This window comes from Oncorhynchus masou, chromosome 31, assembly GCF_036934945.1.
Source record: "Oncorhynchus masou masou isolate Uvic2021 chromosome 31, UVic_Omas_1.1, whole genome shotgun sequence".
Lineage (NCBI taxonomy): Eukaryota > Metazoa > Chordata > Actinopteri > Salmoniformes > Salmonidae > Oncorhynchus > Oncorhynchus masou.
Window position 1 is genome coordinate 34388416 of NC_088242.1, and position 72089 is coordinate 34460504.

Genomic DNA, 72089 nt, shown 5'->3' on the forward strand with positions numbered 1-72089 from the left:
ATCCACACACAATACCCCATAATGACAAAGCAAAAGCAGTTTTTTAGAAATGTTTGCTAATTTAAGAACAGAAATATTATATTTAGATTAGTATTCAGACCCTTTACTCAGTACTTTGTTGAAGCACCTTTGGTGCGATTACAGCATAGAGTCTTCGGTATGACGCTACAAGCTTGGCAAACCAGTATTTGAGGAGTTTCTCCCATTCTTCGTTGTATATCCTCTCAAACTCTGTCAGGTTGGATGGGGAGCGTTGCTGCACAACTATTTTCAGGTCTCTCCAGAGATGTTAGAACGGGTTCAAGTCCGGGCTCTGGCTGGGCCACTCAAGGACATTCAGAGACTTGTCCCGGTGCCACTCCGACATTATCTTAGCTGTGTGCTTAGGGTCGTTGTCCTGTTGGAAGTTAAACCTTCGCCCCAGTCTGAGGTCCTGAGTGCTCAGGAGCAGGTTTTCATCAAGGATCTCTCTGTACTTGTGCTGTTCATCTTTGTCTTGATCCTGACTAGTCTCCCAGTCCCTGCCGGTGAAAAACATCCCCACAGCATGATGCTGCCACTACCATCCTTCACTGTAAGAATGCTTGGTATTTAGGCTAAAGAGTTCAATGGTTTCATCAGACCAGAGCATCTTGTTTCTCATGGTCTGAGAGTCTTTAGGTGCCTTTTGGCATACTGCAAGTGTGCTGCCATGTGCCTTTTACTGAGGAGTGGTTTCTGTCAGGCCACTCTACCATAAAGGCTGGGGCCACTCTACCATAAAGGCTGATTGGTGGAGTGCTGCAGAGATTGTTGTACATCTCGAAGGTTCTCCCATCTCCACAGAGGAGCTCTTGGAGGAGCTCCCTGACGAAGGCCCATCTCCCACAATTGCTCAGTTTGTCCAGGCAGCAAGCTCTAGGAAGAGTATTGGTGGTTCCAAACTTCTTCCATTGAATAATGACGGAGGCCACTGTGTTCTTGGGGACCTTCAATGCTGCAGACATTTTTGGTACACTTCCCCAGATCTGTGCCTCAAATTCCTTTGACCTCTTGGCTTGGTTTTTGCTCTGACATGTAGTGTCAACTGTGGGACAGTGTGTGCCTTTCCAAATCATGTCCAATCAGTCGAATTTACCACAGGTGGACTCCAAGTTGTGGAAACATCTCAAGGGACGATCAATGGAAACAGGATGCACCTGAGCTCAATTTTCATTTTTTTATTTTATTTTAATACATTTGCAAAAATATCTAAACTGTTTTTGTTTTGTCATTATGGGGCATTGTGTGTAGTTTGCTGAGGAAAACATTTTATTTAATCAATTTTAGAACAAGGCTGTAACGTAACAAAATGTGGAAAAAATAAAGGGTCTGAATACTTTCCAAAGGCACTGTATAACCTCCCTTTGCAACCCCACCCTTGTGTCTTTTGGAAGGAGCTCCGCTTAACATTTCCTATCGCTCCCTCTCACCCTGATCGTCCCATCATGCACAGTATGTTACATCTCAAACACCATTCTATACTAAATTATGTGTTCATGTGTAGTCTACTGCTTTTCAATTGCCAATCCTATGACTGCAAACTAATTATATATGGATTGCTTTCTTGAGTGTAAAGAGGTTTGACAATACATCATTTATTTCCTTTGATAGGCCTTATTGCATTAATTACCCCATGAAACTTTTAACAAAAATGTGTTACAGTTGAACTGACAATCTCTCTATTCAACATTCCTAAATGAAAGGACATATGGCTGATTTGTAGAAGACACTGCAATTGGATGTCGGTGTGTCCTGCAATCCAACCCTTAAGCAATGTGTCAAGAAATGTACATTTATCTGAAGTAGCTCAGCCCACAATTGAATGTTTTTCCACAGGCCTCTGATAATGAGAGAGGAACCTTATCATCATTATTTCTAGCAGCATAAACAGTGAATCACTGAGGTGTCCACCATTTCCTTCAATAAGCCTGTGAGTCACCGGGGAGATGTAGCAACATGCAAATGTGCAGATTTCCGCCCTTCTGTGACATTGTCTGGAACCACTAAAGTGTCCCCAGTATGAGTTTTCAATGGAGACCCTGCCATCTGCGTGATTGTCAGGGAGGAGGACAGATGTCTGTTCCAGTTCTAGAATGTTGCTCTTCCAAAGCCTGACAATCCTGGACATGATGACCAGGGAGGGTTCTATCTAGAATGTCAGCCTTTGCCCTACTGATGTGCTCTCCTGTCCTGTCTGTAATGATGTGTCTGTTCGGGTTAGAGCTAGATGTTTCAGCTGACAGCTGTGCAGCTTGGGACTGGGTCTCTATCACATTGGTGCCATAGTTACAGCTCCCAGAACAATGCATTAAATCTTACACATTCAAATGTAGCCTACCTTGTAAAAGAACAATAACAGAGATTGTCAATATAAAAACAGATGTATTGTTATTTGAATTTAAATGACATTGAATGTGAGAAATGTTGAACTGTACATTTACGGTAGGCACACAGAAAGCACATCATTCCTAAGCTAAAATGTACAGGAAGTGCATGGTGGCCATTCAAATTCAAACTTTTGTGAACAATGTTGATGAACAAACAGTCATTTTTTAAAGTCAAACTGCAATTCAAAATTCAAAAGGCACATCTGAGCTATCTTTTTTTGCAGGTGCATGGTAATAGTTTGACTAAAATTAGAAAGAAGGAACCAGCTCTTGATAATAAGGTCAAACTGCAAAATATTGTGAAATAGACATAGGCAATTCTTAGTTTTTAGCTACACCCTACAAATGTCACAAAATAATACAATTAGCGCAATTTAGCGAAATCACATATCGCTAACTGGCAAATGATGGAACATTGGTAGCTCATTTAGATGGGCTTTGGCGCCAGAGATTGGTCAACTAAGGAACCAGAAGTAGAAACCTGTTTGAAGGTGATTTAAGTCGGGATTCAATTAGCTAGTGCTGTTGTTGACAATGCTCGTGCGTTCATTGAGACTACGTTCACGGTAAACACTGCCTACAATGGCTAAATCGGAAATTACCATTAAAATGACACATAGCTGACAAAGTGCGATCGGACTGAATCCCGGCCATACTCAAGAATAAATGATTTAACACATTTCACCTGACTTGGTTACACACAACGTTTTTAGCTAGATAATTAGATGACTAAACTAACCTAAGCTGGCTAGCAAGTGTTCTCACCAGTTGGCTAGTTAGCCACCACTAATGTATAATGATAGCTAGCTAAAATGTTCTCATATCTCAGGAGGGTTCAGAAATTAGAGACAATGCTAATCCGTTATTCATTTGCGTGAGTAAAAATACTATTTGCCAGTAATCAGTATTCTAAGCAGGAGTGCATCACAGACAACCCATCAGTGCCTTCTTTCCTCATGCAGAGGAGTGTGAGGTGAGCAAGGGACACACACAGACACCTCTTCACTATTGGGAATGTCATGTCCTTGCTCTGTGCTTTAAAGAAAAATAATTGTATGTAGTGTGACAGAAGACCTGTGTGGCTTGATCATCCTGGTGTGTGGGGTTGGGAGGCATGAGGGAAAATAAACAACAGGTGATTATTCGACTGTCAGGCAGAATAACTGTCTCTGTGTCCTCCATAGCAATGAGGTAGGTACAGCTGACGGACACAGATAGACAGGTTTTAATACAGTGACAGTGCCACTCAGTACTCAGCGATCCATAGGAGGCTTCAAAGATACAGGAGAGCATTATGCTCGACTTTGAGCCTCTTAATTCTGACGTGGTCCTGTCAGGAAATCACACGTTCAGTATCTACACATATTCAAATTGCAACTTGGCCAGCATGTGACTTTCTTGTGATTTTTGTCATAAGGATGGGTTGTACAGTACAACAGGGATGGGATGTACAACCAGTATTAGAACTGCCCTTTCAGTAGCAATACATTAGCAAACAGTATCACATTACTGCAATATCAATTCATTGTGCATTAGCACAAGGTTGTTTTAGAGCCCATACACTCCGAAGACCAAGGTTAGTGGTAGTGTCAGTGGGGTGATGTTCCCAGTCCCCACCGTGGTCACTGATTGGATAGGAGCTCTGTGGAGCCAACTGTGGGTTAGTGAGATTCAAGTTTAACTCTCTAACTCGATCTCCGAGTCTCATGGCACACAAACCGCTATTTTCCCCCAGTGCTGTGTGCTGTTGCCAGGCAACCCCTGTGGCTGTCTCTGAGGGCTGGTCTGCCAAGGGAAGCAAAGTGGAAATGTAAGACTTTAGAGATATCTAAATTAGGCGTTTGCGATGTGGAGACTTATCCACCCCCACATGACCTTCTGCTGGAGCTGTCAAACATGTGTAACAATGCTGGAGAAAATGCTGGTTCTGTAAAGATTTGTAAATACAATTCAACACTTGAGTAGTGCAAAAATATGTGCAGAATGAATGGGCATTATGGGATAAATCCTAAATTGAGGGGGTATTCTCAATTGGGCAAAAGTCCATCCACTCATCTCTTTCGTGAACCGGAAACCGATAGGTGGTCTAAAATGGGGCCAAACTCACTTTATTTTATTTTCAACCATTGGTCTAAAATGGCTAACTGCTAGCTTTTCTCATAGGCCAACCTGACCAAATTAGCCATGATGCCAAGAATGAGCAGTTAATTAAGCAGATAATTATATTTGGTAACAAATTCCATCTCAGCTTATTAAAATAGTCCACATAGTTGGATGTAATCCAACACTTTTTCATTAAAGCATCCTTACTCTGATGATTAAATTAAATGCATTACATGCAAAACTGTGTCTGGAAAATTAGCTCAGAGTATAAGATGCCTAGTTCATGACACTTCACCACTTGCAACGTAACTTTGAATCCCGGTGGGGTCATCGTTTCATTGTGGCATTGTGTTGAGAAGGAAAGAGCAGTCATCACCTTAAAAATGAAGATTAAGAAAGCATTTCCTAAGGAGGTAGGCCTATGACTTTCTTAACCCTTCTTCACAAATAAACTGCTAGGTCCCAATAATATCTTGGCAGAGGCTGCATGAATGTGTGCTGACCTAGATATAGTTTACGCCTGCAGAGTTTTATATAATCATTGTCTAGCCTACCTTGTCACATGTGTAATAAAGTTTAAATTGACAGGTCAGGCTAGTTTTACCGACTGTCCAATAGAGGGTGCAGCTACTCCAGGAATCCACTGAGGTGAAGCCTAGCCTCCTCCTGGCTTCACAAGTTATTAAGCCGATGCAGTAAAATACACTAAATCTGACTGTTTCCTGACAATTTTGTAACACATGCTATTTTTATTTTTTATTTAATCTTTATTTAACCAGGTAGGCGAGATGAGAACAAGTTCTCATTTACAATTGCAACCTGGCCAAGATAAAGCAAAGCAGTTCGACACATACACCAACACAGAGTTACACATGGAGTAAAACAAACATACAGTCAATAATACAGTAGAAACATAAGTCTATATACGATGTGAGCAAATGAGGTGAGGGAGGTAAAGGAAAAAAAAGGCCATGGTGGCGAAGTAAATACAATATAACAAGTAAAACACTGGAATGGTAGATTTGCAGTGGACGAATGTGCAGAGTAGAAATGAAAATAATGGGGTGCAAATTATAGATGGGCTAGGTGTTGTAATCTGTGAGCTGCTCTGACAGATGGTGCTTAAAGCTAGTGAGGGAGATAAGTGTTTCCAGTTTTAGAGAATGTTGTAGTTCGTTCCAGTCATTGGCAGTAGAGAACTGGAAGGAGAGGCGGCCAAAGTAAGAATTGGTTTTGGGGGTGACCAGAGAGATATACCTGCTGGAGTGTGTGCTACAGGTGTGTGCTGCTATGGTGACCAGCGAGCTGAGATAAGGGGGGACTTTACCTAGCAGGGTCTTGTAGAGGACCTGGAGCCAGTCGGTTTGGCGACGAGTATGAAGCGAGGGCCAGCCAACGAGAGTGTACAGGTCGCAGTGGTGGGTAGTGTATGGTGCTTTGGAGACAAAACGGATGGCACTGTGATAGACTGCATCCAATTTATTGAGTAGGGTATTGGAAGCTATTTTGTAAATGACGTCGCCGAAGTCAAGGATCGGTAGGATGGTCAGTTTTACGAGGGTATGTTTGGCAGCATGAGTGAAGGATGCTTTGTTGCGAAATAGGAAACCAATTCTAGGTTTAACTTTGGATTGGAGATGCTTAATGTGAGTCTGGAAGGAGAGTTTACATCTTTTGACTGACTGGCCTAACCAATAAACATTCAGATCAACAATAGAGCCATCTTCATTGTCTTGGATGTGTTATTGGCTGGGCTAGGGTATATCAACACCATAGCCTAACATTGGTTTAAAAAGTTGAGCTATGCACATCTTTCTCTGACATGCTACATCACATTACACATTAGATTGATGTATTTATCTAGCTACAGTATCATTCCCTTTTCATCTGTGGTATCATAGCTAACCTGGCTTGCTAGGATGATCAAATAATGTTCTATAACAAAAAGTAGCTACTTGCTAGCTAGTACCAGCTATCTACTTAGCTAACTTACTCACCAACAATAGTGGTTTGACGGGTGTTGGATGTAATCTATTACTGGCCATCTGGCGATATTGTTGAAATGCAATGGAAGTCTGCACCAACTTTATGGAAGCCCATTTTCACTCCTATTTGCTGAGCGAAATGTGCATGCTTTGGTTGCATCCATACGCAGACTTGAAAACAAAAGTCCACATGGCAGCGGACCACAACGTGTGTCTCTGTGCAATTGGGAATCATTGGCAAAAGTAAGTAATCCATACCCAACCCTCCATTAAGTCATGGCAAGCTGTGTTTTGGATGAGACTGACTTTATCCTAGATATACTTTGTAGTCAATTTTGACACAAGAATAAATGTTTATGACTCATATCGATGCCACACAGGCTGTTTAAAATCAGAGAAGTTGGTTCTAAAGGTCTGATTGTCATGGTTCACCAGAGGGCTGCACAGACTGTCCTATAGACATTAACGACACTCCGGTGTGTCCTGTTTACCTGTTATGATTTCCCTGTTAAAAGAGGTGTGTTTTCTGTTGTCCTTTGCAGAAGCTTGAATTGTTTATGGTGTTGGCGCGCACACGTTTGTTTTCTGAGTGAGTTTTTTGTTATTCAGCTGACAGCTGTGCAGCTGTTATTTTTCTAATGTACTGTGATCCTGCGGCTACCGGTTCTCAGTAAAGTATATATTTTTTTATTTTTTTTATCTCACCTTTATTTAACCAGGTAGGCTAGTTGAGAACAAGTTCTCATTTTCAACTGCGACCTGGCCAAGATAAAGCATAGCAGTGTGAACAGACAACACAGAGTTACACATGGAGTAAACAATTAACAAGTCAATAACACAGTAGAAAAAAAGAGGAGTCTATATACATTGTGTGCAAAAGGCATGAGGAGGTAGGCGAATAATTACAATTTTGCAGATTAACACTGGAGTGATACATGATCAGATGGTCATGTACAGGTAGAGATACTGGTGTGCAAAAGAGCAGAAAAGTAAATAAATAAAAACAGTATGGGGATGAGGTAGGTGAAAATGGGTGGGCTATTTACCAATAGACTATGTACAGCGGCAGCGATCGGTTAGCTGCTCAGATAGCACATGTTTGAAGTTGGTGAGGGAGATAAAAGTCTCCAACTTCAGGGATTTTTGCAATTAGTTCCAGTCACAGGCAGCAGAGTACTGGAACGAAAGGCGGCCAAATGAGGTGTTGGCTTTAGGGATGATCAGTGAGATACACCTGCTGGAGCGCGTGCTACGGATGGGTGTTGCCATCGTGACCAGTGAACTGAGATAAGACGGAGCTTTACCTAGCATGGACTTGTCGATGACCTGGAGCCAGTGGGTCTGGCGACGAATATTTATTTATTTATTTAACCTTTATTTTACTAGGCAAGTCAGTTAAGAACAAATTCTTATTTTTTAGCGAGGGCCGGCCGACTAGAGCATACATGTCGCAGTGGTGGGTGGTATAAGGTGCTTTACTGACAAAACGGATGGCACTGTGATAAACTGCATCCAGTTTGCTGAGTAGAGTGTTGGAAGCAATTTTGTAGATGACATCGCCGAAGTCGAGGATCGGTAGGATAGTCAGTTTTACTAGGGTAAGTTTTGCGGCGTGAGTGAAGGAGGCTTTGTTGCGGAATAGAAAGCCGACTCTTGATTTGATTTTTGATTGGAGATGTTTGATATGAGTCTGGAAGGAGAGTTTACAGTCTAGCCAGACACCTAGGTACTTATAGATGTCCACATATTCAAGGTCGGAACCATCCAGGGTGGTGATGCTCGTCGGGCATGCGGGTGCAGGCAGTGATCGGTTGAAAAGCATGCATTTGGTTTTACTAGCGTTTAAGAACAGTTGGAGGCCACGGAAGGAGTGTTGTATGGCATTGAAGCTCGTTTGGAGGTTAGATAGCACAGTGTCCAAGGACGGACCGGAAGTATATAGAATGGTGTCGTCTGCGTAGAGGTGGATCAGGGAATCGCCCACAGCAAGAGCAACATCATTGATATATACAGAGAAAAGAGTCGCCCCGAGAATTGAACCCTGTGGCACCCCCATAGAGACTGCCAGAGGACCGGACAGCATGCCCTCCGATTTTACACACTGAACTCTGTCTGCAAAGTAATTGGTGAACCAGGCAAGGCAGTCATCCGAAAAACCGAGGCTACTGAGTCTGCCGATAAGTATATGGTGATTGACAGAGTCGAAAGCCTTGGCAAGGTCAATGAAGACGGCTGCACAGTACTGTCTTTTATCCTATCCTACATATTATGTTTATCCTTAACCACTGATTCCTCTTTTGGTCTCTTCTCTACACCTGGGTCCAACCTCACCACATCACACTGATAGGTTGATTTGTTACCAGATATGATTATCTGTTCAGTTGGTTGACCTCAGGCCAACCTGGCCAAATTAGCGAGAAATAAACCATGGTTTAAACAAAAGTTCACAAGTATGAAAGATGCTCAGGTGTATCCTACCGTGGAAGAGTTTTGAAGTCTGCCACACCCCCTTTGAAACAGCTGTTGTATTCAATTGTTGTATTTTGGGATAAGAAAAGCATGCACACATTTATAAAACAATATGCTACTTATCCATAACATTTCTAACACAGCTAGCTACATTTATTTTGACCAATTTACAGATGTATTTTGGGATTCCACATCTGCAAAAGTCATTTTCCTGATGAGCGCTAGAGTCATTTCATACAAGCACATTTGTTTCCACATTTCTTCTAAACAAATGCACGGTGGATGGAGAAGAAGACGTGAGGAATCAAGGAAATCCAATTGATTTTCTCCTGACATTCGCCTGTATAACTCCACATAAATCAGCTTGTGATTTAACACAAACTTCCCATTGACATCACTACAAAGGTTGACTTAACAAGCTAATCACAGAAGACTTTCAGTCATCTCTGTGTGAAGTTAGCCATAACTCTACCTTATGTTAGCTTTGTCGCTAATCCCCAGATTTTCCTGTCCAACTCTGCTGAGCTTCTCCTTAGCCTCCCTGAGCAACCTGGTATGTTAAAGACGAAGGGAAACACTAGGCTTTAGTAAGCCAGCTAACTGTAACTAAATCACCATATTGCTATTGTCGCGTCATTGGTAGGAGAGAGTTTTGGTGTTCCCCAAAGTTGGCTGAATTTACAGAGAGCAGCAGTAGCTCTGAAAATGTATTAGTAGTTAGGAAATAGTTAAGGAGCCAATAAACCTGAAACCTTTCATGTTTGAACTGATAATTTCCCCATTTTGAAGAGTTTGTGCTTGTGGCTAGAATAGAAACATAGATCTGCCTGTAACAGCTCAGATAATGACCAGGAATGATGAATGTGTGTTTTGTGAGAGGCTTTCAAAATAAAAGCCCCTTCTTTTTGTGAGAAATCGTCAAAAAAAGAACAGGAATTTTGCATTAAAATGAAGTGTATACTAAAATCTGAAAATACTACATATGGTGTCTCAAAATCGATATCTATCTTACCTCTATATTGTTTTATGTCCTGCGGATTCGAGAACAAAGATGAGTCCATGGGAAAGTGAGCCTTTCAGGTTATTTATTCTGGCACAGCATCCAGCAAATCTGACACGATGGGGTGCAATTTCTCTTATTTTTGACACACTCTTTGATAGAAACTCCTGGCTCGCACTGCGACGATTATGATTCTGAGCTGCTTCTCGCAGACTCCTACTGTGAGTCCTGGTCCTTACTCTCGCTCTCAGTCAGCTCCTCAATGATCAATGGTGGAAAGGGGACGGACTTGGTCGTTTACAGATGGATGTGAGCTCAGTCTAGCTAGGGCCTTCAGCTCTGTAGTGATGGTCCTGGTGGTCCTCTTCTCAACTGCAGCACAAGGACACTGAAACACAGGGGTCAGTTTGGCAAGCAATATTAACTATTTATTCCTCTTGGTAGGAAAAATATAAAGGCAGTGGTACTAAGCTCACGATGTGGCATCTATATATTAGGCTATAGCTATTTTCTTCAACAATCACTGCATTCAAAATGGCCTCAGGAATGACAGATTGTGGCTTGAAATGTAAAATAGCCTCACATTTACATGGGGTTTACGTGTACCACCTTTGGCTCCTACAGCACATTCTTCGTGGTCTCTTCTAGGATGAAAATCTTTTCAGTGATAACTTTTGTTTTCAGGATATATCAGTTGACGTTGACTTGGTTGCAAATGTGTTACGCGTACACCACACAGCAGAGCAAACACAGGGTGGGACATTTATCCTTCAGCATACGTTGTTACCATCAGTCCAGCTATCTGAGGTGGAGCTAACAAAGCCAGGTAGCTAGCTAGCTAGCTAGCTAGCTAGCAAAACTTCTTGACAGCTAACGGCAGCTAGCTAGCTGCAGCAGGCCAAAACAAACTCTGTCAGCATAATTTGCTAGTTGACTAGTTAGCTAGCTATCTGAGGTGGAATCAAGCTAGCTTATAACAGGTTAACACAGAGCAACTTTGTTGCAATTTTAGATGCTGTTGATTTGCTTGCTAACGTTAGTTGCTGTGGGTTTTAGTTACACAAAGCACTTGCGACGCAATTTAGTTTCCTTCAACTGAGTTGCAACAAAGTCACCCTGTGTAATGCTAGCAGTAGGACTGATCACCGACAATGATGAGACAGCCTATAGGCCCACATTAACATCGACGGGGTTGTAGCGGAGCGGGTCGAGAGTTTCAAGTTCCTTGGTGTCCACATCGCCAATGAACTATCATGGTCCAAACACACCAAGACAGTCGTGAACAGGGCACGACAACACCTTTCCCCCGCAGGAGACTGAAAAGATTTGGCATGTGTCCCCAGATCCTCAAAAAGTCCTACAGCTGCACCATTGAGAGCATCCTGACCGGTTGCGTCACCGCCTGGTATGGCAACTACTCGGCATCAGACCGTAAGCGCTACAGAGGGTAGTGCATATGGCCCAGCACATCCCTGGGGCCAAGCTTCCTTCCATCCAGGACTATTATATGATAGGCGGTGTCAGAGATCCCAGTCACCCAAGTTATAGACCGTTTTCTCTGCTACTGCACGGCAAGCGGTACCGGAGCGCGAAGTCTAGGACCAAAAGGCTCCTTAACAGCTTTTACCCTCATGCCATGAGTCTGCTGAACAATTAATCAAATGGCCACCGGACTATTTACATTGACAACCCCTCCATCTGTTTTGTACACTGCAGCTACTCGCTGTTTATTATCTATGCATAGTCACTTCACACCTACATGTACAAATTACTCCGACTAACCTGTACCCCCGCACATTGACTCGGTACCGGTACCCCCTGTATATAGCCTCGTTATTGTTATTTTATTGTTACTTTTCATTATTTTTTGTTTATTTGGTAAATATTTTCTTCATTCTTTTTGAACTACACTGTTGGTTAAGGGCTTGTAAGTAAGCATTTCACAGTAAGGTCTACACTTTTTGCAACCGGTGCATGTGACAAATAACATTTGACTTGAATAGCCTAGACAATATTGCAACAAGTGCAATATTGCCGACAATATCGGCTTACCTTCACTTACTCGCACTGCCTCCTCCGTTCATTCCTTGACTCTGAATTCATCAATGTTGTTTATAATAGTCGGTCAGTAACCCCTACTCACTAACCCTAGATATTGAAGATGGGAGGGGCAAGCAGAGGGGTTCAATGTTTGACTTCTTTCCATTTGGGAACTCCTGCATGTGACCCTTCATTAATCAAATTTATTTACAAAGCTCTTCTTACATCAGCTGATGTCACAAAGTGCTGTACAGAAACCCAGCCTAAAACCCCAAACATCAAGCAATGCAGGTGTAGAAGCATGGTGGCTAGGAAAAACGCCCTAGAAAGGCCAGAACCTAGGAAGAAACCGAGAGAAACCAGGCTATGAGGGGTGGCCAGTCCTCTTTTGGCTGTGCCGGGTGAAGATTATAACAGAACATGGCCAAGATGTTCAAATAATGACCAGCAGGCTCAAATAATAATAATCACAGTGGTTGTCAAGGGTGCAATAGGTCAGCACCTCAGCAGTAAATGTCAGTTGGCTTTTCAATCAGAGTATCTCTACCGTTCCTGCTGACACTAGAGAGTTGAAAACAGCAGTCCTGGACAGGTAGCACATCCGGTGAACAGGTCAGCGTTCCATAGCCACAGGCAGAACAGTTGAAACTGGAGCAGCAGCACAGCCAGGTGGACTGGGAACAGCAAGGAGTCATCAGGTCAGGTAGTTCTGAGGTATGGTCCTAGGGCTCAGGTCCTCTGAGAGAGAGAGAGAAAGAAAGAAAGAGAGAAATAGAGAGAGCATCCTTAAATTCACACAGGACACCGGATAAGACAGGAGAAATACTCCAGATAGGGGGGGGGCAACCCGGACAGGAAGATCAAGTCAGTGACTCAACCCACTCAAGTGATGCACCCCTCATAGGGACGGCATGGAAGAGCACCAGTAAGCCAGTGACTCAGCCCCTGTAATAGGGTTAGAGGCAGAGAATCCGAGTGGAGAGAGGGGAACCGGTCAGGCAGAGACAACAAGGACAGTTTGTTGCTCCAGTGCCTTTCCGTTCACCTTCACAATCCTGGGCCAGACTACACTCAATCATAGGACCTACTGAAGAGATGAGTCTTCAATAAAGACTTAAAGGTTGAGGCAGAGTCTGCGTCTCTCACATGGGTAGGCAGACCATTCCATAAAAATGGAGCTCTATAGGAGAAAGTCCTGCCTCCAGCTGTATGCTTAGAAATTCTAGGGACAGTAAGGAGGCCTGCGTCTTGTGACCATAGTGTACGTGTAGGTATGTACGGCAGGACCAAATCGGAAAGATGGGTAGGAGCAAGCGCATGTAATGCTTTGTAGGTTAGCAGTAAAACCTTGAAATCAGCCCTTGCCTTAATCGGAAGCCATTGTAGACAGGATAGCACTGGAATAGTATGATCCATTTTTTTGGTGGTCCTAAAACGGAATCTTGAGGAACAAACAGAATCTTGAGGAACACCGAAATGTACAGTTGACTGGTCAGAGGACAAACCATCCACAGAGACAAACATATCTTTCCGACAGATAAGATCTAAACCAGGCCAGAACTTGTCCGTGTAGACCAATTTGGGTTTCCAATCTCTCCAAAAGAATGTGGTGATCGATGGTATCAAAAGCAGCACTAAGTTCTAGGAGCACGAGGACAGATGCAGTCTCGGTCTGATGCCATTAAAAGGTAATTTACCACCTTCACAAGTGCAGTCTCAGTGCTATGATGGGGACTAAAACCAGACTGAAGCATTTCATATACATTGTTTGTCTTCAGAAAGGCATTGAGTTGCTGCGCAACAGCTTTTTCAAATATTTTTGAGAGGAATGGGAGATTCGATATATAGGCTGATAGTTTTTTAGATTTTCTGAGTTAAGTTTTTTTTTCAAGAGAGGCTTTATTACTGCCACTTTCATCAATGTGTCAAGAGATATAGGTTAAATTGACCTCCTCTGTTAGGTGCTTAACTGATTTTTGTACTCTGACCTCCTTGAGTAGTCGAAGGGAGTCTGGAAGGGTATCTAGGAATCTTTGGGTTGTCCGAGAATTTATAGCACGACTTTTGATGATCCTTGTTTTGGGTCTGAGCAGATTATTTGTTGCGATTGCAAGCATAATAAAATGGTGGTCCGATAGTCCAGGATTATGAGGTAAAACAGTAAGATCCACAACATTTATTCCAAGGGACAAAACTAGGTCCATAGTATGACTGTGACAGTGAGTAGGTCCGGAGACATGTTGGACAAAACCCACTGAGTCGATGATGCCTCCGAAAGCCTTTTGGAGTGGGTAGGTGGACTTTTTCATGTGAATATTGTCACCAAAAATTAGAATATTATCTGCTGTGACTACAAGGTCCGATAGGAATTCAAGGAACTCAGTGAGGAACGCTGTATATGGCCCAGGAGGCCTGTAAACAAGTAGCTATAAAAAGTGATTGAGTAGGCTGCATAGATTTCATGACTAGAAGCTTAAAAGATGAAAACCTTTTTTGTAAATTGAAATTTGCTATCATAAAATGTTAGCAACACCTCCACATTTACGGGATGTGCGGGGGATATGGTCACTAGTGTAACCAGGAGGTGAGGCCTCATTTAACACAGTAAATTCATCAGGCTTAAGCTATGTTTCAGTCAGGCCAATCACATCAAGATTATGATCAGTGATTAGTTCATTGACTATAACTGCCTTGGAAGTGAGCAACATTAAGTAGCCCTATTTTTAGATGTGAAGAATCACAATCTCTTTCAATAATGGCAGGAATGGAGGAGGACTTTATTCCAGTGAGATTGCTAAGGCGAACACTGCCATGTTTAGTTTTTCCCAACCTAGGTCGAGGCACAGACACGGTCTCAATGGGGATAGCTGAGCTGACTACACTGACTGTGCTAGTGGCAGACTCCACTAAGCTGGCAGGCTGGCTAACAGCCTGCTGCCTGGCCTGCACCCTATCTCATTGTGGAGCTAGGGGAGTTCGAGCCCTGTCTATGTTTGTAGATAAGATGAGAGCACCCCTCCAGCTAGGATGGAGTCCGTCACTCCTCAACAGGCCAGGCTTGGTCCTGTTTGTGGGTGAGTCCCAGAAAGAGGGCCAATTATCTACAAATTCTATCTTTTGGGAGGGGGAGGGGGGGGCAGCAGAGACAAAACTCGATGCCGACACATCTTTCTAGCTGATTTACACGCTGAAGCTATGTTGCTCTTGGTGACCTCTGACTGTCATCGTTGGTGCCGACGTGGATAACACCCCTATACTCTCTACACTCAGCAGTTTTATCTTTAGCCAGCACCATCTTCAGATTAGCCTTAACGTCGGTAGCCCTGCCCCCTGGTAAACAGTGTATGATCGCTGGATGATTAGTTTTAAGTCTAATCCTGCGGGTAATGGAGTCGCCAATGGTTTTCAATTTGTCAGAGCTAATGGTGGGAGGCTTCGCCGTCTCAGACCCCGTAACGGGAGGAGTAGAGACCAGAGAAGGCTCGGCCTCTGACTCCAACTCGCTTCTTAATGGGGAGAACTGGTTGAAAGTTTCTGTCGGCTGAATGAGCGACACCGGTTGAGCATCCCTACAGCATTTCCTTCCAGAAGCCATGAGAAAGTTGTCCGGCTGCGGGGACTGTGCGAGGGGATTTATACTACTATCTGTACTTACTGCTGGCACAGACGCTGTTTCATCCCTTCCTACACTTAAAATTACACTTGCCTAACGATTGCGTCTGAAGCTGGGCTTGTAGCACAGCTATCCTCGCCGTAAGGCGATCGTTCTCCTGTATATTATGAGTACAGCGACCGCAATCAGAAGGTATCATGTTAATGTTACTACTTAGCTTCGGCTGGTGGAGGTCCTGACGAACCACGTCCAGATAAAGCATCCGGAGTGAAAAAGTTGAATGAAAAAAGTTGAGCGAAGGAAAAACAAAAAATATAAATGGTAATTAAAAAGTAAAAAACGTAAAGTTGGCAGGTAGCAAAGTAAGGTTAGCAACAAAACGCACAGCAGCATGTAAACAAGTCTACACAGCAAAGCTCTCCTCGACGAAGTGCTGACTGCAGGCCCTGCCTCGATATGTCATATCCTTCCTCTTCAGGACCTGGGGACACTTTTTCTAGTTTTGTGGGTCCTTGTGTAGCTGATGGTATCTTACACAAGGACTGTTTCTGAAGCAATTTGTACAGTCTGGGGCTAAACCGTTTCACATTTGAATTTCTTGTTGCCACCTTCGCCGTCCGCTGCTCATTCTTTGATTCACTCTTTGCACCACAACTCAATACCACAGACCATTTTCTCACTCCTACCAATTACCGCATTGGCTTCAGTAATTATTATGTCAATTGAAAATGGCGCCCCTTAGCTCAAGTAATCTTTCAAGATCAAAATACTAAAAATAAATATTACATGCACATGTTTAGTATCAGTGGATGAAATACATCTCGTTGCTAAGCTTATCTTTCTAAAGTGTTTCCGTTCCCCTGAAAACCGACGACTCATGACAGAGTTGCCATGGAAACCACCAGGTGAACCGAACACCAGGCTCAGCTCGGCCTATTGAGCCAGTGAGCTAATTACAAAGTCAATGACATTTGCTAACATTACAAGTGGGAAAGCTTGGCTCAGACAGGAGCCTGTACTTAAGTGATGATGCTGCTTTGGCCTACCAACACCAGGGGGGGATAGTGGGTTGTGATGCCCGCTTTGGGAGTGAGTGCAGTATTTTTGACATTCACTACACTACATTTTCACAAGCAGCTACCATAGCAACCATGCCATTATAGAAAAGGTGTACATGTCTGAATTTCTTTCATTATTATGAGGTTGTACAGAATGATATGTTTTCACTTTAACCTTGGATTTATTGATCAATTAACTTCAGTAGAAGCAAGTGAAAATGCTAATTTTTATAGCAGAGAATAACAGACAGATGTGCATCAACAAGAGAGGAGCAGAAGAGACAGAAGTTTCACAACAAAGCAGACCGGATGAATTAATTTAGCGCTTCAAAAGCAAGAGCCTACCATCCATATGATAAGCTTTAATTTCAGCAATGTGGCTGAATAGAACATACGTTATTATTCTCCAGTCATGAAACATTGATTACAACAATAACCTTCCTACCTAATTAACAAGTTTTCTAATGTCTTTTGAGGGCTGCCTGGTAGACTATTTAATATTTTTCCAATGTGGTATTGTTCAATAGATGACGTCTCAACAGGCCAATGTTAAAGTGTTGCAACAACATTGTGAAATTGAGAGAGTGCAGACAGACAGTAACTAAATATTCTTTATGAGATAACAAATACTTTGTTTCGCATTGGGAGAGGTTTTAATTAGCTCTGTTCTAAGCGATCCGCTATCAGTTTTAATATTATTTTAAGCCCCGTCACTGAGTCTACAACTACGGCACTGTAGTAAAACTAGATAAAGCACAACACAGAAATCAATATCAATTCAGTGCGCATGCTAAGGCATTTGAGTTGATAGCACACCCGGCAAATGTGTATCCAGGAGGTGGGTGATTATTTTTCGCCACACAAAATTAACTTTTTTTTTGTGACTGAATAGCGCAGGAAGACAGGATCTAATTTTGTTGCAATTGTAATATAAATGTGATGTTTGACCTAACAGAGTGCCTGATGCCTGCGTTGGTTTCTAATTGACTGTCTGCAGGAGGCTGATTTTAGAGGACCAATGATGCCTCCGGAGACTCAGACTGGCATTTTAGTAAGGGCCTTCATCACCCTCTTTTAGGGGCCCTTTCACGGACACAGCTTCCATTGTTATCAAGCTGTTGCTCTGTCTTTCTGAAGATAGGATTGTCATTAACCAGGTTTCCATCCTTTTTATGAAAGTAAAGTACGTTGGATAAATAATGTCACCGCAGGCCTGATGGTAACAGCAAATGAGCCAGTCAACTTTCCAAATGTCGACAAACAAAATACTCTAGACAAGGTGATCTTTTCGTGTCAATTAAAATTAATTAGGCGAGAAAGTGGTGGAAACTCTTTTATACATAGATATTGATATATTATACAATGGGTGGGTCTAATCCTGAATGCTGATTGGTTATAATCGCATTCTAGCCGGTGTCTATTCCACAAGCTACCACCGGCTAACTCTATGACGTTATAATGCCTATTTACTCTGTTCCATCTGACTGCGCAATCCACTGTCTCATCTGCCCAGCCAGGCACTTCATAAACTTGATCTCCACTATCTCACATTTCTTGTATAAACCCTGTCTGTCTCACTGACATTTGCAACATTGTTTCAATATTCAAATTTGATATCCTGCTGTCCTATAGAAATGAACGTGTCGGGAGTTGGGACGAGACAGACAGGCAGGCAGCATTTCTCAACAAGTCGAAATCATGAATCAGCTGGCATCCTTTTTTATGGATATATTCAAAAGAATGTCAATTGAAAAAAGGTCAAAAGGAACAAAGTGCAGCTAGTTTGCAGTCTTTCCAGCTTCAGTTTGAGGTGATTGTGTTACTGTAGCTATGTTGTTGGCTAGCTCCTCCGAACAACAGTGTCCTGACGAGTGAGCACATTTTCTATGCCAGGCGAAACCATGCCTTATTAGCTCATTGTTATGGATGTATCCAAATAAATGTCACTAGAAAACAGCTTAAACAAATGCAAATGTGGCTACTTTGCTGTTATTCTGGTTATATTGACGTGACTGTAAGTTAACTGTAGTTGGCTAGCTAGCAAGCAAGGGATAAGAATGTTGCCAGCCAGTATGGCAATGGAACCAATAGAACGAACGACCAGCTGGCTTGGGTAGTAACCCTAGATTTGTGTTGGGACTATATCTCTTGTAAGGTTGAAATAGTATGAATAAATGTATCAAAATAAAATACTGAAAATATGTCAATTGTTATTTGAATATGTTGGTAACCCGTTGTATAAAAGTAATAATGACCTCGAAGCCGGTATTTGGAGGATAAATTGGCACCGTTTGCCAGCCCTCAACTTCGTCTCGGGCCTAACACCCATGCCAATATATCCTCCAAACACCCGCCTCTGGCATTACTGCAGGGGTTGTTGCTGGGACCTATTCTCTTTACTGTTTATAAATAATATTGGTCTGTCTGTTAACTGTAATATTCATCTGTATGCAGATGACACTTATGTATGCCATTGCCCCAACTGTGGACCAGGCTATGTTAGAGCTGAAATCTGACCTCGTTACCTTACAGAAAGCCCTGGTGTAACGATCTGTTGAAGAAGGTGTGGACCAAAGCGCAGCGTGGTAAGTGTTCATACTCTTCTTTCAACTGAACACTAAATAACAAAAATTACAAAGAGAATGAACGAAAACCGGAACAGTCCTGTCAGGTGCAGAAACACAAAACAAAAAATAACTACCCATAAAAACCCTGTGGGAAAAAGCTACCTAAGTATGGTTCCCAATCAGAGACAATGATAGACAGCTGTCCCTGATTGAGAACCATACCCGGCCAAAACAAAGACATAGAAAAAAGAACATAGAATGCCCACCCAAATCACACCCTGACCAAACCAAAATAGAGACATAAAAAGCTCTAAGGTCAGGGCGTGACACCTGGTTCATTTAAAATGTGTACTTAATGCGAGCAATACTGAATACATATTGTTCTCTAGTTCGCGCAAGAATGTTTCAGATAGACAGACATTTATTCATTAGATGGTTCTCCCATTGATCGGGTTCCCGCTTCTTTTTTAGAAATAGCTCTTGCCTTTCAAAATAGGAGGAAGCAGATTTTACAGGAAGTAGCAGTTCTTGATTGCAGTGACACTATTTACCAAATTGCAGCCGCCACTATGTCATAGGTGTGTGTATCGGTGGCAAGGAAGTCAGGCGCAGGAGAATCGATCTTGGTAATATGGAGTAGTTTAATAACTTCAAAAAACCATGAATAAGTAAACAAAGTGGGTATGAGGACCCATCGCACACCAATACAAACAACACAAAATATTAACAAACAATCTCTGACAAAGACATGAGGGGAAACAGAGGGGTAAATACTCAACAGGTAATTAATGGGATTGAAACCAGGTGTGTAGGAAGACAAGACAAAACCAATGGAAAATGAAAAATGGATCCATGATGGCTAGAAGACCGGTGATGTCGACCACCGAGCATCGCCCGCACAAGGAGAGGCATCGACTTCGGCAGAAGTCGTGACACACTACTCTTAAACCTTTGGATGCCGTCTACCACAGTGCCGTTCGTTTTATCACTGCTGACAGTTTTAATACTCACCACTGCATCCTGTATCAAAAGGTTGGCTGGTCCTCAGTAAAGTCCCGTAGATCAATGAATTACTCCCTTTTTGTTTACAAAACCCTACCACACAAGTTTCCAACTTACCTAACTTCGTAGCTAACATATACAAGAATGAGACACCAAACATGTTCACAGGCTTTCTTAACTCTTCAGATTCCTTGGGTCTCTACGGAATTAGATAAATCCGCTATTCGTTTTCACGCTCCACGTTTTTAGAATAATTTACAAAATTCTTTACATTTGGATTCCCTGGTGCCATTAGGGCATTTTAAAATCTCAGATGATAAATTATTTCACAGAGGTGTGCAATTGTTTTGATTTGATTGATTTAATAACGTGTTTATTATGGCTGTGATGTTAGTGATGTTCTAATGTAATGTACTCGTTCGTTTACTTTATGGTCCCACGGCACTATTGAAAATGAGATCCTGGTCTCAATTGGGCTCCCCCCCCCCCGATTAAATAAAAGTTAATCAAATAAATATGTTGTGTGGTCCTCCCACTACGATTCGGTAAAGCATGCAGTTTTTTAGGCTCCAGATGAAATAAGTAATGATGAACTTCACACGGTGATTGGCTTGATGCTCCTTTCCAATAAATATTGAGGTTCTTATTCTGGCGATTATTCTGGTATTTTGGTGATGATCGATGCTTGGTTGCCATTTGACTAATAAAAATAATCTCACTCCTTTATCCATAATAGCCTAATCTCATCATGTAGACTATATCAAATTCAAATAAAAGTTGATTTGTCACATGCGCCGAATACAACAGGTGAAATACTTACTTACAAACCCTTAACTCTATTTCTTGAACTGCATTGTAAAAAGTTGCCATTTGATTAATTGTTCAGCAGTCTTGTAGAAGCTGTTAAGGAGCTCTGGTACCGATTGCCGTGCGGTACCAGAGAGAACACTCTGTGACTTGGTTGACTGGAGTCTTTGACAATATTTTGGGCCTTACTCTGACACCGCCTAGTATATAGGTTCTGGATGGCAGGAAGCTTGGCCCCTGAGATGTATTGGGCCGTACGCACTACCCTCTGTAGCGCCTTATGGTCGGATGCCGAGCAGTTGCCATACCAGGTGGTGATGCAACCGGTCAGGATGCTCTCGATGTTGCAGCTGTAGAACGTTTTGAGGATCTGGGGACCCAAGCAAAATCTTTTTAGTCTTCTAAGGGGGAAAATGTGTCGTCGTGCCCTCTTCACGACTGTCTTTGTGTGTTTGGACCATGATAGTTTGTTGATGTGGACACCAAGGAACTTGAAACTCTCGACACGCTCCACAAAAGCCCAGTCTGTGTTAATGGGGGCATGTTCGGCCTGCCTTTTTCTGTAGTCCATGATCATCTCCTTTGTCTTTCTCACATTGAGAGAGACATTGTTGTCCTGGCACCACACTGACAGGTCTCTGACCTCCTCCCTATAGGCTGTCTCATTGTCAGTGATCAGGCCTACGACTGTTGTGTCGTCAGCAAACTTAATGATGGTGTTGGAGTCGTACTTGGCCCCGCAGTCATGGGTGAACAGGGAGTACAGGAGGGGAATAAGCACGCACTGCTGAGGGGCCCCTCTGTGTTGAGGATCAGCGTGGTGGATGTGTTGTTGCCTACCCTTACCACTTGGGGGTGGCCAGTCAGGAAGTGCAGGATCCAGTTGCAGAAGGAGGTGTTTAGTCCCAGGGTCCTTAGCTTAGTGATGAGCTTTGTGGGCACTATGGTGTTGAACGCTGAGCTGTAGTCAATGAACAGCATTCTCACATAGGTGTCCTTTTTGTCCAGGTGGGAAAGGGTTGTGTGGAGTGCGATTGAGATTGCGTTATCTGTGGATCTGTTGGGACGGTATGCGAATTGGAGTGGGTCTAGGGTTTCCAGGATGATGGTTTTGATGTGAGCTATGAACATTCTTTCAAAGCACTTCATGGCTACCGACGTGAGTGCTACAGGGCGGTAGTCATTTAGGCAGGTTAAAATTGCATTCTTGGGCACAGGGACTATGCTGGTCTGCTTGGAACATGTGGGTATTACACCCTGGTAATCTGTTTGGCCCCGCGGCCTTGTGAATGTGACCTGTTTAAATGTCTTGCTCACATTAGATACAGAGAGTGCGATCACATAGTCGTCTGGAACAGCTGGTGCTCTCATGCATGCTTCAGTGTTGTGTCATGTCTGGACTATCATTAAATGTGAAGACTTATTTATATCAAATCAGTTCTCTAGGTTTAATTATTACATGATTAAACAAATAATGTAAACATTAATTAACTAGGAAGTCGGGGCACCATGGAAAATGTTGAGATTAAAGTTATACATTTCAGAATATAACTCTTCAGATATTTTAATATCTGATCATATAGTCTTCTATTAATGAATTATTAATTGTTACCTCATTAGTCTCCAAACGTCATAAAATTGTTGGTTATCTGCATGAACCCTAGTTTCCATAATATATCAGCAATATACAACTTGGCTTAATTATTTATTTACTAAATAATCACAGAAATATATCAAACAAACAAACAGAAGATATTGGTTACTAACAATGATAGAAAAGTCCCTGGTGGGCTAAGCCAATATGATGGCTTGGTAGACAAAGGAAAGGGGTGGGGACTGAGAAAGAGCGGGAAAGACAAAATGGATTCACTACACACAGTCTATAATTATATTAATTGAAATGCTAATCCTTTGCACATAAACGGCCACTCATTCTGAAAGAAATTGCAATGTACATATTTAAGCCTGGATGTCGTTGTTGTCTCTCTGTTGAAAACACTCGATTGTCCTGTAGAGTTCAGAGTCTCTAGTTAACTTTCCCAGAAGTCAAAATGTCTTTCGTGGTTGTAGGTGGTTAGAATGGCACTTCAGAGTACCTATTCTCATAGAATAGATGCTTCGGCGGTTGTCGGTATTCTCGTTCTAGACTTATGTAATTTCAAGCTGCAGACTAGTAATTATACATCTAAGATTTGCTCTTATTCTGTAGAGAGCCATAGTCTCAAGAGTTCAACCATTTCCAGCCATGTAGCCAAACTACAGCTGTATGGTCCTGATGGCCTATAGAATTGTAGCCATTCCAGCGTGGGGACGACGTCCCGGCGTTCCCTGACTCCTTAACCATTCCTGACGTCCGGCTTATCGTGGGTCTCTTCGGCATGAAATGTTTCATCACGCGTGATTTAACACTCTGGAGTAAAACAAGGGCGGTTCCATGATGACGACGTAATGTCTATGCTCACGTGGGCGTGGCCATTGATTTTTTTAAACATTAAAACCCATACTCTTATTTAGAAGTTTAATATCACATTACATCTTTTCACAAGTTTCATGTTTAATCACATACGTTTCACAATATTTAGATGTAAACTTGACAGCTGGGAAATGTACACTTTCAGAGATACAGTTGTGTGTTTCCTGTCCTTCATGATCACCAAATAAAACACACACACGTCATAACTGTCCCTTAAGTGTCCACAGACCATTCCCACATTCTCAAAAATAGAAACATTGTTTAGTTCTCCCATTTTGGGGATAAGATCTTTGTTCTGGTAGACTCAATATTGCACGGCAGTTTTTATTTATGACCTGTAGTAAAGTCATAAAACTGTGGAGAGAGGGGGGTGGGCTATGATCCTCCCCTCAGGGCACGTCATGACAGTTGCTTGCCTCGAAGTGATTATAAAAGTTTGTCTGGTAGGCTCGCATCACTATACCAAACATACCTACACTGTATCTGCGAGCTGTTGGTAAGAGTGCATCAGTAGAGTTCAAATTCACACTTTTGCACCAGTCCCAGCTAACACACCTGCATCCAATAATCAACTAATCATTGATCGTCAATTTAGAACACAATTAGTTTAATCAGCTGTGTTTTCTAGGGATGGGGGAAAGGTGTGACACCACTCCGGCACGAGGACAGGAGTTGCCCAACCATGATTTAGTAGTTTGCGTCTTTGTAGGTGTAGTTTTGAACTAGATGTGTTTATGTTGAGGACCCATTGAGAATGATGAAATATGGGCTAGATTCAACCCAATTGCCCCTTTTCAGCTATGCACCTTTTAAAGGCAATGTTTCCGTGTTCAAATTGTCGGCTCAATCGAAAATTACCTTTAAATGTCAATCACACTAAAGTGTGAATCTTCTGCGGTCAGGATTTGATCTAGGCCTAAGCTAATTGGCACATACTGTTGCAATTATACAGACATTGCACATCTGTGCTCACCCGGTGTGTTGGCACATCCCCTGCAATCCTATTGGCTACAGTTGTTCATAGGTATTTCATGTAGTGGGCATGCACCTGGTGAGTGTCAGTTAACGACATGGGACTCGAGCACTGCTCGTCTTGTGCCAAAGCTAAGCCGCCGAACACACACTAACATTTTTACCTTGCTCAAGGGCACGTCAACCATTCGGTTACTGGCCCAGCACTCTTAAACACTAGACTACTTAAAGCTAGTTGCTACTTGTTCACATTGTGCTGTGAGTTAACTTACTTGTTGAAGCTTATAAAGAGCATTTCTTGCTGTCCCAAGCGTTGTTACATTCTCTAATAACCAACTAAAAATTGTCACTCAACATAAAAGGGAACTAACAAATCAATCACTGACGAGTACATTCATAACAAATAACCACCATGGATGCCCACTCAGACAAACTAAATGAAAATAATATCCCTATCAACTTAGGTTAGGGGGTAAAAAAACAAACGTTGAGCCAACCAAACAGGGGAGACCAGATAAAAGATGTTGTATTCACAAACTTAGAGGGAGACCGAACCATTGGTCTAGCACTTCCAACATCCAAAATCTCTCATGCCCCCTGGGCTCTTAAATATCAGCTGTGCCAGCAGAGTTGATGACTAATAACGAAACGAATGACTAATAACGGGGCGACAGGTGCAACACATCCTGGCCAACAAGGATGATTCCAATCAGTACGCATCCACACCGAAATAGAACCAACTTCCAAATTGAAAACTGAAGCCAGTAACACCTTCCTCCTTAAGAAACTCTGGGGGCGCTATTTCATTTTTGGATGAAAAACATCAGCAGGATTTTTGAGGCTCTGTTTTCCATTGTCTCCTTATATGGCTGTGAATGCGAGAGGAATGAGCTTGCCCTTTCTGTCGTTTCCCCAAGGTGTCTGCAGCATTGTGACGTATTTGTAGGCATATCATTGGAAGATTGACCATAAGAGACCACATTTACCAGGTGTCTGCCCGGTGTCCTGCGCCGAAATTGGTGCGCAAACCTCAGCTGCAAGTATTTTTCCATGGAATTCAGAGAAGAAAGCAGGCTTCCACGAACGATATATCAATGAAGAGATATGTGAAAAAACACCTTGAGGATTGATTCCAAACAACGTTTGCCATGTTTCGGTCAATATTATGGAGTTAATTCGGAAAAAGTTTGACGTTGTTGGTGACTGAATTTTCGGTTCTTTTCGGTAGCCGAATGTGATGTACAAAACGGAGCGATTTCTCCTACACAAAGATTCTTTCAGGAAAAACTGAACATTTGCTATGTAACTGAGAGTCTCCTCATTGAAAACATCCGAAGCTCTTCAAAGGTAAATGATTTTATTTATTTGGTTATCTGGTTTTTGTGAAAATGTTGTGTGCTAAATGCTACTCAAAATGCTAAGCTAGCTTAGCATACTCTTACACAAATTAGTGAATAGCTATGGTTCAAAAGCATATTTTGAAAATCCGAGATGACAGTGTTGTTAAGAAAAGGCTAAGCTTTAGAGCAGGCGCATTATTTTCATTTTATTTGCGATTTTCAGAAATCGTTAACGTTGCGTTATGCTAATGAGCCTGAGGCTTTATTCACGATCCCAGATCCGGGATGGGGAGTTTCAACAACAAATATATACTGATGATCGGTCTGGCGAGGAAGGAGCTGGTTTTTACATGTTGTGTATATTTATTTCTTCTAAACACATTTCCATTTGTTGACAATGTCAATTCTTGCAAAGTTTTTTCAAAATACTTTTCTGTAAGCTTGCTGGACAGGCAAAGGATGCCAGGTACTAAACAGTAAACCAATCCAAACTTGTGCACTATACAGGTACCATCTCTGTTGATCATGTCTGCCAATCACGTTCTCTGTACCTAAGGACAATACATAAACACAGCTGGTGACAGCTCCTGAGAGAACTCCATCCGAAAATTGCTATCACTTAAATTAATTTATATTTACTCTTTAGTTATAGAAATGTGATACCATCCCTGTCAAAAGGCCTAGTTGGAGCACCCTACCTCTATCCCTATTCTAGTGGACTAGTTGTTATAATTTAACTGTCAGGATGTTCATTTGTAGCTCAATCTACAATCCTTTGCAGTGATGATTTCTTTGATTCACTTTTGACTCCATGCACTATTCAGCTCTCCTCTCCTGTGTCCTGCACCCAGAGATCAACCAAGTGCATTCCACCAAGCATGGACTCAGCTGAATCACTCAACTTTGAGGAGAACCAACCTAGTGCAGTTTGAACTAGCCCGTGGTCACTACTAGACATTACGATTCCATACGCATTTCCCTGTTGTCTTTTCTTTGTGGATTTTTTTTCTTACACGATCTAGTGCATTTTAGAGTTGAAGAGCATCAACTACAGATACTACATCTTGTAGACTAAATTCAATATAGGTTTGATGAGGTATAAAACAGATGCTTTTACTATTGTAACATGCACGGATGAGAATTATATTGTCCCGTCAGGAGCCCAGGCTTCTTGCAGTAGATAGGAGAGTTCTCGTCTCTGGACCACAAAATCTTACAATTGCATTCTGCTAAGGCACTTCTCTCTCTACATAATGTGGTTACATTGGTGAGATCCTTTTGATACTCCTAGAGAGCAAGGATTTTTTAATTAATTTTTTACCTTTATATTACTAGGCAAGTCAGTTAAGAACAAATTCTTGTTTTCAATGACAGCCTAGGAACGGTGGGTTAACTGCCTGTTCAGGGGCAGAACGACAGATTTGTACCTTGTCAGGTCGGGGATTTGAACTTGCAACCTTTCGCTTACTAGTCCAACGCTCTAACCACTAGGCTACCCTGCCACTCCATGTGTGGGGGGAGAGATGCTGAAGCATGTGTTGATGACCATTCTGTTTCCATCAGAGGCTCAGGCTTTTGACAGATGGTAAAAGCTCTCATTTCTGGACTGCAACATTGTAAGATTGTGCCCCGTATGGCACTTCTCTCTATATGGGCCTTTCTAGAAACTAGAGTACCAGTGAGGATTTCCAACACTGGCTAACTTGTTACAGCTTTTGATAAGTCATTGATAATAATCTGCCAATTTATTTAATTTCATTAAGATATAAGGGGATCATAGATATATACAATAAAATTCACAAGTTGATTTCAAATCTGTTATCATGCATGGTTGGTGTCTTGACGGATTTGTCCAAAATCACGTGACAAAACATTACTTTTCTGTCCCTGCATTTAAATCAAAAAAGCATTCATGAGTTAAATTGGACCAGAAATGCAGTGTAACTACACAACATGTGTCCTTATGTTATGAAACCAGTTTTTATGGGCACACAAATCCAAAATAATAAATGTATTTGGAAAATCGAATGCTTTTAACCCGAAAGAGTCACCTCACCTTGATTCTTAAAACCAGTGGTTCTTCAAACATTCTTGTTAGATGTTAATTTGGTGCCGAGTGGTTTAATATTACTCGTGATATTTTCATACATCTGATCCAAGAAGGAATTTTCCAAATGACCAATAATTGATGAACAGCTGTTGCAATAGCAACATGCAATGCAACAGCTCAAGTGCTGGAAAAAAGGCTTTCGCGAGGAATGTCCAGAATATTTTGGGGTCTCAGTAGTTATGCCGGGGAAGACAATTGTGCCTGGGTCCACGTTAAGTATAATATCCCTAGCAAATTGAGGTTGATATGTTGTTGTCTGCTTGATTTACAGGGGTCTCGTTAGATTTAACAGAGTAAGGTAATGAGTTCATGTTTTTGTGCCTTGAATTGGGCACTGAGTCTACTGTGAGCAATTGGGTAGGATAGGATATAGCGCAACATCTAAAGGTCTGCCTATTAATTATTCTGGAAATAATGACAAATGACATTGCCTAGTGGGCTTATTCACAATTCGAGTTTCTACTTTCAAAAATCCACCTTTCCAGAAACAAGTCTCTCACCGTTGCCGCTTGCTATAGACCACCCTCTGCCCCCAGCTGTGCCTTGGACACCATATGTGAATTGATTGCCCCACAACTAACTTCAGAGCTCGTGCTGCTAGGTGACCTAAACTGGGACATGCTTAACACCCCGGCCATCCTACAATCTAAGCTTGATGCCCTCAATCTCAAACAAATTATCAATGAACCTACCAGGTACAACCTGAAATCCGTAAACGCAGGCACCCTCATAGATATCATCCTAACGAACCTGCCCTCCAAATACACCTCTGCTGTTTTCAACCAAGATCTCAGCGATCACTGCCTCATTGCCTGCATCCGTAATGGGTCTGTGGTCAAACGACCACCCCTCAACACTGTCAAATGCTCCCTAAAATACTTCAGCGAGCAGGCCTTTCTAATCAACCTGGCAGGGGTATCCTGGAATGATATTGACATCATCCCGTCAGTAGAGGATGCCTGGTTATTCTTTAAAAGTGCCTTCCTCACCATCTTAAATAAGCATGCGCCATTCAAAAAATGTAGAACCAGGAACAGATATAGCCCTTGGTTCACTCCAGACCTAACTGCCCTTGACCAGCACAAAAACATCCTGTGGTGTACTGCATTAGCATCGAATAGCCCCTGTGATATGCAACTTTTCGGGGAAGTTAGGAAAGCTAAGGCTAGCTTTTTCAAACAGAAATTTGCATCCTGTAGCAAAAACTCAAAAAAGTTCCGCGACACTAAAGTCCATGGAGAATAAGAGCACCTCCTCCCAGCTGCCCACTGCACTGAGGCTAGGAAACACTGTCACCACCAATAAATCCACTATAATTGAGAATTTCAATAAGCATTTTTTTACGGATGGCCATGCTTTCCATCTGGCTAACCCCTACCCCGGTCAACTACCCGGCACCCCCCACAGCAACTCGCCCAAGCCTCCCCCATTTCTCCTTCACTCAAACCCAGATAGCTGATGTTCTGAAAGAGCTGCACAATCTAGACCCCTACAAATTAGCCGGGCTAAACAATCTGGACCTTATCTTTCGAAAATGATCTGCCGAATCTGCCGAATACTAGCCTGTTCAACCTCTCTTTCGTATCGTCTGAGATTCCCAAATTGGAAAGCTGCCGCGATCATCCCCCTCTTCAAAGGGGGAGACACTCTAGAACCAAACTGCTACAGACCTATATCAACACTACTCTCTTTCTAAGGTCTTCGAATGCCAAGTTAACAAACAGATTACCGACCATTTCGAATCCCACCGTACCTTTTCCGCTATGCAATCTGGATTCAGAGCTGGCCATGGGTGCAACTCAGCCACGCTCAAGGTCCTAAACAATATCATAACCGCCATCGATAAGAGACATTACTGTGCAGCCGTATTAATCGACCTGGCCAAGGCTTTCGACTCTGTCAATAACCACATTCTTATCGGCAGACTAAACTGAATTGGTTTCTCAAATGACTGCCTCGCCTGGTTCACCAACTACTACTCTGATGGTGTTCAGTGTATCAAATCAGAGGGCCAGGTGTCTGGACGTCTGGCAGTCTCAATGGGGGTGCCAGAGGGTTCAATTCTCAGGCCAACTCTCTTCTCTGTATACATCAATGATGTCGCTCTTGCTGCTGGTAATTCTCTGATCCACCTCTACGCAGACAACACCATTCTGTATACTTCTGGCCATTCTTTGGACACTGTGTTAACTAACCTCCAGACGAGCTTCAATGCCATACACCTCTCCTTCCATTGCCTCCAACTGCTCTTAAATGCAAGTAAAACTCAATACATGCTCCTCAACCGATCGCTGCCCGCACTTGCCCGCCCATCCAGCACCACTACTCTGGACGGTTCTGACTTAGAATATGTGGACAACTACAAATACCTAGGTGTCTGGTTAGACTGTAAACTCTCCTTCCAGACTCACATTAAGCATCTCCAATCCAAAATTAAATCTAGAATCAATTTTCTATTTTGCAACAAAGCATCCTTCACTCATGCTGCCAAACATACCCTCGTAAAACCGACCATCCTACCGATCCTCGACTTCGGCGACGTCATTTACAAAATAGCCTCAAACTCTACTCAACAAATTTGATGCAGTCTATCACAGTGCCATCTGTTTTGTCACCAAAGCTCCATATACTACCCACCATTGCGACCTGTATACGCTCTCGTTGGCTGGCCCTCGCTTCATACTCATCGCCAAACCCACTGACTCCAGGTCATCTATAAGTCTTAGCTAGGTAAAGCCCCGCCTTATCTCAGCTCACTAGTCACCATAGCAGCACCCACCCATAACACCCGCTCCAGCAGGTATATCTCACTCGTCACCCCCAAAGCCAATTCTTCCTTGGCCGCCTTTCCTTTCAGTTCTCTGCTGCCAATGACTGGAACGAACTGCAAAAAATCACTGAAGCTGGATAATATCTCCCTCACTAGCTTTAAGCACCAGCTGTCAGAGCAGCTCATAGATCACTGCAGCGGTACATAGCCCAGCTGTAAATAGCCCATCCAACTACCTCATCCCCATACTGTATTTATTTAGCTTGATCCTTTGCACCACAGTATCTCTACTTGCACATTCATCTTCTTCACATCAATTACTCCAGTGTTTAATTTGTATATTTTAATTACTTCGACATCATGGCCTATTTATTGCCTTACCTCATTTGCACACACGATATATAGATATTTTCTACTGTATGTTTGTTTATTCCATGTGTAACTCTGTGTTGAACTGCTTTGCTTTATTCTTGCCAGGTCGCAGTTGTAAATGAGAACTTGTTCAACTAGCCTACCTGGTTAAATAAAGGTGAAAAAAAATAAATAAAAAATAAACCAACGTGATTTGGTTATTAAATAACATGACAAATACATTTAGTTTTCCATGTTACACCTGCAATTATAATACAAGGGGCTTGAGGTAGCCTTCTTGAATTTGGAGCTCAGAAAGTCAACTACTGGAATAAGTCTACCTTGAAAATCAGACATTTCCTCAATTTGGTGCTTGAAAAGTCTTTGCAATTAAGGTAGCCAATTTATAAGTTCTCCTGCGCACTTATAATTATCTGTGATTTAATTTGGCGTCAAACGCTGGAGGGAGTAGGTGTGAAATTAACCCCCGACGTGCAGCTCCAGCCAGGAAGATGGCCCCAAGGGCGAGGAGTGGGCCGGTCATAAAAATCCCGGATGATGTTGGGGTTCAGGATGTCCTGGCTGACCACACCTCAGGACCGTACCCCTCCCATTCCACCAGGTACTGGAGCTGACCCCCACAACGCCAAGAATCCAGGAGGGACTTAACCACATAGGAGGTGGTCACCTCGATGTCCATGGGAGGCGGAGATGTGTCGTGGGGGACGGCATCCACCAGGGGACCAGATACCACCGGCCTGAGGGAGACATGAAAGGCTGGGGAGATCCGGTAGTTGTAGACGATACTTTACCTCATTGGCCCTCTAGAGGACCTTGAAGGGCCCCACAAACCGGGAACTCAGCTTCTGGCAGGGCAGGTGGAGTGGGTGCTTCCTGGTGGAGAGTCAGACGCAATCACCAGGATGGAACACGGGAGACTCATTGCAGTGGGGTCCGCCTGATCCTACTGACGGCGGAGATGTGCTAGAACCTCTTGTGGGCGATGTTCCACACCTCCTTCCAAACCCGCGACGTGAATTGGGGACCACGGTCGGAAACAATGTCCTCCGGGAAGGCCAGAGTGCCGGAAGACCACCTGTACTTGTTGGAGAGGGATTGGACACCCAGGTGATACCTGGGTGTCCAGTGGCGAGGGATTTGTGTGCCCAGGCCAACAGCCAATCTCTTACCCCTGTGGAGACAGATGCGTTCTAGAGGGCAGGTAGCAGGTGCGGGTTCACTCTCCAGAGCCTGGCGGATGTCCCCATCTATATCCCAAAATACAGGGCTAATAAATTGGGAGGACAGATTGATGGGCTGGAGGGCGCAGACAGGACCCTCCATCGACGTGGAAACAGAGGGTGTGAGAAAGCAGGTCGTCCAGCATGCTGGTCCCCAGGCAGTGATTCTCATCCTCGACCAGGAGCTGGTGGGGTTATGACACTGGAACCACGGGAACTGTGGGTATGGTGATGAGGAAGGGAAGTTTTTCTTGGTTCATGGGTCCCATTGTGAGGGTGGGTGGTGCTGTGATGTGCGTAATTGTGCCGGATCCCAATGGTCACATATCCAGGGCTTGAACCGGAAAAGGAGAGGGGGCACAAAGTTATGTTCAGACCTCTTCATGCAGTCCTCTCCAGAATAGAGTGTGGAGTGCCGGCTCATTCCACCCACTGGAGGCTGCCACTGTCAAAAAGGTGAGGGCGTACTCCACAGTGGTCTGTTGCACCCTGCTGTGGATATTCATATAGACATTAATTCATATTTTCACTTGCCTGAAGACGGCTATTGGTTAGCTGGAACACAGACATGAAAGTGACCTTGCGCACATTCAATCTCTGGCCTGCTTGCTGTACATGGTATTTGGAGGTTTGTTTCTGTCGTTTGTTCTCCTTTGTTTCCTAAGGTTTACGTCTCCCTTTCACCTCATGCTGCAATAAAAAATGACAATGACAAATTCAGAAATTTAATATGCTGTAGCACATTCAGGGTATTGCTTGATCAGGACCTCCATCTTTCACACACTCCCAACCTATTCACAGAATGAGTTTGTATTGCACCATTGTGTAACACTGCACTTTTAGAGTTAACATTAATGTACGTATCATTACTGTCACAGTTAAACTATGCAAGTGTTCAATATAGCTATTATAATAATAGGCGTTAGGCCAGAGAGAATCAACACTTGTTGTTTCTCGTATGGGACAGTGTAGAAACTGGTGAATAGCTGCAGCTTGCGCTCATCAGTCAACTTTCCACAATCATTTCTGCACGTCGTAGAACACGCTCTTTCCTGCAGGATACAGTGTAACGTTACATATAACTAGCTAGCTAAAAAGTAGCTAGCTATGTTTCTTCTATAATCTAGCAATACCATTTGTAACGATAATGTATAAATTAGTAGCCAACTAACTTTAGCTAATATGTTTTCTCTATAGTTACAAATTAGACAACCCAGAACATACATGTTAGTTACTGTACTCTATAGCTAGCTAGCTTGATTGTTTGATATATGGTTCTTCCACATACCTCTTTTGGACAGCTTTTCACAGTTTTTTCTTGACCCTTACGATTTGTATAGGGTTTTCCCGCATCCCGTAAGATCTTCCTTTGCCTGTCTTTCTATTGTTTTAGTTTTTTTTTCCTTTCCCATATTTTGGCAATTTTCATCAGCAACAGAAAGGTTGTGCGCTTGTCCATCCATTCTGAGTGGTGCACATAAATGGTTATTCCACGAGATCTTGAAATTTAAAATGATTGTTAATTAGCGCGTGGAAATCTTGTGAAACCGGTTCACGAAAGAAAAAGGGTGTCCAATACTGATTTTTCATGTATATCTCTTTTTTTTTAAATGTCACATATATGGTTCTTCGTCTGTAGGATTCATTTGACTTGCCAATGTTTGTATGAACCCTGCTTAAAGGATGTGTAATCCTAGGCCTATGTTGTTGTTCTATAGGTGGAGTTATGGACCAGTACACATGTGGAACTGCATAAAATCTTTTTATTTTTGTTTCAAACCAGTTTGAAATGTTGATCCCAATGTCACACATTGACCTCACTATTTATAAAAAAGACCCATATCAAGTCAAAATTTATTGGTCACATACACATTGTTAGCAGATGTTATTGCGAGTGTAGCAAAATGCTTGTGCTTCTAGTTCCGACAGTGCAGCAATATTTTATTTTATTTCACCTTTATTTAACTAGGTAGGCTAGTTGAGAACAAGTTCTCATTTGCAACTGCGACCTGCCCATGATAAAGCATAGAAGTGTGAACAGACAACAACACAGAGTTACACATGGAGTAAAAAATAAACAATAAACAAGTCAATAACATAGTAGAAAAAAAATGAGAAAAAATAATCTATATACATTGTGTGCAAAATGCCTGAGGATGTTGGCAATGAATAGGCCATAGGAGTGAATAATTACAATTTAGCAGATTAACACTGGAGTGATAAATGATCAGATAAACATGTGCAGGTAGAGATACTGGTGTGCAAAAGAGCAGAAAAGTAAATAAAATAAAAACAGCATGGGGATGAGGTAGTTAAATTGGGTGGGCTATATACCGATGGACTATGTACAGCTGCAGCGATCGGTTAGCTGCTCAGATAGCAGATGTTTAAAGTTGGTGAGGGAGATAAAAGTCTCCAACTTCAGAGATTTTTGCAATTAGTTCCAGTCGCAGGCAGCAGAGAACTGGAAGGAAAGGCGGCCAAATTAGGTTTTGGCTTAAGTGAGATACACCTGCTGGAGCGCATGCTACGGGTGGGTGTTGCCATCGTGACCAGTGAACTGAGATAAGGCAAAGCTTTACCTAGCATAGACTTGTAGATGACCTGGAGCCAGTGGGTCTGGCGACGAACATGTAGCGAGGGCCAGCCGACTAGAGCATACAGGTCGCAGTGGTGGGTGGTATAAGGTGCTTTAGTAACAAAATGGATGGCACTGTGATAAACTGCATCCAGTTTGCTGAGGAGAGTATTGGAAGCTATTTTGTAGATGACATCGCCAAAGTCGAGTATCGGTAGGATAGTCAGTTTTACTAGGGTAAGTTTTGCGGCGTGAGTGAAGGAGGCTTTGTTGCAAAATAGAAAGCCGACTTTAGATTTTATTTTGGATTGGAGATGTTTGATATGAGTCTGGAAGGAGAGTTTGTAGTCTAGCCAGACATCGAGGTACTTATAGAAGTCCACATATTCTAGGTCGGAACCATCCAGGGTGGTGATGCTAGTCAGGTGTGCGAGTGCAGGCAGCGAACGGTTGAAAAGCATGCATTTGGTTTTACTAGTCTTTAAGAGCAGTTGGAGGCCACGGAAGGAGTGTTGTATGGCATTGAAGCTCGTTTGGAGGTTAGATAGCACAGTGTCCAAGGAAGGGCCAGAAGTATGCAGAATGGTGTCGTCTGCGTAGAGGTGGATCAGCGAATCGCCCGCAGCAAGAGCAACATCATTGATATATACAGAGAAAAGAGTCGGCCCGAGAATTGAACCCTGTGGTACCCCCATAGAGACTGCCAGAGGACCGGACAACATGCCCTCCGATTTGACACACTGAACTCTGTCTGCAAAGTAGTTGGTGAACCAAACAAGACAGTCATTAGAAAAAACGAGGCTACTGAGTCTGCCGATAAAAATATGGTGATTGACAGAGTCGAAAGCCTTGGCCAGGTCGATGAAGACAGCTGCACAGTACTGTCTTTTATCGATGGCGGTTATGATATTGTTTAGTACCTTGAGCGTGGCTGAGGTGCACCCGTGACCGGCTCGGAAACCGGATTGCACGGCGGAGAAGGTACGGTGGTCAGTGATCTGTTTGTTGACTTGGCTTTTGAAGACCTTAGATAGGCAGGGCAGGATGGATATAGGTCTGTAACAGTTTGGGTCCAGGTTGTCTCCCCCTTTGAAGAGGGGGATGACCGTGGCAGCTTTCCAATCCTTGGGGATCTCAGATGATCTCAGATGATACGAAGGAGAGGTTGAACAGGCTGGTAATAGGGGTTGCGACAATGGCGGCCGACAGTTTGTCAAGCCCAGCTGATTTGTATGGGTCCAGGTTTTGCAGCTCTTTCAGAACATCTGCTATCTGGATTTGGGTAAAGGAGAAGCTGGGGAGGCGTGGGCGAGTAGCTGCGGGGGGGGCCGAAGCTGTTGGCCGAGGTTGGAGTAGCCAGGAGGAAGGCATGGCCAGCCGTTGAGAAATGCTTGTTGAAGTTTTCGATTATCACGGATTTATCGGTGGTGACCGTGTTACCTAGCCTCAGTGCAGTGGGCAGCTGGGAGGAGGTGCTCTTGTTCTTCATGGACTTTACAGTGTCCCAGAACGTTTGGGAGTTAGAGCTACAGGATGCAAATTTCTGCTTGAAAAAGCTGGCCTTTGCTTTCCTGACTGACTGCGTGTATGTAATCTAACAATTCCACAACAACTACCTAATACACACAAATCTAAGTAAAGGAATGGAATAAGAATATGTACATATAAATATATGGATGAGCAATGGCAGAGCGACATAGGCAAGATGCAATAGATGGTGTAAATTACTGTATATACATATGAGATGAGTAACACAAGATATGTAAACATTATTGAAGTGGCATTATTAAAGTGGACAATGATTTCAAGTCTGTATGTAGGCAGCAGCCTCTGTGTTAGTGATGGCTGTATAACAGTCTGATAGCCTTGAGATAGAAGCTGTTTTTCAGTCTCTCGGGTCCCAGCTTTGATGCACCTGACCTCGCCTTCTGGATGGCAGCGGGGTGAACAGGTAGTGGCTCGGGGTGGTTGTTGTCCTTTATTATCTTTTTGGCCTTCCTGTGACATTGGCTGCTGTAGGTGTCCTGGAGGGCAGGTAGTTGGCCCCCGGTGATGCGTTGTTCAGACTGCACCACCCTCTGGAGAGCCTTGCGTTTGTGGGCGGTGCAGTTTCCATACCAGGCGGTGATACACCCCGACAGGATGCCTCCTGAGGTTGAAGAGGCGCTATTGCGCTTTCTTCACCACACTGTCTGTGTGGGTGGACCATTTCAGTTTGTCCTTGATATGTATGCCAATTAACTTTCCACCTTCTCCACTACTGTCCCGTTGATGTGCTGCTGTTTCTTGAAGTCCATGATCATCTCCTTTGTTTTGTTGACGTTGAGAGGTTGTTTTCCTGACACCACATTGTTTTTGTTGGTAAACAAGCCTACTACCGTTGTGTCATCTGCAAACTTGATGATTGAGTTAGAGGCGTGCATGGCCACGCAGTCATGGGTGAACAGGGAGACAAGGAGGGGGCTGAGCACGCACCATTGTGGAGCCCCAGTGTTGATGATCAGCGTTGATGAGTAGAGTATTGGAAGCTATTTTGTAGATGACATCGCCAAAGTCGAGTATCGGTAGGATAGTCAGTTTTACTAGGGTAAGTTTTGCGGCGTGAGTGAAGGGGGCTTTGTTGCAAAATAGAAAGCCAACTCTAGATTTCATTTTGGATTGGAGATGTTAGGTCATAGCCAAGTCGAAAAAACACAGCCATTTCTCCAGCCAAAGATAGGAGTCACAAAAAGCAGAAATATAGATAAAATGAATCACTAACCTTTGATCATCTTCATCAGATGACACTCATAGGACATCATGTTACACAATATATGTATATTTTGTTCGATAATGTGCATATTTATATCCAAAAATCTCAGTTTACATTGGCGCCTTATGTGCAGTAATGTTTTGATTCCAAAACATCCAGTGATTTTGCAGAAATACTCATAAGAAACATTGATGAAATATACTAGTGTTATTCACAGAATTAAAGATCGACTTCTCCAACCTCTTGATACTCCCCACCCCGGATCCGGGTTTGTGAATAAAGCCTCAGGCTCATTAGCATAACGCAACGTTAACGATTTCTGAAAATCGCAAATAAAATGAAAATAATGCGCCTGCTCTCAAGCTTAGCCTTTTCTTAACAACACTGTCATCTCAGATTTTCAAAATATGATTTTGAACCATAGCAAATCACTAATTTGTGTAAGAGTATGCTAAGCTAGCTTAGCATTTTGAGTAGCATTTAGCACGCAACATTTTCACAAAAACCAGATAAATAAAATCATTTACCTTTGAAGAGCTTAGGATGTTTTCAATGAGGAGACTCTCAGTTACATAGCAAATGTTCAGTTTTTCCTGAAAGAATCTTTGTTTAGGAGAAATCGCTCCGTTTTGTACATCACATTTGGCTACCGAAACGAACCGAAAATTCAGTCACCAAAACGTCAAACTTTTTCCGAATTAACTCCATAATATCGACCGAAACATGGCAAACGTTGTTTGGAATCAATCCTCAAGGTGTTTTTTCACATATCTCTTCATTGATATGCAGTTCGTGGAAGCCTGCTTTCCCCTCAGAATCGCATGGAAAAATTCCAGCAGCTGAAAAAGACGCACCAATTTCGACGGAGGACACCGGGCGGACACCTGGAAAATGTAGTCTCTTATTGTCAATCTTCCAATGATATGCCTACAAATACGTCACAATGCTGCAGACACCTTGGGGAAACGACAGAAAGGGCAGGCTCATTCCTCTCGCATTCACAGCCATATAAGGAGACAATGGAAAACGGAGCCTCAAAAATCCTGCTGGTTTCCTGGTTGCCGTTTCATCTTGGTTTTGCCAGTAGCTCCCGTTCTAGGGCACCCACAGAGAATATCTTTGCAGTTCTGGAAACGTCAGTGTTTTCTTTCCAAAGCTATCAAATATATGCATAGTCGAGCATCTTTTTGTGACAAAATATTGCGCTTAAAACGGGCACGTCTTTTTATCCAAAAATGAAATAGCGCCCCCATAGCATCAAGAGGTTTTAATAAACCGCTGTGTCAGATTTTTTTTAAACTTTCCAGAAGAAGCATAATCTGAGAATGGCGCTCAGAACCCAAAACAGCCAGAGGAATATCCGCCATTTTGGAATCAACAAAGTTAGAAACAACACCATAAATATTCACTTACCTTTGATGATCTTCATCAGAAGGCACTCCCAGGAATCCCAGTTCGACAATAAATGACTGATTTGTACCATTAAGTTCCATGTTTTATGTCCAAATAGCCACTTGTTGTTAGCGTGTTCAGCCCAGTAATCCATCTTCATGAGGCGCAGGCACTTCATCCAGACAAAAACTTGAAAAGTTCCATTACAGTCCTTTAGAAACATGTCTAACAATGTATGGAATCAATCGTTATGATGTTTTTAACATAAAACATCAATAATGTTCCAACCGGAGTATTCCTTTGTCTTCAGAGAAGCACTGGAACGAGTGGTATCTCTGTCGGGAGCGCGCGTCATGATACCTAGGCTCTCTGCCTGACCACTTACTCAAAGAAGTCTCATGAGCCCCTCCTTCATAGTAGAATCCTCAAACCAGTTTCTAAAGACGGTTGCCATCTAGTGGAAGCCCTAGGAAGTGCAACCTCATCCATATCTCAATGTGTATTCAAAGTGTTTTCTATCCAATATAACTAATAATATGCATATATTAGCATCTGGGACAGAGTAGGAGGCAGTTCACTCTGGGCACGCTATTCATCCAAAAGTGAAAATGCTGACCCCTATCCCAAAAGGTTAACCTCTTGAAGCTAGGGGGCACTATTTTTATGCTTGGAAAAATAACGTTCCCAAAGTAAACAGCCTATTTCTCAGGATGTTTCCCTCCTTTTGATGTTCACAGAATCTCTATGTTAACAAAGGAATTTTCAAGAGTCTATTGAGTGGAGAGAGAGAGAAATAGGGGGAGAGTATTTATGGGGGTCACAAACCTCCCCCAACAGGCTAACGTCATGACAGTAGGTTACACAATATTTAGATACTTCAAATACTGCTATTTGTAAATAAATTAACACCGAATGTGTTGGTGTTCTTTGTTTTAACCTTTCTGGCGCAGGCGTTCCGCTACCGACCTACCTCGACAACATCCGGGGAAATTGCAGAGCGACAAATTCAAAATACAGAAATAGTCATAATAAACATAAATAAAAATGACAAGTGAAGTGTTATACATTGTCTAAAGCATACCATGCAATTATTTAAGGACAGCGCCCTGCTTATAAAAGCATGAAAAACATTTTCCAACCAATCAGATGCATCACGAATGTCAGAAATAGCGATAAAATAAATTGCTTACCTTAGAAGATTTTAATCTTTTTGTAATCCCAAAGGTCTCAGTTACACAATCATTTTGTTCAATAAAGTCCTTCTTTAGATCCCAAAAATGTCAGTTTATTTGGCGCGTTTGATTCAGAAATACACCGGTTCCAACCCACCCAACATGCCTACAAAGGATCTAATAAATTACCTGTAAACTGGCCCAAACATTTCAAACAACGTTTCTAATCCAACCTCAGGTACCCTAAAATGTAAATGCACCAATACAATTTAAGACGGAATAAACTGTTTCCAATACCAGAGAAAAACAACACGGAGCGCACTCTCATTCACACGCACCAAAAGACTAGCGTCCACCTGAGTGAAAGAATACTACTACTTCTTAATTAAAAAAAAAATTCTATTGACTGTTGACATCTAGTGGAAGCTATAGGAACTGCAATCTGGGTCCAAATAATTCGACTTCCCCATAGAAAACCATTGGAAAATCCAATGACCTCAAAAAAATAGTTCCTGGATGGATTGTCCTTGGGGTTTCGCCTGCCAAATCAGTTTTGTTATACTCACAGACATTATTTTAACACTTTTAGAAACTTTAGGGTGTTTTCTATCCAATACTAGCTTCTGGGCCTGAGTAACAGGCAGTTTACTTTGGGCACGCATCTCATCAAGATGTCGAAATACTGCCCCCCAAGCCATAAGAAGTTAATGTACACTACCAGTCAAAGGTTTGGACACACCTACTCAGGGTTTTTCTTTATTTTATACAATTTTCTACGTTGTGGAATTATAGTGAAGACATCAAAACTATGAAATAACACATATGGAATCAAAAAAGTTAAACACACACTTGGCATTCTATTAACCAGCTTCATGAGGAATGTTTTTCCATCAGTCAATTGGGTTGAGGTCGGGTGATTGTGGAGACCAGGTCATCTGCTGCAGCACTCCATCACACTCATTCTTGGTCAAATAGCCCTTACACAGCCTGGATGTGTGTTGGGTTATTGTCCTGTTGAAAAACAAGTGACAGTCCCAATAAGCGCAAACCAGACGGGATGGCGTATCGCTGCACCATGCTGTGGTAGCCATGCTGGTTAAGTGTGCCTTGAATTCTAAATAAATCAATGACAGTATCACTAGCAAAGCACCATCACACCTCCTCCTCCATGCTTCACGGTGGGAACCGCATATGCAGAGATCATCCGTTCACCTACTCTGCATCTTACAATGACACGGCGGTTGGAACCAAAAATCTCAAATTTGGACTCAGACCAAAGGACAGATTTCCACCCGTATAATGTCCATTGCTCATGTTTCTTGGCACAAGCAAGTCTCTTCTTATTATTGGTGTCTTTTTGGTAGTGGTTTCTTTGCAGCAATTCGACCATGAAGGCCTGATTCACGTCGTCTCCTCTGAACAGTGGTTGTTGAGATGTGTCTGTTACTTGAACTCTGTAAATAATTTATTTGGGCTGCAATCTGAGGTGCAGTTAACTCTAATGAACTTATCCTCTGCAGCAGAGGTAACTCTGGGTCTTCCTTTCCTGTGGCGGTCCTCATGAGAGCCAGTTTCATCATAGCGCTTGATGGTTTTTGCGATTGCACTTGAAGAAACGTTCAAATGCATTGACATTTTCCACATATACCACTATGTCTGTCATTTCTCTTTGCTTATTTGAGATGTTCTTGAGATGTCCATAATATGGACTTGGTATTTTACCAAATAGGGCTATCTTCGATATACCACCCCTACCTTGTCACAACACAACTGATTGGCTCAAACGCATTAAAAGGAAAGAAATTCCACAAATGAACATTTAACAAGGCACCCTTGTTAATTGAAATGCATTCCAGGTGACTATCTCATGAAGCTGGTTGAGAGAATGCCAAGAGTGTGCAAAGCTGTCAAGGCAAAGGGTGGCTACTTTGAAGAATCTCAAATCTCAAATATATATTTTTCTTGTTTAACACTTTTTTGTTACTACATGATTCCTTAAGTGTTATTTCATAGTTTTGATGTCTTCACTATTATTCTACAACTTGGAAAATAGTAAAAATAAATAAAACTCTGGAATGTCCAAACTTTGTACTTGTACTGTATATGCATGAAACGTATATAATGGAAAACCTTTCATGTTCTTCCTTCATCTAGTGTAGGCTGCGTCATCTAGCCTATTCCATTGACTCAGAACATGCCGTACATCCCCATGTTATTCCAGCTCACATTGTAAAAAAGATGACCAAAGAAATAAGTGAAGCACGATGCGCCAAGTTCCCTTTTCCTTTAAACCAATATGTCATTGTGTGCTCAGCCTCAGAAGGGTTCATCAGCACCTCTGATCAAGGCACTCGCTCCACTCTCCCCACACACTGTGAATTCTGGGGGATTAGGGGGGCTAGTGAGTGAGTTTGTCAAAAGGCGATAAGTGCGGCCGCTTGGGCCTCTGTAGTTCCATCATCCTGACAGTGTCTCTGAGTCTCCCATTGATCTCAGCTCAACTGGGAGACAGGAGGCCCTCTGGCAAAGCTGCATCGCTGAGAGAGCTAGGGATGCAGCTCAAGGGGCATGGTCAGAAAAATGACCACCGTTTGTTCACATGTTCACATGTGTGCGTGTGTGCATGCATTAAACAATAATGTTTTCTTTGTTTCAGCATGCCTAAGATCAAGATTGTACAATACGATGATTCAATGTATTAGCATACATAGTGTAAGGACATACTTAACATTGTTTCAATTCTAATGAATGACACTATTTACCCAGGTGTTCATACCATGACACATTGTCATGCCCTACCTGACACACTGCCAATGTAGATGTACAGAACCACAGGGGACCCGAGTCATGGTGTGCAAGACTTAAAACGCAGCAGGTAGAATCGGTTTAATATTCAGAGGCGCTACCCATTGGCATGACTATTCCGAGGAGGGGGAAGAAAACAGTGGACACTCCACAGGTTTTGTTAATTTAGATGCCAAAACAAAAGTAATCAAGCGTGATAGTAGATTAAAGACATCTGTATCGATTGTGCCCAGTCCCAGCCAATGAGACAGGGCTTCTACACACACCCCCCGGGTGCCACGGCAGGCAGACAGGGAAAGAAAACACAACCAGATTCTCCTGTCACAACAGGCTTTGTGGAGAGCTGTGAGGTGGCTAGTTACAGTATATCTACAGCGTAGCCGTGGCCCCAGCCGAGCAGTGTAGCAGCAGCCGCAGGCGAGCGTATTAGAATGCAGAGGGTGGAAATGGAGAGACACTCGAGAGTGTTGGATGACATGATGAGGCCTTTCAAAGGAGGAGAGGGGGAGGAGGTGGGGATCTCAGCCTAGGCTGTAGAGAAGGGGCATGGGGGGGACGCAGAACGGAAGGGGAATCTCAATCCGCTGCAGTGCTGTCATCACTGTCAACATAAAATTTGTGGTGGCAATAAAGGGAGCTGACACTTTTAAGAGGTTTGCAGTGACGATTTTATGGCCTTTTGTCTTGGATTCCTCTGCAGGCGCTCCAGTCTGCAGCTGTGTAGGGGCCGCTGTCGCATGAGGAGCTTCGCTCAATCCGTCTCTGAATTGGAAGATTATTTTTGTTTACTGTTCAACAGTTTCCCTGGAATACCCAATGTCAAATATGAATCCTCTGTTCCAGTTCCCTGGCTGGCCTTATATTCATTCCTCCTCTCATGGAGGAAGACAATAAGACATTAGAAGTCAGTATGATGGCAGTGGTTCCTAGAATTTTCTTTGTCATGATTGTGGATCAAAGGACCCATCAGCTAGGTGAATGGTTTGAAGATAGCCAGACCCCCTCCCACAGAAGAGAGTAAGGGGGGCTGTGCCGGCCTTGACACCTTAACACCGGATCGTATATATAAGCAGGAGTGAACTTTCCCTCTCTGCCTTTCAGTATCCACCAAAGGAATGCCTTTGTCTAGAGCGAGTGTGGCCCACCTAAAAACTCTAACATCAAAAGAGCAGACATTGGAACATTATTTGGAATGGTTGGTGGGGATCTAAAGAATAATTGTGCCATATTTTGTATTATTTTGTGATGTCATTAAGGATGGTATAACAAAGTAACTGTAACTCTGAAAGTGTACGTATTCTATGTATCAAGTTCACATCTAAATGTTGTGTAAAATATTTGATTAAATAAACTCAGCAAAAAATGAAACATTCCTTTCTCAGGACCCTATCTTTCAAATATAATTCATAAAAATCCAAATAACTTCACAGATGTTTATTGTAAACGTTTTTAACACTGTTTCCCATGCTTGTTCAATTAACTATAAACAATTAATGAACAGTCACCTGTGGAACGGTCGTTAAGACACTAACAGCTTACAGGCAATTAAGGTCACAGGTATGAAAACTTAGGACACGAAAGAGGTCTTTCTACTGACTCTGAAAAACACCAACAAAAAGATGCCCATCTGCGTGAATGTGCCTTAGGCATGCTGCAAGCAGGCATGAGGACTGCAGATGTGGCCAGGGCAATATATTGCAACGTCCGTATTGTGAGACCTCTAAGAGAGCACTACAGTTTAGACAGGACGGACAGCTGATCATCCTCGCAGTGGCAGACCACGTGTAACAACACCTGCACAGGATTAGTACTTCCGAACATCACACCTGCGGGCCAGGTACAGTATGACAACAACAACTGCCCGAGTTACACCAAGAACGCACAATCCCTCCATCAGTGCTTAGACTGTCTGCAACAGGCTGAGAGAGGGTGGACTGAGGGCTTGTAGGCCTGTTGTAAGTTTGCTGAAAATAAACGCATTTGACAGTGAGATGACGTTTCTTTTTTTTTTGCTGAGTTTGTGAGAATATTTTTGTGAAGATAGCGACGGAATTTTTGCCTTCCAAATGAGATAATTGTTTTTCATATAAACTTGTGCCCAGTCAGTAACCATGCCCAAGTGAGCACATACATTGTGTCGGTGTGATGGCACACCCTTTTTTTATCCGAGGATAAAAGTCTTGGTAACGAAATGTACATTAGACCAAGCAGACGGACGGTGTGAGCCGGACTTTACGAATGGTTAAAGACTAGACCAGAGAGAGTGGAACGGTGGCTACACGGCTGAAAATGGTGAGAACAGTACATTGCCGGGTTACTACTGCCGTGTAAAGTGGTCGGGAGCTGAACCCTTAATAATGAACCATTGAGACCAAAATACGTGAGACAGTGATCCACACGTTGAAATGGTTAGAAACTCTGAAGCTCTCAACCTCTACACAAGAAGATGAATTCACTAGAACTTATCATATCTGTCTACAGCTGGTATGTAAAGTAGTCTAGAGAATTAGGTGGGAAGAGGAATCTCCTCTCAGACAACCGTTGGTTCATCTGAAGTATCTATTCTAACGGACACTCCAAGACCAGCCGAGTCTCACACTGAAGTGGGATAGGACACTCAAACCCTTTTGGAGAAAGTGGAGAGACAACGATCAAGGACAGCTATGCGTAAATACACTGCTCAAAAAAATAAAGGGAACTAAAATAACACATCCTAGATCTGAATGAATGAAATATTCTTATTAAATACTTTTTTCTTTACATAGTTGAATGTGCTGACAACAAAATCACACAAAAATGATCAATGGAAATCAAATCTATCAACCCATGGAGGTCTGGATCTGGAGTCACACTCAAAATTAAAGTGGAAAACCACACTACAGGCTGATCCAACTTTGATGTAATGTCCTTAAAACAAGTCAAAATGAGGCCCAGTAGTGTGTGTGGCCTCCACGTGCCTATATGATCTCCCTACAACGCCTGGGCATGCTCCCGATGAGGTGGCGGATGGTCTCCTGAGCGATCTCCTCCCAGACCTGCACTAAACCATCCGCCAATTCCTGAACAGTCTGTGGTGCAACGTGGCGTTGGTGGATGAAGCGAGACATGATGTCCCAGATTTGCTCAATTGGATTCAGGTCTGGGGAACGGGCGGGCCAGTCCATAGCATCAATGCCTTCCTCTTGCAGGAAATGCTGACACACTCCAGCCCCATGAGGTCTAGCATTGTCTTGCATTAGGAGGAACCCAGGGCCAACCGCACCAGCATATGGTCTCACAAGGGGTCTGAGGATCTCATCTCGGTACCTAATGGCAGTCAGGCTACCTCTGGCGAGCACATGGAGGGCTTGCGGCCCCCCAAAGAAATGCCACCCCACACCATGACTGACCCACCGCCCAACCGGTCATGCTGGATGATGTCGCAGGCAGCAGAACGTTCTCCAGGGCGTCTCCAGACTCGGTCACGTCTGTCACGTCTGTCACATGGTGGTCTGTGGTAGGTCATTTTGCAGGGCTCTGGCAGTGCTCCTCCTGCTCCTCCTTGCACAAATGCGGAGGTAGTGGTCCTGCTGCTGGGTTGTTGCCCTCCTACGGCCTCCTCCACTTCTCCTGATGTACTGGCCTGTCTCCTGGTAGCGCCTCCATGCTCTGGACACTACGCTGAGAGACATAGAAAACCTTCTTGCCACAGCTCGCATTGATGTGCCATCCTGGTTGAGCTGCACTACCTGAGCCACTTGTGTGGGTTGAAGACTCCGTCTCATGCTACCACTAGAGTGAAAGCACCGCCAGCATTCAAAAGTGACCAAAACATCAGCCAGGAAGCATAGGAACTTTGAAGTGGTCTGTGGTCACCACCTGCAGAACCACTCCTTTATTGGGGTGTCTTGCTAATTGCCTATAATTTCCACCTGTTGTCTATTCCATTTGCACAACAGCATGTGAAATTTATTGTCAATCAGTGTTGCTTCCTAAGTGGACAGTTTGATTTCACAGAAGTGTGATTGACTTGGAGTTACATTGTGTTGTTTAAGTGTTCCCTTTATTTTTTTGTACAGTGTATATACATTGCATTTCTTATCCGAATGAGCGGTGTTGTTGATGCTAAGTATTCTAATTTTCTGTCAGCGTAGTTTCCAAATATAACAATGATAGTTTGAATCTCTGTCTCTCACTTTCCCTCTCGATCTGACCTCTCCCCTTTTTATAACCAAGTAGTCATGCTGTTGTTAGTCCACTAGGGACCTGTTTCATTGTATAATGTTTCTAACCAGTCATCTATATTGTGTGTGTGTTTAAGTATTCTGTGTTATTATTTGGTTAGTTAGTAAATAATTAAGACAATTTGTGTATTGCTGATTCATAAGTAAGGTTAGGGTTCTTGCTGTTTCAAGAGGTCTACGACGTTCATAAGGAGACTGATATGATGTAATGATTAATAAGTGACTGTTATTGATGCACGAGATATCTATATATATTTAGAGTTTAATTCGGGAGATGGTAACTCGTTAAACAACTTTTCCCATGGTGCCACAAATTCCTAATGAGGTAATTGTTACACGATTCATTTAAATCGAGTAACAATTAAACCTAGTTAGTTGATAAATTAAATAATAATAATGTCACGCCCTGGCCATAGAGAGGCTTTTGATCTCTATTTTGGTTAGGCCAGGGTGTGACTAGGGTGGGCATTCTAGTTTCTTTATTTCTATGTTTTCTGTTTCTATGTTTTGGCCGGGTAGAGTTGTCAATCATACTTAGCAATCTGTTTTTCCACCTTAGTTGTGGGTAGTTGTCTTTGTTAGTGGCCTGTATAGCCCTAGTAAGCTTCACGTTAGTTTTTGTTGTTTTGTTGGCAACATTTCAAAATTATGGAAAATGTACGCTCACAACGCTGCACCTTGGTCCGGTCATTTCCCTGACGACGTTCATGACAGAACTACCCACCACAAACGGACCAAGCAGCGTGGCCGGGAGGAGCAGCGTTTTCTGGAGGAATGAACATGGGAGGACATCCTGAATGGGAAAGGATCCAGGACGTGGGAGGAGATCCTGGCGGGAAAGGATCGCCTGCCGTGGGAGCAGGTGGAAGCGGCAAGGAAGGCGGAGGCAGCGAGGAGACAGCGATTCACAGCCCGGTGCGCTACATTCCAGCTCCCCACATTGGACGGGCTAGAGTGGACATCCAGCCAGGACGGATGGTGCTTGCTCAGTGCGCCTGGCCTCCAGTGCGTCTCTTCAGCCCAGGATATCCTGCGCTGGCTCTGGGCACTGTGTCTCCGGTGCGTCTACACAGCCCAGTACGCCCTGTGCCAGTGCCCCGCATTTGCCCGGGCGAAGGTAACTATCCAGCCAGGACGGGGTGTGCAGGCTCTACACTCGAGACCTCCAGTGCGTCTCCGCGGCCCAGTGTGAGTCCTGTGCCTGCTCCCAGAACCAGGCCTCCTGTATGTCTCCCCAGCCTGGTAAGCCCTGTAGTAGCTCCATGCACCAGGCTGCCTATACATCTCCTCACTCCAGTGATGATCCATGGCACAAAGCCTCCAGTGATGATCCATGGCACGAAGCCTCCAGTATTGATCCGCGGTCCGGAACCTGCAGTGACGGTCTCCGGTCCGGAGCCTCCAACGACGGCCTCCGGTCCGGAGCCTCCAGCGACGTTCTCAAGTCCGGAGCCTCCAGCGACGTTCCCCAGTCCGGAGCCTCCAGCGACGGTCCCCAGTCCGGGGCCTGTCAGCAAGGGTCCCCTGTCCGGAGCCTGCAACGAGGGTCCAGAGTCCGGGGCCTGCAGCGAGGATCCCCAGTCCGGGGCCTACAACGAGGGTCCCCAGTCCGGGGCCTGGGGCGAGGGTCCCCAGTCCAGAGGCGCCACCAAAGTGGGGAGAGCCAGAGGTGGAGCGGGGTCTGCATCCCGCACCGGAGCTGCGTCAACATTTAAAAATAAAGGAAAATGTACGCTCACTACGCAGCACCTTGGTCCGGTCAGTTCCCTGATGACGTTCGCGACAAGTCATCAGATTCCAACTGTACAATTCCATAGAAAATCCTGCAATATTAAAGTGAACAATGGTATTTACCCCAGGAGTGATTTAAACACCAGGGTCTCTCCTTAATCAGCAGCATCGTTTACTTTGTGACGCAAAAGGCTAATCTGCTGTCATGCATAAGGCTAATCTGCTGTTTTCTCTCTCTCAGTTAACCTATAATGGGATTTCTGTATTAAATCCATTGACTCTGAACTACTTTCGTTTTGAGAAAGAAACACAGCAGACACAGTCAGTGTTAAGCATAATTTGTGTGGTAATAAATAAGCTGTAGCCCCTTCTCTGTAGCCCTAAAGCTGGGCTCTTCCTACACTCCCTCTACTAATCCTATGCTGGTTGATGAGTGCAGAAGTGATTCACAGCTGTTGATCTCCCACTAATTATATTTTAGTGTCATGTTGGAACCCAGCTTATGATCAAAAGGAAGAGAAGGAAGAATCAGGGTGGAAAGCTAATAGCAAGACAAGTTGTCCTGGCGGCAGAGGTATGTTCTACTGTTTGTTCCGAATCGCAGGTCGTAATGGTAAAGAATATGAGTCATAGAATGTCATTGATATGACATAGGGTGTGTGTGTGTGTGCAATAATTGCCGGTTTCAGAGAAAGGGAATCAAATGGGGAAATGGCAGCAGTTGCTACTGAATAACCTTTTTCATCAGCTATTTTTTGTGTCCAGCAAGGCCTCTTGCTGGACATAAAAGGACAATAAGCCAGTGCTAATCAGGATCTAATGAGACAGAATAGGTAGCCTAATGAATCTGGCTACAACAGGAGAGGGGAAAGTTTGCCAAATCTCTGGTTCTAGGGGGGCCTCTCTAACTCACATCACCAGAGGAGATGTTTGGAATGGGATGGGCACAGAGCCAAAGTAAGGGCTATCACCCCACTGAATGTGTATCATTACACACTCCCTGATTGTGTTATGATGAAAGTACTAACACAATGCCATATGCCCCAAGTCAAGACAAGGGTTGTGGGAAGATATGTTAATTGTCTGGAGAGAGATTTTATTAGATCAATTGCTCAACATCCAATTAAAGCAATAGGCATAATTAATAATGAGTGAGCATTTTCTGTTTTGGGAACAAATCTGCATAGGATTATTGATAAATGGGTCACCTCGTCAACATCAGGAAGGAGTTTAACCTCTTACATCTATGGGGGCGCTATTTCATTTTTGGATGAAAAACGTTCCCGTTTTAAACAAGATATTTTGTCACAAAAAGATGCTCGACTATGCATATAATTGATAGCTTTCGAAAGAAAACACTCTGACGTGTCCAGAACTACCAAGATATTCTCTGTGCGTGCCCTAGAACGTGAGCTTCAGGCAAAACCAAGATGAGATGGCATCCAGGAAATGAGCAGGATTTTTGAGGCTCTGTTTTCCATTGTCTCCTTATATGGCTGTGAATGCGAGAGGAATGAGCCTACCCTTTCTGTCATTTCCCCAAGGTGTCTGCAGCATTGTGACGTATTTGTAGGCAGATCATTGGAAGATTGACCATAAGAGACCACATTTACCAGGTGTCCGCCCGGTGTCCTGCGCCGAAATTGGTGCGCAAAAGTCACCTGCCAGTATTTTTCCATGGGATACAGAGAGGAAAGCAAGCTTCCACGAACTGCATATCAATGAAGAGATATGTGAAAAAACATCTTGAGGATTGATTCCAAACAACGTTTGCCATGTTTTTCGTTCGGTATTATGTAGTTAATCCGGAAAAAGTTTTACGTTGTAGGTGACTGAAGAATGTAGAAAACGGAACGATTTCTCCTACACACAGACGCTTTCAGGAAAAACTGCGCATTTGGTATGTAACTGAGAGTCTCCTCATTGAAAACATCAGAAGCTCTTCAAAGGTAAATGATTTTATTTATTTGGTTATCTGGTTTTTGTGAAAATGTTGCGTGCTAAATGCTACTCAAAATGCTATGCTAGCTTTGCATACTCTTACACAAATTAGTCAATTTCTATGGTTCAAAAGCATATTTTGAAAATCTGAGATGACAGTGTTGTTAAGAAAAGGCTAAGCTTGAGAGCAGACGCATTATTTTCATTTTATTTGCGATTTTCAGAAATCGTTAACGTTGCGTTATGCTAATGAGCCTGAGGCTTTAGTCACAAACCCGGATCCGGTATGGGGAGTTTCAAGAAGTTAAACAACATCACGTGAAAAATATTTTTGGCCACACTGAAGAGTGGACATTTTCAGTCCAACATTTACCAAGTTGATATGATGTGAGACAGCTCTAAGACTTGATATAGCTCAGATATGACCGCTAATGTTGTTGATGTCCAAACATGAGGGTTGTGCACACATCCTGTCTGCAACACTGTGACATACCATAGATCTGTCATAAACATGGTCTTCCTGTTTTGGTAATGTGACAAATGCTAAATTATTTCTCATATGTCTCCCCAGTGCTCTGTTCATCATGATGCTGGTAATCACCATTCACCACTGATTTAGTACAACTAGCCTAGCCCCATCCATGACTTTGGAATTCTTCAGTGCAATCAAGACACTCATGAGTGGCTGCCTGCGACTGTGTGTGTGTTTTGGAATATAGGAACATATTGGAACAGTGCAGATACAGAGCACATGGCTTACGGTTTACTATAAACAGTTTTCCTCAACTGTGACTTTAATCAGATTTATTTCCTATTTAGTTTGTATGGTTTGTATGTAATCAGACGGGTTAATATGTGTTTGTAGAGAGGAGATCATGCTGCTTGAATGAGAGCAGTGTTGCCCAGCACTGGGGCCTCATGTGCTTCCTACATTGAACATGTGCCAACAACGCCATTCTGATTCTGTATATCACACAGCTTTAACTATTCTTTTGATCTGGCTAATGATGCCAAAAAGATTTGCTTGCTTTGAGTGCAGAAACATGGGAACTAAATTCCTATTTGACTCAGCCATGCCTACTTGTCCATCCAACATTTCCTCATCTCCTACTCCTTCTAATGCAACTTGCCCTGATGCTCCTCCACCTTTTCCCCCTGCCCTGCTACAAAGTTTCTCCCTGCAGGTGGTCACTGAGTCAGAGGTGCAATAAGAGCTCCTTAAACTTGACCCCCCCAAAAAACATCTTAGTCAGATGGTTTAGACCCTTCTTTAAGGTTGCTGCCCCTATCATTGCCAAGCCTATCTCTGACCTTTTTAACCTGTCTCTCCTCTCTGGGGGAGGTTCCCATTGCTTGGAAGGCAGCCACGGTTCGTCCTTTATTTAAAGGGGGAGAACAAGCTGATCCTAACTGTTATAGGCCTATTTCTATTTTGCCCTGTTTATCCAAAGTGTTGGAAAAACTTGTCAATAATCAACCGACTGGCTTTCTTGATGCCTAGAGTATTCGCTCTGGTGTGCAATCTGGTTTCCGCTCAGGTTATGGATGTGTCACTTCAACCTTAAAGGTTCTCAATGATGTCACCATTGCCCTTGATTCTAAGCAATGTTGTGCTGCTATTTTTATTGACTTGGCCAAAGCTTTGGATACGGTAGACCATTCCATTATTGTGGGCCAGCTAAGGAGTATTGGTGTCTCTGAGGTTTGCTAACTACCTCTCTCAAAGGGTGCAGCGTATAAAGTCAGAACATCTGTTGTTTCAGCCACTGCCTGTCACCAAGGGAGTACCCCAAGGCTTGATCCTAGGCCCCACGCTCTTCTCAATTTACCTCAAAAACATAGCTCAGGCAGTAGGAAGCTCTCTCATCCATTTATATGCAGATGACACAGTCTTATACTCAGATGGCCCCTCCATGGATTTTGTGTTAAACGCTCTACAACAAAGCTCTCTTAGTGTTCAACAAGCTGTCTCTGCCCTTAACCTATTTCTGAACACATCCAAAACAAATGTATTGTGGTTTGGTAAGAATAATGCCTCTCTCCCCACAGGTCTGATTTACTACCCCTGAGGGTTTAGAGCTTGAGGTTGTCACCTCATACAAGTAATTGGGAGTATGGCTAGATGGTACACTGTCCTTTGCTCAGCACATATCAAAGCTGCAGGCTAAAGTCAAATCTCTTCAACTGCCAAACTAACCCTGATTCAGATTACCATCCTTCCCATGCTAGATTAGGGCAGGGAAGGATGCCCTCAAGTGGCTAAATGTTCTTTACCATTCGGCCATCAAATTTGCTACCAATGCCCCTAATGACTATGACACATCACTGCAAACCGTACTCTTCTGTCAACTGTATCTCTGTATAAATGTCGCAAGGCCCACTGGTTGATGCTTATTTATAAAAACCCTCTTAGGCCTCACTCCCCCATATCTGAGATATCTACTGCAGCCCTCACCCTCCACATACAACACCCACTCTGCCAGTCACATTCTGTTAAAGGTCCCCAAAGCACACACATCCCTGGTCTCTCGTCTTTTCAGTTCACTGCAGCTAGTGACTGGAACGAGCAGCAACAAACACTCAAACTGGACAGTTTTATCTCAATCTCTTCATTCAAAGACTCAATCATGGACACTCTTACTGACAGTTGTAGCTGCTTTGCGTAATGTATTGTTGTCTCTACTTTATTGTTCTTTGTGCTGTTGTCTGTGCCCAATAATGTTTGTACCATGGTTTCTGCTGCTACAATGTTGTGCTGTTGCCATGTTGCGTTGCTACCATGTTGTTGTCATGTTGTGTTGCTACCATGCTGGGCCATGCTATATTGTTGTCTTAGGTCTCTCTTTATGTAGTGTTGTGTTGTCTATTTTGTCGTGATGTGTGTTTTGTCCTAGCTTTTTATTTGATTTTAGTCGCAGCCCCCGTCCCCGCAGAAGGCATTTTGCCTTTTGGTATGCCGACATTGTAAATAAGAATTTGTTCTTAACTGAATTGCTTAGTTAAATAAAAGTTAAATAAAAAAATAAAATAAAAAATACACATTCACACTAAGCAAAGAACAGCAACAACAAGAGTGGCAACAGAGGTTCATCATGTCCATGTACTGAAGGATAGCACTAAAAAAATCCTTCTCACTGGTGATAGTGCTTTGGCTTACTTGACTTTGATTTAAAACTCCACAGAGGAGTCAATTTAGGAAATATTTTTTTCCCAATGAAGTCATTACTATTACTATCATTACTATTTTGTTTCGCTTGAGATGGTTTGTTTAATTGAAAGACTGACAATGCAAGCAGCATTCTCTTTGTTCTTTCTTTCCCCTATCTATTTCTTTCTCTCTCAAGCTGCATGTCTTCAAAGGTACTACTTGAGCAGCAATGAGAGCGGGATCATTTTATCCCAGTTTAGCCATGGGTTTGAGCACCATATTGTACACCCTGCTCCCTGCCCCACCCAACCCGACCTCCACACAGAACATACCCACACAGATTAAGACCACTTCAGGTTCCCACTGATTAACTCTTCACCTAAACCCCAGTCAAGGGACTATCTAATTAATGTGGATGAGAAGTCTGGGTTAGACAGCAACACACCAATCAGTCTTGATTCTGTGGAATCGTACTTTAAAGCCAGGTACTCACAACATTCACCATCTGTACTTTGTCTATTTCAGCACCACGGCCAGCACCCATCAGCCCAGTGATTTCTCTCTTGTTGCATCGACTGTCATCACTTTCCCACACTTAACTGGTATAGGTCAGAGGTCGGCTCAGGTTAGAAAATGGTAGGCAATTCACTGTATGCTACATTAAGGTCATTTAGTTTATCATACAACGGTGAGAAAATACTATTTTAGAAAAAAAGAGAATGTGGTGAGAATGATTTTCATGTGAATGCCAGAGGAACTTTCTGCTTTCTTTCCCATGGTATGAATTTTTTACAACACAAGTATTTCCTCCCAAGGGCAAATATATGCTTTCTTAACATAACAGTCACGTACGGTATAGGTAGAAAACACCCATTCGCTATGGTTTCCACCCACCCATACCTATCTGTTCTGTTTAGTAATGCATAAAACAAAGCTCACCCTCAAAAGCTCACTCTCAGAAATGAATGCTCAGGGAAGCTGACTAAAGCAGGAACACCATGTGTGTACGATTTCAGAAAGAACAGAATACACTTGCAGACATGTATCTATTCATCTTCTACAGGTACTGTACATACTTCAAATCAGCTTCATAAATAATGCTCAAAAGAGGAAAGCCAGCAGTTGACAAGACTTCAGAGTAATGTTTATGCAAGCTCTTGCTGAAAAAGCACAGAAAATAGTTTTCAGTGGGGTTGACAAATGGTTGACAACTTCTTAAATAGATATGCACAGTGTTTTCATTTCAGTTTCTGCAAGGAATTGCCTCATCAGGGTAATTCTGTGAATTGTGTGGTCCAATGTAGCTATTTCTATGGGTATCAATTTCTGGGTAACAATGAAGTACCTTACAGTGATTGTGGTCCATTAAAATGGTCAAAAAGAAACATAAATGACTTCTTTCTCAAGCAAGAACGTTGCTACGACTGTCTGGGAGTTGTCTGTGTGGGGAAGGGAAAAAACATTTGCTGTTATTGGCATAGACCGTGAGCAGTGGTCACCAACCAGTTGATTGTGTTTGACTGGTTGATCTCCAAGGCATTCCTAGTCGATTGCCGAACATTTCTATAATATACCCAACGATAAGCCTATGCGATCCTATTTTTTACATTTCTTCTCGAGTTAGCGATAGCTGCACCCGATTCAACTGCCCTGTGCTCTGAACGGTAGATCTCGGCTTGCATTTTGACTCAGAAAGTGATCTTGACTCAAAAACAGTTGGGTGAGCACTGGCATAGAGTTTTGGAACTCTCTTTCTTATTGGTCTATTAAGTCATTTACCACGTGGTGATGTCACCAGGCAGGCCAAAACTCCATCCCACCAAAACAGGTTGACATTTCAGTCAGTTGTTTCCTAACAGTTCTTACACTAAAAGGGCATTATTATCATTTTCACAATTTCACAATATTATTCCAACCTCATAGTGTGGAAATATATATAAAACACAGGAAAACCACATTAACTGCATGGGGCCTTTAATGTTTTCTCCACCATTATCTGAAAAATGAGACATAGGAAATAATGCAGTTTTTGAAAGACAATGCATTTATGAGGCTAATACCACAGCTCATGAATTAGAGTAAGTGATCATATTTGGTCTTTGTCATATTTTCAATTAGTGGAAGGCACAGCGAAAAACTAATTATGTTTTGTGTTTGACAATAAAACTAGCAGTGGCTTTAAATTAATTATAAATTCAATCCAACTGCAGTTGCTATGTCCTTCACTTTCTTCATGATTGCTGAACCTTTTGAGGTGCAACACTGTAGTTATGTGCGCCAGGCATAATTTCAGATTGGTTTTGGTTGAATGAGTGTCCAATATTGTGCTTAAGCCAAACGAATGATCACAACTTACCACGAGAGGGAAAACCCTTGCATATACAGCTTTTCTCCACACTGTCCAAAAGTTGTTTTTTTTAGCAATAAAAAAAGTCATACATTTTTTGCTTCAAGATGTGAAATCTTAACCTCTGTATGTGAGCGGTATTGGTGCTGGATATGGCGAAACAGAGAATGTAGGAATGTATTTGAATGTCCGCAGCAAAGAGTATCAAAGGGAGAGCTGGAGGGGAGGATGGTTTGATGAGCCTGAGTACAAGCTTTGGAATAGTGGTAATGCTATTGAAATTCGCACAGAAAGCCTTGATAAAAGAATGTGTGCTGGGAGCAATCTAGCAAAACAGTGTCTGAAAAAAATCTAATCTAATTTCATTTGTCACATGTGCCGAATACAACAATGCTTTAGGAAGTTAAGTAAAAAATAGAAGGTAAAAGAAACAAATAATTAAACAGCAGCAGTAAAATAACAAGCAAGGCTATATACAGGGGCTACCGGTACAGAGTCAATGTGCGTTAGTTGAGGCAGTTGAGATATTATGTACATGTAGGTAGAGTTAAAGTGACTATGCAAAGATTATAAACAGAGAGTAGCAGCAGCGTAGAAGAGGGGTCTGGGTAGCCCTTTGATTAGCTGTTCAGGAGTCTTATGGCTTGGGGGTATAAGCTTTTGGACCTCGACTTGGCACTCCGGTACAGCAGGCTGTACGGCAGCAGAGAAAACAGTCTATAACCTGGGTGGCTGGAATCTTTGAACATTTTTAAGGCCTTCCTCTGACACCTCCTGATATAGAGGTCCTGGTTGGCAGGAAGCTTGGCCCCAGTGATGTACTGGGCCGTACGCACTACACTCTGTAGTGCCTTGCGGTCAGAGGCTAAGCAGTTGCCATACCAGGAGCCTAACTGTTTACTTTTTTCACTGGCATTGATATAATGTTACTATTTTGAGAAAAAACCTTAACCCCAAAAATGTAAAACACAGATGAGGTCCAGCCAGGTCTCGGGGACAAACTGTCACCGCGGGGGGTACCTGATGCTGACCCTAGCTGTCTCCCCAGGTTTACAAGGTAACAAGAGCAGCGTGACAGTGGTGCATATCTCCAACGCATCTTCTTGGCCCTGTCCCTCTGGAGCGCTGCATGGCCCCTGGAGGCCCCTGGGTGTTAGTGGCTAGCCTCCCTGTCTGTCTGGCTCGATTAAATCCTGCACCTAATGTGCAGAGACTACACTTCTCAGATGACACTGTGCATTGAGGGGATAGATGGCAATTACACAGGGCAACCTGCCTGATCAGGGTTTGGCTTCATTCTCTTATCCCTCCACACAGATCGTCAGAAAGTCTGCAGTGGAAAAAACAGACGACATTAAAGTGGAATAACTGTCTGGAATTTGAATCATAGTGTGGTTTAATCTTATTAAGAGAGAAGGAAAGAGGCCATTCAAATCATGCTTTTGAGCAACTGCAGGTGTACAGTTTTCTGTACACCTACATGCGTGCTGAATTGGCTGCGAGGGTCACACATCAACGTGTCAAGTAGAACATTGAGTGTTTGAGTTCACCAAGGTTACTAAAGCTCTCATTTTTTTACTTGCTAAAGGTCGGTTTCTTTCTCCCTCAATGAGCACAAACAATCCATATTACGTTAGGTTTCCTCATTTCAGCCTGAGTGTTCAGCCGTCAGTAACCATACAGAGCTGGTGAAGCTCATATCCATTCCAATCAGGACTGAGTAGCTAACTGGATTGACAAATCCACTATTGCAGCTTTTTACCTAGGTTTTTTCCTCTCTCTATCTCTCTCTTCCTATGAGGCATACAGAACTCCAATGTAATCTAAACAGACATACATAAGATGCCTTGAGTGGTAGCCCTCTCTCTTCTTTGAAACAAGATAAAACCCCAATTCTACCGTTCATGTACCAAAAAGCATGTAAACACTGCAACATTGACAATGAAACACTAACTAAAAAACTGCAACGCATAAAGCTGAAACTCAGACCCTCTTTTTAAAGATGTGTTGCTTGACACTTGCAGTTTGTATTGTCCAGTGAGGGACATGGGAAGCACTTTAGCTGTGCTGTATATTGCTTTAGAAGGCTAGTCAATGTCATTGTGGAAGCAGGCATATCAAAGAACGCAGACTATGTCCAAGTTGTTAATGAAGACTGTATTCACAGCTAGTTAAAAAGTACAGGTCATTACACCCGGGTTCATTTTTGTGGATCCTGACGTGGCCTGAAAGTTAGCATGTTACTGTATAAGCCTACCTTCTGCAGAGAGAGAGAGAGAAAGAGAGAGAGACCAGCATCATGGCAGTGCACAGAAGACAGCAGCTGCTGTGGCGTGTTGAGGGATTGTCACAGTTGTGACTTCCTTGGATGTAAAATGATATCATGAGTGCAGCCAGTGGTGTCTCTTTTTGCCTCGCCTCTCCTCGCCATGGGACACGAACAATCGATCAAAACAACTTGTGTTTAGAAATGGATAACTAAAAATAGGAGTCATGGATCATTCTGAGGTAAATTCAGTATGTAAGAAAGTCTGTCTCGCCATCTGCGGAAACTTCATGCCATTTACCGTGAAAGCAAGCTGCGATGTGTCCCTTCTCCTGGAAACAAAAAGGCATCTGATGCTGCTAATTTTGAATCCACAATATTTATAGAACAAACAGACAGAAAGTGAATGAAAGTGTTTCTATGTCATGTACAGGCTGTTTAAAAATGAATAGCTCAGACAGGAACAATTCTAAACAGCCTAATAAGTGGCACACATTTTCCTGCTTAAATGGCATTATAGATCTGAGCCCGTTTGCAAAGGCTTTATGACTCCTGAAATGGTCATATCTCTCTGTCTACCTACCCTGCAGAGTTTATGACCCGAATGTTGACCTGCTGCCAAAAAAGCTTAAGAGTAGCTAGCTCTTCATTGATCTGGGAGGCTGAAGTTTGATTTACGCTACACTCACAACACATCCTGTGGTTCCAAGGAGCATTCAGAACCAGGTTTTCCTCCCCTTGCCCTTTTCCTTCTCCTTTTTTTCCCCAAACATCATTAGCGGCACTAGATCTTGCTTTTCATTTGCAGTGCAATGACCTTTTCTGTTGTGTTCCCTGCTCGTTCGGTACATTAGAAAGGTGGTCAACGTGACACGACCTGTGATAGGACCAGGGTACACTCAATTCTCTTTATCGTCCAATGGCGTCTACTGAGTTTCCAATATCTGAGTTGTTGGACAACTTTTAACAACCTAGAAATATCTATGAGTGCAGTGACTGACTCGATCCTAGAGGACAGAATGGAGGGGAAAAATGGCTATATTACAATTTTGTATGGATTACAGAACTTGTGTATTGTATCTCTATGATGTGGACAATTTCAACACACTTCTAGAAGATGTCGCCATCTTGGACAGAATGCGGGTGGTGAAAGACATATTAGCATGTAGCGCTTCTTCTCCTAGGACAAAGTGCTCACTTACTCTCTGTCTGTCAGCCTGCCCATTCCTGAGGACTGTTTGGCTCACTCCTGATGCCTACCTCCGTTCGGTGCCAAATCATGTTTATAGGACACACTGAAAAGCAGTCAAAGTGACAACCTGATTATGCAGAGCGAGTTGGAAAGCTAATAGAGAGACCTCCGACAAAACATCCCCCGAGAGGTATCATGCAAATACCTGGTGTTGCCAGCGAGGTTTAGACAGAGACCCTGATCCCCCACAATGAATATGTCTCGCTCTGTTCATTGTCATTTCTTAACGTGTCACCATTCCAGAATGTCAACTATTATTGGAATAAGTATTCTTGAGGTGGTTGGGCTGGTGCCATAAGCAATGGTGAGATGGAGAGATCTCAGCTACATCCTTCTGTTTGATCTTCATCAGACACACACATCTCTAAGGTCATTTCACAGGATTTTGAGTTCAGTTCCGATAAACAGTCAACACACTGCTTCAGACACACAGACGCGGCTTCTGTATTCGTCCAGGATTTTATCGTTGTCATGAAAAACATTTTGTCCTTGTGCCTTTCTCTGTCCATTCAAGCTTGCACTATGCAGTCACATCACCGCCAGGGACAGACTTTACAATTTCGTTGCAGCCATGACTACCAAACCGTAATCGTAGAATGATTTATGCAAGTTGCCGAAGTCCACCCGGTTACAGAACCGTGCAGGGCAGAGCTACTTCCTCATCTGAGGTGGGCTAATTGTACAGCCTTACTTTAGTCTTTATTGCATTTTCTCTGAACTTTAACTACTGTTTATCAAAACTTCCAGAATTGAGTCTCTCCTGTATTCATGACAGCGTTGGAGGAGTTAACGAGAACAGATGGTGATGGGAGGCGAGCAGGGAGCCTCTAACTCAGTCTCCTGACGCCAGTGACATTTAACAAAGGCTCTAAGCGTTACTTCAGGGTTATTTTTTAGTTTATGTGTGTGAGAATTGTTGTTATTTTTTCTGTATTCACCATAGGTTGAATAATTCAGGTTCCTGGAGAAAATTTAGACTGTAATATATATTTTTATTATAAACTGTGTGGTTCGAACCCAGAATGCTGATTGGCTGACAGCTGTGGTATATCAGACCGTATACCACGGGTATGACAAAACAGTTATTTTTTACTTATAATAGCAATAAGGCACCTTGGGTGTTTGTGCTATTATGGTGTTGCGTCGTGCTTCAGAATATTCCTTAGCCGTTGTATATCAGCCATATGGCCTTATTGCTTAAATATATAACCAACATTATCTGTGCCAGAGTTTGGTGTTGTTTTCTACCCAGCCAACTCTGGACCACATATGACCCACTGCGACGGGGGTTGGAATACCTGCTGTGCATCTTTCTCCCCTACTGTCTGTGTCCCACTTACCTCACCAACTGTCTGAGTGTACCATGGAGCAGTCACTGGAAGCAGGTCCCTTGATCATGAATGTGATTAGGGCACCCTTGTGTTTTTATCCCTGCACACTTAAAATATCTCTGCTTGTGAAGTTACAAATATTCGTACGTTCTTAAAATAGGCCTCATTAATTGTACTTTCTCTCAAATGTAAACGGCTGGCACATCAGCAACAAACAAAAAAAACAGTAGAAAATTGTATTTTGACATCTTGGTGATCTACCAAGGCATGTCCTCTGGCGTCAACTACTGTTCATCGCTTTGTTCTTATTTCCTGAAAGGTAAGGCAAGTTTTTTTCTGGTGTCATGTAATATGGTGCGTTCATGTAAAACTGACTGGTTTGATTGTTTTATTTGAAATTACCCCATCTGAAAGCATGTATTGGTTAAACACGCACATCAAATGTGCTAATATAGTTATTACGCATTTATCACACAGTTAAATACCCAATTAAATGGGAAATGTTGTTATTACCAAGCCTATATGTGTGACAAGCCTGCTATTATAGTTTATATTGTTTATAGTTTATTGTTTATTGTTTATATAGTTTATATAGTTTATATAGTTTATATTTATATTTATAAGTCTCTCCAATAATGCAAATTCAAACCAGGCAGCTCAACTCCCTGCTCCCTGTGACTGCATTTTGTCACTGGATTTGGGCATTGACGGCAACACTACCCCTTTCAAGAAACAGAAGCCCTGTTGAGAAGTAAGGTATTACCCCTGAATAGCAGGTTCATCTTTTTGTCATGAATCTTGTTCTGGAGGCAGCTCTGCAGAGTGGTCACTAGCTGGCACAGCCACAAAGTAATACAATCTGATTTTAAACCTAACCTTATCCACACTGCTAACCCTAATGCCTAACCCTAGCCTTAAATTAAGACAAAAAAAGCCCATTTTTGTTTTCATGAATTTTTACAATATAGACAATTTTGACATTGCAGCTGACCCATCTAGCGAAAATCGCTCAGTTCGGCCTCGAGGTGATTCATATGGACCATAGATTCATGACATTAAACGCCAACCTGCCTCTGAATAGGGGATTTTGGATTTTGCCTACTAGATTCCCTAAGGGCGGCAGAGGGATTTCAAGAGCCCTATTGTCATTATGCTACTGAGATTTGCAAATTGAGAACGCTGCAGACAAATCATAGTCACGACGCTGTTTGTACGTCATTGTACCATTCATGGCTGTGGAGGGAGATAAACAGCATTTCAAAATGGATTAGAGATTGCTCGCCTTCTGGGTCCCCAGGAGAGGAGGGTTGAAGGACCAGAGAGAGGGAATTGGAATAATGGCAGGCCTGAAAGGAGGGAGGATTAAAGAACTGCTATCCACCTCCGAGCGATGGCTTCATCAGTGATAGACATTTTTTTCTCGTTTTAAAATCTAGATGTAACATACCATTAGATGAAAATGCTAACTATTAAGGAACATTTATTAATGACGGATGAAAACAGGTACAGCATGTACCTTTGACCTCAGAGAAAGCCAGGAACAATAAGTCTGACTCTCCCAACTAGCATTTGAAATCTGATTTTGACCATTGACATTTGCTGCTATCAACAAAGGCCATTATCTTCCAAAGAAGAACTGCTCAACAAAGTGGCAAATGGTTATTAAAGGAAGTGGCTTGGCAGTTATCATAAGGATTGGGATAATACACATTGGATTCAGTCCAGAGAGAGCGAATGTACATTGTGAAATATCTCTCCCGAAAGGACAAATTCAGTTTTTAATTCTCTCACCCCCGGACTGAAAATATAAAAGCACCATACAAGAAGTCTCACAGCCTCAGTTGAGTCATTTGGTTTAGTTTAGAAACTATCATTGTAATCAAAGGTAATCACTGATGCCCACCAGTACATCATGTGGAAAGACAGGAAGTCTTAAAATATTAATCCTATTTTCCTCCAACAAACATGTGCAGCCTACAGTGGGGTGGTTATAGGAACAAAGGCATGTTGAAATGGTGCCGTCAAATAAGGGATTGTTTGGTTGGCACTCTGAACAGCGTGTAACCACGGCTTACTTTACTTGCCATTAAATGTGACTAAATGGGATCACTAATCATTTCTGTCTTGCTGAGCTATTTCAAAACCAAACCACATCTTGATGATAAAATGCACTTTTCTGTCAATAACGTACTGTAGTCTATCATCCTTTGTAAGAATATATTATGGTATGTTAATCCACAAAAATGGCGGGGTTTCTGATGGTCTGTAACGGCTTTCTTCCTGGGAAGGAGAGGCGGACCAAAATGCAGCGTGGTTAGGGTTAAACATCTTTAATAAAGCCGAATACCGAGAAACACTACAAATATGCAAAAACAATACATGTGAAAACCGAAACAGTCATGTGTGGTGAAACAGACACAGAAATATCCACCCACAAAACCCAACACAACACAACACAGGCTACCTAAATATGGTTCCCAATCAGAGACAATGACTAACACCTGCCTCTGATTGAGAACCATATCAGGCCAAACATAGAAATATACAAACTAGACATACAACATAGAATGCCCACCCAGCTCACGTCTTGACCAACACTAAAACAAGGAAAACACACAAGAACTATGGTCAGAACGTGACATGGTCCAAGTGAGTGATGTGTTGTTGGCTCAAATACAATACTTCAACCCAAGAGGGAGTTGGGGAGTTTATCCATTAGCTACTATAATGGCTTACAGTACAGTCATATAGGTATTTATTGTGTTATGTAAGTAAATTAACTAGATAGGATTACCTTGGTACAGAATTGAATTTGGAATTGAATACAAAGTTTAAAATGAGGGAGTAAATGTAATTGTCTGAACAGCATTGTTGGAGGAAAACCGATAGAGCAGGTTACTTTGGGATGAAGGAAATGAGAAAAGAGGTGCTGAAGGGCACTGGGCAGAATGAGGCTACCAGAGGATAGATTGCTTGATGAACAAGATTATGCCTGTTTACAGCTGAAATAAAATAAGTAGCAGCAGCAGCAATCCTGAGCTTTTACCTTAGAGAACGCCATCCCACTCTTACTTTGATAGAAATTACTCCGAATGTGCGAAGTGACTCTCATTGTTGACAAAGCCTTGATCTCCCAGTGGTTAGTCAAAGTGAGGAGCATGTAGCTATCATGCCTTTTTATATTGTACTTTCACAAGTTCTGTTTCAAAATGTTTATCACTATTTGCTCAGAATTTGCTTCTCATAGGTAAAAGGTCTCTGCAGACAGAGATCGGAGAAGCTTGCAGATAAAAGGAAGTATTTCTTACCGGTAGAGATGGAACTCTGCTGACAATCCCCTGTCTGCCTCTGGGCTCCCCAGCTCCGGGCCATGCACTCCTGTCGGATGTGTGTCTGATAATGTAGAGAAGATGGGAGAAGAAGAGTTCCTCTCTACACCACTTTTCACTCCTGTTCATGACAAACACCTTGCTCTCTGTGTATATAATGTGTCTCGAGGTAGATAAAGAAAAAAAGAATGACTCGATTGTCTCGATTCGAACATTTAAACTCGGAAGAAGTTTGTCTGAGGGGGATCTACGTTATGGTATAAGTTATGTAACGCACATATTATTCAGAAATATCTATTTTTATTATGATAGGACAATATATGGGTTCCATTAAAGCAGTTTGTTATTGTACACTCTTAGAAGATAAGGTGCCTGGAAGAACCTTTAGGGGTTCTAAAATTGTTGATATGGTTTTTAAAATGTTAACTTTTTCATAAAGTCATGGAATGTTTGGGAATGACATACACTAAGGCATTTGGGAATATTTTTTTTGTTGCAATAAAGAGTGGGAAAACGACTGTGCGCTTGGACAATTAATAGACACTCCAGTATATAAAACCCAATAAAACCTGTATCTACACAGATTGGTGCGCCATAGCCAATCAGAGCTACAGTAGATCTATATGCAAATAAGCCATTTGCCACACGGACCTGTCATTATTCACTTTGAACTGGACTGTGTTTACAGGAAGTAGCAACAGCGCAACATTAGATCATTAGAACACAATCGCCAAATGCCACAAAATACACCTGAATGGATTTTTGCAAAATGTGTAAATACCACAGGAGTCCTCTAATATTTGGGAACTTCACAGTCCTATTGATCAAACAACCATGGTAAGAAGTAGGCTCTCTCCCTCAGTTGCCTATACACATCAACAACAACAAGATCCACAGCAAATGCTAGCCAGAGTGAGATGAGCTAAAGTCAACGAGGCAACACTACATGTAGATAAACACTCTTAAACTTTTTCATCTAGTTGGCCGTCAAAATTGCACTGATAAATGATGGGGAATAGTAGCCTGCTAGTCCTTCTGTAGCTTGCCTGCCAACACATGCTTGTCCCAACTCACGTTTTGACAACTGAATGGAAACTTGCCTGCCAACACATGCGTGTCCCAACTCACGTTTTGACAACAGAATGGAAACTTGCCTGCCAACACATGCTTGTCCCAACTCACGTTTTGACAACTGAATGGAAACTTGCCTGCCAACACATGCTTGTCCCAACTCATGTTTTGACAACTGAATGGAAACTTGCCTGCCAACACATGCTTGTCCCAACTCACGTTTTGACAACTGAAAGGAAGCTCGCCTGCCTGCCTGCCTTCCAAATACATTTGATTGACAGCTAAGAGATATGCTAACTGTGGATGTCAGTAGTTCAAGTTCAGCATAGCTAGCTAACTAGCGAAGCGATCCACATTTCTTGCAGCTAACCAAATGACACCTGCATCTCCAGCTGTAGCTACTGAAAACTATGTGGGGGAAAAGTCTGTCACTCACCCACTCCTCCAATGACATGACATCCTCCCAGCTGCTAGCTGGCTAGCGGAAGTTATGCTCCGTGTTTTTAGCTTACTAAATAAATAGCTAGCTACATAAATAGATACGCTTTCCCAGGGGTGTCAAACTAAATCAGCGCAGAGGCTGTATGGAAAAAATACAAAAAATTCGCAGGACATTTCATAGCCAATATGTTTTGTGCAATTGCGAGCCAAACTGGCCATTGTTTTATTTTTTTAAAAGATGTCCCTTTATAATGTCCACTTCTGTACATAGGATGCTATATATAGCATTTTAACATATTAAAACAAAAGAAGAGATAAATACTATTTGTCCAGCCTTTGCTGCTAGGCTTGCAGATGTGCATAATATCTGCAACCATAATCAAAGTATTTAATAACTTCCAAATAACAAAAACTCAGCTATAAGTTCTTGTAAATTTTTTAAAGTTAAAACATTTTTTTCCTTTTTTCACATTGCATGGATCACCGGTGATGTTGAATGCAGCGTTGATGTATGGTGCACTCAACATGTCTTGTAGTTGAGTGGCCAGCCTAGGCTACAGCTCCAATGTTGCTCTAATAGGCCTACATGTTTCTCCTTTGCATGGTGTTTCGTTGCAGATTTCGTTTTTTGGTTATTCATTGTCATGCTTTAAAAACCAAAACCAGACTGCAACATTTTAGTAGCCTAGCTAGGACTGTGGCATGTGTCTGTACACTCTCCCTCCTGTAAACGGGACAAATTAAAGCTGTTCAATTGAAGTTGAATTCACCGATGCGAGCACATCAGGCTGTAATTTCATAAAGGGGATGAATCAACTGTTGACTCGTTTGTGTGTCCTATTTGGCCCGCGGGCCTTGTGTTTAACACATACGCTAGCCTATTGGCCGCCTTATGACTGACTTGTGATCTTTGCTAGGGCTGTTACGGTGACCATATTACCGCCACACTGGCGGTCAAGACACATGACGACAGTCAAATTTCACGGTAATTAGGCTTCTCCAAGCTCTGATGCTGCTGATGATCATTAGTAGCCTACCAAATTTGCTAACTGCCTGGTACTCTCTAATCACTCTGACATCAATACAAAAGTGATCGAAAATTTAATCAAACATTTCATGAGCTCATGTTGCTCAACATTTCTATAGGCTATGCAATTGCGTAAGAAAACAGAGTGATGGCCTCTATTTAAAAGGGGAGGATCCCATCAGCATTCTATAGGCTAGGTCTACTATATTTATTGATCAACTTTCCTAATATTAAGCACATTGCTTCTCTTTACAACAGGAGCATATCTACCTGATTGGCATGAAAATTAACTACGGGAAAAGCGTCCTCCTTTAGCTATTTAAGTGCACAGATGACATGTATTTTTTCCCCTGCCTGTTTAAAGACAGGTGCATGATAATAGCCCATTCTAAATCAGAACAAGTTTCACACATATATTATTTATTATATGTAAAGGCAAGATTAAATCAAAATAGTCTGATGACAATGGTGACAATATTAGCCTATCACTTGTGAATGATACATTATTACTTGTGAATGATGCCCAGCTTGTGTGCGACTTTTTCAAATCATCATTGCACACCTCATGTAGTCTATCCCATGGACCAATATGTTTTGTTCAAAACCAAAGAAATAAGCACCATATGAGCCGTTGACTAGGAATGGTTTCTTGAGGATCTCCAGGGTTCCTTGAGTCACCACTAATTCCAAGAGTTTAAGTCCACATTTGCATTCCTACTACAAACCAGTAAAGTGTTGTAGCAATTTTGACTTTTCATGTTGGAGCAGAGATCTTGATAGCCACAGAAATGTCACTCTCTTTTCCTCTGGCTAAAGGGATCCATTTTTGTCTTCCCCGACTCTGTTTCCGCTGAGTCTAACTTCCTGCTATCGCCCAGACACCACGCATGTCTCCATTTTTCAGTCCCCTAGCAGATTAAGTTATACAAGCCGAGCGGCCTCATGGTGACACCCTGTTCTGTGGGAGCCCACCTCTGCCTCTAAGATAAATGTGTTATCGCCGACCGCATGACCCATGACAAATGCAACCCAGCTGAAATAGAGCAGTTACTTGCTGACCTGTCAAGTGAGGGTGAGAATGTCACCATGTGCTATGTCCCTCCTTAGTCTTCTAATTTCCAGTTATTTGCCCCTTGTTATTTTAGAAACTGGAATATTTAGTCGGTTTTGAAATAAGAGCACTTTGATAAATGGGCTAATGCTTCGTTCATATGTTGGCAAGTACGAGTTGGGTGCATTCACATGCTTGGAAGTGGGAAATACCATCAAACATGGAGATCATTAGAAAGCTTGGGATTATTTGACATTTTTTTCTCCATAAGAAGTACATCTAGAGCTGCTTTCACTTTCTGAATCGAAAAGAAGATGAAATTAACCATATCATTGACGAGCTGGCTACAGAACAGTTTTACCTATCAAGTCTGTTTTAATGTCACCTCTTACAGCTTCCCCCCTAATTTCTTTCAATTTCCACCTGAAGACATACCCAAATCTAACTGCCTGTAGCTCAGGCCCAGAACCAAGGATATGCATATTATTGGTTTAATTTGAAAAAAACACTCTGCAGTTTGTGTAAATGTGAATTGAATGTAGGAGAATATAACACAATAGATCTGGTTTAGATAATACAATGAAAAAAACCATACATTTTTTGTTTTTATTGTTGTATCATCATCTTTAAAATGAACAAGACAAAACAAACATTCAGATAGGATGATGGGGACAATTTCAGTGAAAAACATAAGAGGGCAACAGTACTTGTGCAAAGTTTCAGAATGATAACTTCCAAAATGAGTGTGTTACATGACATTGATCATGAAGTCACCCTGGTGTCCCACACAAATAGCCCAAATGTACCCAAGTGGCCAAACTGGTGAAGTTATACATTTTGAATGGAATAACTATATACAAAATACCAAAATGGTTTTCTAACACCCCCCCCCCCCAAAATGGAGAAAAAACATGAAAAAAAAATACATTTACAAAATAACACGTATAATATTTGGAAGACCCTCAGTCCTCTACACAATATTGTGCCGGGTGCCATAGCAGTCTCTTTCTGCTGTAAAGCAGAGGGTCACCAAGCATGTGGTGCAGGTGATGGGGGACTTCATTTTGCAAATAACACAGCGACGCCTCCATGCTGTGCCCTTTTGGTCCTGAGGCACATCCATGCCTGCAGAAATACATTTGGGCAGATGAATACCACTTGTGGCAGGAGGTAGAGGGGCCAGAACGTGGTGCAATGGTGCTGTAGCCAGCAAGCTCCTTGATGAGCAGCTCTCTGAAGGCTAGCTGTGAGATGGGGGGCTTTCCACAGCCCTTAGCCATTTCCTTGTGTAGGATGAATGCATTCACCACAGCAATGTCGATGAAATGATAGAAGAAGGTCTTGGACCATTTCATCGTCTTATGGAGACATTGTAATAGCCTATCAGCGCATCTGACAGGTCCACACCTCCCATGCTCTTGTTGTAGTCCTTTATTGCACTTGGAATGGGGCCATTGTTTGCGGTCCATGCCCCAGTAGCGCTGAGACAACAGGTGTCTGGATATATATGATGAACAGATATATGTAGAGTACAGGGAACCATAAGGTTGAATATATTATTATAGACCTGCTAGATCTACTGTCTCTATTATATTATGACAGACCAGCTGTATCTACTGTCTCCATTTCACTTTGGCCATTGTTGTGGACCTGCGCTCCCCTCAATAGCCTCAAATAGGCTGTTTCATGTGGGGGCGGGGTGGGGTGGAGCGGCAGACACACGCATCACGGCCATGCTCCCTATAATCCACAATATGTATATATACAGACACAAACATAGGCTATGGGTCATACACATACATACAAACATACTCCCCCCCCACAATGTATAGCCAACGTGTACTTTACACATTTCATTACATGTTTATATATTGCTATATATTGCTACAAAAAATATTCCTCCATTTGGGAATCAAAGCTATGCTACCTAAATGAATCGTCCTCCAACAATCTCTGTCTCACTTTCCCGATCAATTTCTTCTAAAATTGTGTGTACATCTGTATATCTAGACTTAGATTTAGCTTTCCCTGACTTAGTCGCCATACTAATTTATATATAAACAGCTGAAGATGCGCTTTACCAAAATAGTGCTGTGCGTAACATGCGCGGCTCCTTCCAGTATGAATCTTCAATGGCGAATGACCCTCTTTACGCCGGAGTTTACTACATGGGTTGGTCTTCCAACACATAACCATTACATATTGCCGTTTACCTCAGCTCATTGGCTATCGACCAAGCTAGATTTCAAGACGATCAGTGGTCATTGGGTTAAAATGCAGTCAATCAACGAAACATCTGTCATATCATTTGTGCACAAGATTGTCAATACGACCTGCGAAATGTCCCATCACGTTTGGTTGTGTTACAAACAACCAGTTGATTGCAATGAAACTGGAAAAGTCACGTTTAGTGTGTGTATTTACCTTCTTTTTTTTAAACTAGGAAAGTCAGTTAAGAACAAATTCTTTTTTTCAATGATGGCCTAGGAACAGTGGGTTAACTGCCTGTTCATGGGCAGAATGACAGATTTGGTTTGCAACCTTCCGGTTACCAGTCCAACGCTCTAACCACTAGGCTACACTGCCGCCCCAATGTGAATGTGTCATCAAAAATTGAATGAGATGGAATTCACGATACAAGCGGTTCACAAAATGTTTTGTGTTAGGCTATAAAAATGGATTTTATCAAACAAAATACCATTCATTGTGTAACAATGAGCATTGGGATTGCAAACAGAGGAAGATTGTCAAAGGTAAACGTTTTATTTTATTGCAATTTTTGATTTTGTTACGCCTGTGCTGGTTGAAATATTTTTTTTGGGGGGGCTCTGTCCTCAGATAATCGCATCGTATTCTTTCGCAGTAAATCCTTTTTTAAATCTGACAACGCAGTTGGATTAGCAAGATTCTAGGCTTTCGAAACATGTGAGACACTTGTATTTTCATGAATGTTTAATATGACTATTTATGTAGCGATCACCGTATGTTGTCGATCTTTAATCCCGCTAACGGGTTCGGTGCGCAGAGAGGTTATTAATGTCACGTGCACAAGTACCAATTAGCTCTCAGAGTCCAGTCAGGAATTAGACGTTCATCCATGTTCCTCAAACTGCATATTTTGAAGTTGTTCCAAATGTAAAATGTTGAAGTGTTTAAGGTTAAGTTTAGGCATTAACTCCAAGTTAAGTTTAAAAATGAACGCCAAAATCTTAGGGTTAGGGATTAACTCCGAATGGTTAAGGTAAGAGTTAAGGTTTAGGATAGGCATAAAACAAAAATAGCAACAACAAAAAATGATATCGCTGAATTCAAACTTGCGACATATGGAATCAGAGGCAGATGCTTTAGCCCGTTCCCGGTCTCCTCCCACAATGCCCGAGCAAAACTGAAACCTACTTGAAGGTAACAGCGCTTACTGTTGCCCCTATTGGCTGGTTTCCACATCCTCTCCCGACATCCTCAGACATGCAAACCCAACAATGTGGTAATCAATATCAGTGTAGTACTAAAAATAGCATAAGGTAGAACAGTGCAAAAAATGTAAACAAAACATAAGGGTCAACTCATTCAGTCTAGCCATTTTATTAGCTATTTAGCAGTCTTATGGCTTGGGGATAGAAGCTTTTCAGGAGCCTGTTGGTGTCAGACTTAATGCACCGGTACTGCTTACCACGCGGAAGCAGAGAGAACAGTCTATGGCTTTGGTGAATGGAGTCTTTAATGATTTTCCTGGCATTCCTTTCACACTGCCTGAAATAGAGGTCCTGGATGGCAGGGAGGTCAGTCCCTGCCTGGGATATACTGGGCTCTCCACAACACCCTCTCTAGCCCCACAAGAATGAGGGTGGTGTGAGCACAGGGATGATATACGAGTTTCCCACTAGTAACTGCAAGATGGAGTGGCGTTCAAGTGCATTTTTCCC